We start from the raw sequence: 72,089 nt of genomic DNA, 5'->3' as shown, positions 1-72,089 counted from the left end.
ATTTTATGCGAGGGGCAGGGTGAATCTAGGAAAGTCACCACCGATGCACGGCTTATCGCTACTAACATCCCCCCCCCCCCCCCCCTTGCAGTAAATTTCGGCATTTGTTCCAGCCTCTATCAGGGGAGCCCGATACGGAATTTTTACGGCTCCGGTCGGTGTCTCGTCGAGCCAACTCATATGAAGGCCCACTGTACAACCCAAGTAAGTTTAAAAGTATGTACCAAGCAACCACACTTCAGGCATGTCCCCCGCCTCAAACTTGTCGGCAAGGTCGCAGTTCCGCCACATGAAGCTGTCATGCGTGCTGCCAGGCCATTTCACCGTCAGCTGCGTTATTTCGTTTGAGGTATTGCAGATGGCCTGCACATTAAGAAAGTCATATCCCTTCCGGTTCCTGTAGATGTGCTGGTCTTGTTTGGCGAACTCCAGGGCGATGTGGGTGTCGTCTATGCACCCCAGTACCTTGGGGAACCCATTGATCTCAAGGAAACCTGGAGGATACATCAAACAAATGTGAAATATTCTGTCATGTCACGTGCACACTGAACACTCTTTGCAGCATTAAAACAATTGATGCAAACACTTTGCCCGAACGAGAGGGGACCTTATAAGTCAGTCATGCCTTGAATGAAGCAATATAACGATAATTTAAACGCGTTTAACTGAACAAGAAAGAGAGGTGAGGGTGCCACATGCAATTTTACTTTCCTTTTTTTTATGCTGGCCATCGTTCAGCCTACTCCTGCGCGAACATTCAATATGCAATCTATTACTCACAAAGCGTCGCAGCGAGCTGCCTATGCACTCGCATTTGGTACGTTATTCTAGTTCCTGATCGGCTCCCCTGGTAACTCATAAATTAGCGTCGCGCACGGAAAGCGATCTTCGATGGCAATGTTTCTTCCCCCTAATCAAATAGGAGGGTCAGGCAAAGGGAACGGGCTAGAGTGCTTCTTGGTGCGCGTTAATGTCGCTAAGCAAAGGGTGCACGACATCAACGAAACACTTGCCGCGTGCAGAGAGCAGTGCGGCCCGCGACGTCGCTGGAAACTTTATTACGGATTTCGCGAGTTCGCACAGGGCACCTCTCACAGTATTGATAATCCTCGAGGCACTGGTCCGGCTCATGTTGGCGACATCTCCCACCACCGACTGAAAACTGCCGCTCGCGTAGAAACGGAGCGCCAGCAGGACTTGGGCGTCTACGGGCAGCGAATGCGACCGAGCTGTCGGTCGGCGAAGCGCTGGCGCTAGGGCGTCGCAGAGCCGCTGCACAGCGGACCTCAGGAGCCGGTAGTATCGCCCAAGGTGGTGATCAGCTATCGCATCTAGTGTCCGACGGGTCCAGAAGACGCGCTGCTGCCGCAAACCTCGTCTTGCGTCGTTTTGCTGCTCAATCACGAGCGCGATGTAAGCAGCCATTTTGGTCGAATGATTGCGAAGAAGTTCGTAAGTGCATTTGGACCCCTGTCGTAGGATTTTGGCTTAACTCCCGGAAAAACTGATAACATTTTGCTTCGGAAATACCGAAGAGTTCGTAACTTTTGCGTAAGTTATATTTACGAACTATATTGTCGTAAGATAGCTTTGAGAATCCGGCCTCTGTTTCTTCTCCCGCCTCGGAAGAAAAGGCGATCTGCGTCGTCGGATTGCTTTCCAAGATCTGAGCGGCCAGCCGACGGTACTTGTCAACGTACGCGCTGGAACAAATGCGGGTGTTGTTTGTGCCAAAATCAAGCAGGGCGTCAGACACCTTGAAAAATAAAGCCTCGATCCTAATGCCATTAAACACCCCCACTTCGAAAGCCACCCGGTTATTCGATGTGAAATACTGGGACAAGTATTTCACCATCGAATCCCCGGCAACCGAAACTGGAGGCATATCAGAAGCGCGACCGTGCGAATACACAAAGGGCTCAACTCCTTGACCAAGAAAACAATAAAAAAATATAAAAAAAAACGCTTGAGAGGAAATCAAACCCGCTTGCAGGAGACCAGGCAGGAACAGCAGTCCGCGCACGGTAGAAGCGCAAGGAGCTATGGCCACCGAGCACATGGCAAAACAATAGGAGGCAAGACCCTGGGTTGCTTGCTGCGTGCACTGTGGCTGCGTGGACGGAGAGAAGACGGAACGAGAACTGCCTCCGTCCATGCAAGAAATGACGTAGGCGCCAGAAGTGACGTAGTGCGTGGATGGAGCCTTATCTCTTCCGGACGTGGCTACATCCCCGCGCGTGGATGTAGACACTCCCGAAAAAAAAAAAAAAACTAGAATAAGATAACCCAGTTTTCGACTAGATGCCCTAGCGACGAATAGCCCTATGACGAATTGCCCTACGCGACAAATTGTCGTGCTACGAATTGCCCCGTTACAAATTGTCTTTCGACAAACGGCCTGTAGCCCCGGAAAAGCTTCTACGTCTCCCGTGAAACCTTTAATACATGATCACACTCCTGCCGTCACCCGCGCCCACACACCGATGTCGAGGTATAAAAAAGCCTTCGGTTTATTGGTCCGGCAGCTGCACACATTCTTCCACGCTTTCAGCTTAGTGAGAGAAAGAAAAGCAAATTGCAGCTCCTTCGAGGCCAAAGGGGGAGCGCCCTCGCAAAGGCTTATCTTCAGAGGCAACCAAGCAAAGAACATAACGAGAGGGTCTGTCACTTATATCTAGGGTGTGTATTTTCCGGTTTTAACCGAAAAACACCGATAAACATCCGTCGATGACAAAAATACAAAATCGGTGAAAACCGAAAAACACCGGTGGTTGGATATTTTCGCCCCGGTTAAAACCGAAAAACACCGGTCGTTGCTTGTTTCCGACCTAGCGAAACCCTTTCCCCGTAGAGGTTCGTCAAACGCGTTATCTCGTGGATCCTGCATTCTTCCAGTGTCTATACATGGCTTGCACGTGGCGTCAGTCCGCCCTCCTTTCTGGGGGTGAAAAACGTCTAGTTAACGCAGTGAAAGCTAAGCTCTCACACGCCTTTTCCCCATTGTGTCGTACAGGGCTACTGAGCTTTCAGAACTGAGATGCATTCCTTGTTATCTGTTTAGTTTCCATGGGCTTTTCGGGAAACGGAAGAAGGGTTTTGTTGGCGGGGGAGTTTTTCGGCTGTATATAAAAGAACCGTTCTGTAAAAAAATTTGCAGACGTGTTTGAAAAGGCGCGTCCGTCCCGCGTCTGCGGGTTTTCTCAACCTGAGACTTGCTTCCCTTCGTCGTCACGCGGAGTAGAAGGCCACCAGGATGGGAAGTAAGCGGAAAGCTCAGGATGACTACGCTACAGATTTCATGGATAAATCGTCGTTCTGGTTCCGAGTGCCAATTGTTAATCCGTGCATAAACGTGGAGCTGCCAGAGGGATTTGTGCCTTATGAAAGTATCTTTTGGCTGGTCCTCCGAGAAGAGCGCTAGCTGAGTGACCTAGAATCAGAGTTTCTTTGTTACCGCCAGTATGTTGTGACTAGCACCGTTGATCCAGTGTTATTTTGGAAACTTCATTTACCTGACTGGCCACTACTGTCCCAAGCCTGGCTGGACATTTTGGGATTTCCTGTCTCCAGCGAAAATGTGGAGCGTGTGCTTTCAAAATTGCGGGTTGTGAACGGCAAGGAACGTGCTGCCATGACGGATGCAAGCCTCTCGAAGTATGCTTGCATCCACTATAATAACCAAGTGTGAGAAATATATGCTTCTTCGAGAAGTGCATGAAATATGTGAATAAAATTAGAACTCTCTGTCTGTGATCAATCGCATTTTTTTTCCACCGATAATCACCGATCTAGCCTCGTCGTGAGACGTTCCACCGAAATACACCGGTGTTTCGAAAATAAATAAACACCGAAAAACATCCGCCGATTTTTCTCACAAAGAAGCACCGGAAAGTACACACCCTACTTATATCCTCTTGAAAGTTCGACCCAACGGTGATAGTGGAGTCGATGCTATCCTTGGCCTTGGCCTTGACGCAGGTGCCGTGCTCTGCCTTATCTGTAGCTTGGAGACTACAGTCACGTGATCCGACCTGGAGACTACATTGGCTTAAAACAAGCATAGAGTATATTCTATTGTAAGCACCGAGTAAACAGGACAGCTCTATACACGAACTCATCTCTGTTACGTCACGACACGGTGGTGGCGCGTCAGTCGCACTTCCGGTCTGGGGCTGTGGGCAGAAGTCCCCATGCCAGGCGTGTGTTCCTGCGTTGTTTTGAAAGAAACCAGACAAAAACCTGCCTTCTCGTCAAAACGCCGCGACTGGGGCCGTAGTAGTGTTGGAGGTAACGCGTTACTAGTAACGACGTTACTGGTAACGCGTTACATTTTTTGCTAACGCAGTAACGTACTCGTTAGTATTCTGAATGACTAACGAGTAAAGTATTTCCGTTACTTTTTTTACGGTATTGGCTGTCGAATTTCGTTACTCGTTACTCGTTACTTTTGACCAAAACTGGTGAAATCCTGCACGAGCTTATCTCAAAATCCTGCACCAGCTTATCGCTGCACGGAACCAGCATCCGTCACAGTAAAGTTAAAAAAAAAAAAAAATCTAACTTATCGAAGGCGAGAAAAACCTTCGGCTACCAGCTAATTCCGTTCATCCTCTTTTTTTTTTTTTTTCAAAGTGTCACCACCTACAAGGCTTGAATGAACGACTGCGTTACAGGCTCCTCCTCTCCCTCCTCTTCCCCCAGTGCTTTGTGCAGCAGAAGTGGCAGCGGGGGGAGGGGAGCCGTGGAGAGACATCCGTTTACAACAGTGGACAACTAGTGGCGAAGCGATTTGCTCATTTCTCTAGTTTCAAAAAAAAGAAACACCCTTTGTGGAATATTTTTACCCTCGCTCTCCCTCTCGCTGCCTGAAAGTTCCTGACCCACTTTTGTACACAGAAGTATCTTTCGCTTGATTAGTCTTTAATTCCCTAAGGTCATTATAAAATAAAATAAAATAAAAAAAATGTTTTAAACCTGAAAAAAAACTTAAGCACGAAACCTTTCTTTTTTTTTCACAGAAAAACTAAGAGCTGCTGCTGGTAAGAGGCAGCAAGTGATTATAGCCAGTGTGCTGGTAACCGGTATCCTGTTCCAGATAGTGAAGTAAATCAGTCTCTGGTAATAGTATGAACCGGTCTGTTACTAAAACCGGCGTACAGATGAGGGGTGTTGGTCGGCTGGTTGTGTTCCAGCAGTCCTCGTTCGCATGCTTAGTTTATAAAAGCCGATTGACTAACATCTCCGACTCATTCTGCGCGTGAGATGGGCATGAATAACGAAAGTCCGTCGCCATGGCCAGCAGGTCTGAATGAAATGTATCAACTAAAGGAGACAGAATCAGGTAATTTACAGTTTCAATGCCTAATCTGCATGCCGAAAATTAAGCTGCTTCGCGCATGAAAACACTATGAAACCACTCTGTAAATTTTTATCTTTATCCAAGCTTGTTAAGGAGGCTTATCATACATCTCTGCCAACTATATGTACTCGAACAAAAAAGTAACGTAAAAGTAACGTTCGTTATTTTTGAAAAGTAACGGTAACGGTATATCGTTACGTTTGTAAAAGAGTAAAGTAGCTCGATAACGCGTTACTTCTTATCAAACTAACGAGTAACGCTATTTCGTTACTCTTTTTCGGTAACGGGCACAACACTGGGCCGTACCAAAAGGGTCGAGAAAGGTTTGAAGGTCAGTTTTCACGCGCTCGGTTCCTCCGAGAATCTGGATATGTGCCGTGAAAACGGAAAAGTAGACGCCGTCGGACAACGATTGGTTGGGCGGGAAGCACTTTGGGTTGAATTCACGGTTACTTGTGGTATTCAGATTTATTTGTTTTGTTTCAACAAGAACGCCAGAAAACCGTCAAGTTGTGCGGATCACCTGCGGACTAAGTCCAGTGCGCCTTCAAGCTCAAACGGCCGCCTGATTGTTCGAACTGTCGTCTGCTCTTTCAAACGTTTCTGCTTGTCGTCTGCTCTCTTAGACGACGCCGGTCCGTAGACCAAATGTTGGGCCGGTATCTTGCGATAAGAAGTAAGTGCAGGCCTCAAAAGACTTCAATTTGAAGGTTGGTAAGCAGGCTCGATGTAAACAATGGATAAAAAAAGATGTTGATCATTGTTACCAGTGACCTTCACCGACTTGTTATCCCTAATTCACTTGGTCCGATTCTGCTTGCGATTTTTAGTATCGACGTCGACTATCTCAGCTACGGTTCACACTTTTGCAGCCCAAGTGGCGTCGCGACCGAAAATTGCGAGTGAAATCACACCATGCGAATCAGGCTTTAGCGTATATACTGCGGCGTCCACGCGGAATGAAGCGCCACATGTCAAATTCACGCGAAGTTTTGCGGTGTAACGAGCCTCGGTAATTTCGCTGACGCCGCTCAAGTAGCCAGACATCACCAGGAAGACGTAGAATCAACAATTCGAACGCGAAAAAGGGCGGGGGGGACTCGCACCGACGCCGACAACATCGCCTTTCAATGGTTTGTTTATGGGAGACGGCGAGCTTCTTGCCCACACCTCCATCGCGCATGCGCGGCGCCGGTGGCGTCCGCTAGGGGCGCTCCGGTTTGTTTGTAAACATGAGTTGGTGTATACTTCCTAATAGCGAGTTCGTTTCACGGCACTCGTGCCCACGCGTGCCCACTCGCAGCGTGGAACGGGTTCGTTTCGGCCGGCACTCCACGAGTGGTTGCACTTTCCGTGTTCGTTTCAGCGCTGACACCCCACGCGTGCATGCACTCGCTGCACCGAGAAAATCGGGAGTGCGCCAAAATGCAATCCCGTCATGCCTCACTCCGGTGGGGCCGGCGAGGAGCGGGAGCAGACGACGAGGGTTCGTCTGCTACGATGTGTCGCGGAACCGAACGGGAAAAAAAACTAGATTTTCTGATAGAAATCGCGTCCTGCGGGAAACAAAATCAAACGCGAGCTTGAATTGTGAGCGTCTGCTATTTCACGGAGGAAGCAATTGGCAACCCCTGATTTATTTGCAGGTTTTAAATCGCTCTGTTGCCGTACAACGCTGAAATATACCAGTGTGTAAAGAAATGCTCAGAACAAACGCAACAGTGGCCCCCGAGATGTCGATCACCATCCGTGTGCGGGTGAAAAATTTAACATTTGTCGATAAACCTCCCCCAGCAGAAACCTTTGACTGCCCAATAAGCATCAGAGAAAGCTAAAGATGGTGACTGTACCCGAGGATTGGGCAACATCATCATGTTTAACATTTACCTACGCAGCTAACTTGCCTTGTCGTATTTTGTTTGAGAAAGCTCTCGTTCTCGACGCCCTCACCAAGGCTAATATCTAATCCACCTATAATGACGATCCAAATCGAAAGTCCCAGTTTTGCTGGATGTTCCAACAGGCTAGTTTTAAGCTGTACCCTTTCAGTGGTTCACGCATAATACCATGCTCAAACGGATCAAGCTTCTGCTCGGACACCATCATCACTTTTCTTCAGTGTAAACGGTTATAAGGATTGAAAGATCGCAACCAGCTGCTTTGTAGACAGCTGGTTGCGGAAATTTACGCCGTCTGTAACTATCTCTACGGCAGCCGAACTGCTTGAAGACATCGCAACTATAAACTACAGGTTGCAGTTGCCAACGTTTGTAGATAAACGGTGGTAGCGACTGCATTCTCGCGTCCCCACGCATCACTCGGAACAGAAAGGCGCTAGTTTCGGTTTGAAGTCGGTACCTTTTCTACAACATAGATGGCGGCAGCATCAGTCTTCTGCACTCGGTGCATTTGGCGAGTTCGTTTCAGTCCAGTTTTCCGTGCAACACTCTGTGAGTGCGATGTATTCTGGGAGAGAACTCGAACGGTGCCAGTGCGTGTGAAACGAACTCGCTATAAGAAACTGCCCAACCCAAAAAGTGACCCGCAAGGGGGAATCCAAGCACAAGCTGATCGGGGTGCGTGGATAGCGTGGGGGTGTACTGATACACCTCTCACCGGCCTCTTGTTGAATGCGGTGGAAACTCACCTACCATTTTCGTTTTTGGAAATATCATTCTTTTGGTATATGGATAATAGCAACATTCTTTTCCGTTTCTTTGTGGCAATTTATGATTTTTGTTGCGGATGGGTCGTCGGGTGCAGTGTCGAGGTCTCTTCGTTATAGAACTCAACGATGAGGCAATGTCTTCATAGAAAAAAATAAGTTTTTTTCACTTTATTAATTGTTCCAATCCTGAAAAATTTTGGACTTCTGCTTCTTCGTTTCTATTTGTATCGGTAATATACAATTTTTTTATATATCTCCTTTTGTGTTCCTCTCAAGGCCCCCAGAGTAGAGCCGCAAATACTAAATTTTAAAGCTTGATCGTATAATACTTGCGTGGATTTATCTCAGTATCTGTCTGTATTGACGGTAGAGTGGACGCTATGCTTGTTTTAAGCCAATCAGGTCTCCGGGTAGGATCACGTGACTACAGTCTCCAAGCTAGATATAAGGCAGAGCACGGCACCTGCCTCAAGGCAAAGGCCAAGGATAGCATTCACTGCGATTTTAACTTGGGTCGAACTTGGGTCGAAGAGGATATAAGTGACAAATCCTCTCGTTGTGTTCATTTTTGGGTCGCCCCTGAAGATAAGCCTTTGCGAGGGCGCTCCCCCTTTGGCCTTGAAGGAGCTGCAATTTGCTTTTCTTTCTCTCCCTAAGCTGAAAGCGTGGAAGAAGTTGCGCAGCTGCCGGACCAATGAACCGACGGCTTTTTTATCTTTCGACATCGCTGTCTGGGCGCGGGTGGCGGCAGGAGCGTGATCATATGGTAAAGGTTTCACGGGTGACGTAGAAGCTTTTTTTGGGGGGCTACTGGCCGTTCGTCGGGAGACAATTCGTAACAGGGCAATTCATAGCAGGGCAATTTGTCGCGTAGGGAAATTCGTCATAGGGCTTTTCGCCGCTAGGGCATCTAGTCAAAAACTGGGTTTTCTTTCTCTACTTTATTTTTTTTTATGAGAGTTTAGGGGAATCGGAAAGGGGGAGGGTATGGAACGTGTATATATAACTAAGAAGTTCAGAAGCCGTCCAAGAAAAGTTCGAACAATGCCTTGTTGTTCGCGTTCTTTTGGAGTTTCGGAAAGGTCGGAGGCTGTTCTTCTAAACATGCGTGCTGTGTTGTATCCTGTTTGGATAGTTCACGATCCTCTGTCCGGTTTCGGTACTCTATACACCTTTAAGCGGACAGTGCAGAGGAGGCTGTATGTTCGCCGAACCAACAGTTTGAGTGATTCAGCAAGCGTGTGGTTTTTTTGTTATTTCTTTGTTACTTAGATTTCGCTTCTCTTTTTTTCGGAAAGTCCAGAACGAACTTGGAAGACTTACAAGATAAAGTTTATAAAACGTCTTTGTCATCTACACCCTTTTAGTTCCGAGTGCACCTCCGTACGCCAGCCAAATGTTATAAAATAACTAGTCTAGGCGTTTATTTTGGCAGTCCTAATGGAAGTCATCAGGTCATCATAAAGACAATTCGTAGCAGGACGACTCGTAGCAGGGCGATTCGTCATAGGGCGACTCGTAATAGGGCAATTCGTAATAGGGTAATTTGTCTAGATGACGATTTGTCATGCTATTAATAGCTTATTACGTGTTCAATTTTCACAGTTTTTCCAGTATATTGCTTCAAAATCATTATTTACGAACGAAGGTTCTTTCTCATTTGGTGTTTTGATTTATTGCACAATGTTTAAGATTTGGCTTAAATGCTCGACTTTCGCGGTAGACGCTGTTTACTTCTGTGGGTAAACGACACAACAAAGTTATAAATAAATTTCAGTAATTTTGATAGGACAACTACACAGGTGTCAGTTCACGAAAAGAGTTTCGTTTACATCGGAAACTCTTCAGATAGGCGGTATTCACTGAGCCTGCAGGTTCGAGCTTGCCAGGGAGCGCCACCGGCGATCCGCCATCATCGAGGTCGCGGTTTGACGTTTGACTGCCTTGGGTACATGGTCGTCCGTTGTTTGTTCTGTTCAAAACTTGGTTGAACACAAAAGAGAAAACAGTTTATCCCGGGGGCGGGCCGTTTTAATTTTCTTGTCTCCGCCGAGTACCGTGAGTAAAGGCTAAATTGCTCGTAAGCAAGTTAGCGAGGGACGAGACGAGCGACGACTACCCGCTTTGCTGTCGCTCGGTCACTCGCGCGAATAGGCAAACCGCATGAAAGCGACGGGAGCAGGTGACCAAAGCGATAAGCGACGATTTCTAGAATTCTGAAAACCGAATGACGCGACGAGCGACCGTGAGAAATCTCTGTCGCTCGTCGCTGTCGCCGTCCTCGCTAAACCGCTTTCATGGGGTTCACCCTTCACTGTCGCGTAGCTCGGTTTTTGGATTTCTTAAAAAACTTAGCGCTCATCGCCTTTGTGGTTCCGTCGCTTTCATGCAGTTTGCCTCGTCGCGCGAGCTACAGCGAAACGGCTCGCCGTCGCTTGTCTCGTCGCTCGCCAAATTGCTTGCATACGGTTTCTAAATAGTTTGACTAATAAAAAATGCGGCGCATTTTCCATTAGCTGCGCACTCGGTGAGCCGCATGGTATGTTTCTGCACAGGAGCAAACATCGAAAGCAGATGTACGACACGGAGGCGATGGAGCAACACGGTTACACGGCCGTAGTACAGAAAATCCGGTAGAGAAAGAACAATAAGGAAACAAGCAAAACAAAACAGAGAAATCACACCGTGCTACTCCAAAGTGGACGCCCAATGTAGAAAAAATCACACTTCTCGCCGAAGAGCTACCGCTGTGGGCACGGCGCGAGACACGGAGCGCTGCATGGAGCAACGCGGCCGCGGTGGAAAAGTCTGAGAGCGACAAAAACCAAGACATACACAAAAATTATTCCTACGGCGCTTCAAAAGCACCAAAGTTTGAGAATTGCCCCTAGTTTTGGCCAAAAAGACCCTTTAGAGTTGTAAAATGCTGCTAACCGACGCTGAAAGGTCCGGCCAGACGACACCTGTCACGTACATGGGATAGAAAGACCTCGAAGATAGCGACCGTGGTGGCCGATGCCAGAGCACCTAGCGAGTGACGTCAAGTGAATGTCACCTATGCATCTGCGTTTACAATGTTATGCTTCTGGCGCATACCTCAAGGATGTCCCTGTTGTCTGTGTTTATTTGTGACTTTAAAATGACTGCCACAAATAACCCCACCACGAGTGTGGTTATTGGTGATTTTAACAACGCGAAGCTGAGAAGCGTCAGTCATGACCTTTGTAGGTGTCTCTTCTTCGAGATACCCAGTAGATGCTTTGCTCAGACCTTCGGTTAACAGTATAAAAAATTCCTTCGCATTGCAGCATCTCCCCGCCTATATATATATATGGAAGTCATCAACCCTGATGACTTCCATATATATTGCCAAAATAAACGCTTAGATTAGTTATTTCATAGCATTTGGCTGGTGTACGAACGTGCCCTCGGAACTAAAAAGATGTGGATGACAAAGACGTTTTTTTTTTGTTTTTTTTTAATTTTTATTTTGTAACTTTTCAATGTTCGTTCCGGACTTCTTGAAAAAAGATAAGCGCAATCTAAGTAACAAAGGAAAAACAAAAAAGTCGCACTCTTGCTGAACCACTCAAACTGTTGGTCCGGCGAACATACAGCCTCCCGTGCACTGTCAGCTTAAGGGTGAATAGAGTATCGAAACCGGTCACAGGATCGTGAACTATCCAAACAGGATACAACACAGCACGCATGTTTAGAAGAGCAGCCTCCGACCTTTCCGAAACTCCAAAAGAACGCTTAAAACAAGGCGGTGTTCGAACTTTTCTTGGAAGGCTTCTGAACTTCATATTTATACATTCAGGTTCCATCCCCTCCCCCCCCCCCCCTTTTCCGATTCCCCTAAAATTTCATAAAAAAAAAAAAAAAAAAGGCCGAGGTTAAATTTACACGCGGGGACGCAGCCAAGTCGGCTGCGTCCCCTGTGTGTTTTGCGGTGAGTTTTCTCCCGGGAGCTTCTCGGTGTTGCGCTGTTCTCCGGCGGAGCAAAGCTCACCGAAATCCGGCTGATGCGTTGAGGATCGCACCAGACTTTTGATACATGCGAAGAGAAGCTCACTTTTCCGAACCGATCTAACATTATTTCTTCGCAGCTCTCGATATCTTATCGAACTCTGTTCTATCAAAGATATTTATTTCAACACCATTTATTTGAACCCAATTTCACCGAAGCCGTTTAGTAGAACGCTGTTTTATGAAACAGCATGGTTTCTGGACAGATCGTTTCTCGTTTTTGTAAACAGTTTTTTTTTTCTTTTCATCGAAAGGATAAATATATTTTCACGAATAACAACTGATGAGGCGGTGAATAGCTTTAGAAACTAAGCGTTTAATATGGTGAACAAAATGTAAGGTTTGCGTCGCAGGCGTGGATGTCGGTGAAACAGCGGGATCGAGGCAGACTGCGGCTCACCACGTGGAGCCCGATGTAAATGCATGGGCTTCTGGAACAATCGGCGCAGAAGGTTCGCCGGTAAAATCAGCTAACCTCGAATAAGCAACAGGGTCCCAGAACTTACCAGAACGCAGCATTACAGAAACAATAAAAAAGTGCGTCCGTTACCAGGCATCCAGACTTGTACGTAATCCGTTACAAGTAACGAAATTACTTGTAATCCCTTTCATTTATCGGTGATTTAGTAATGGAATAATTATATATTTTCTAGAGTAATCTTAATGTAGTTCCCTTACAGTTTTTACGTAACGGATTCCTTGTAATTCGTTACATATTTTTCAGGACCAGCCCCCTCCCCCCCTTTTTTAAAGAAAAGGTCGTTTTTATTTTGGATAAGTTGAGCAGAGTGGCACCAGTGCAAAGGGAGGCTTGGCACTCTTCAGTTCTGCAAAGCCATTTTTTGCAACACCAAGCCCCTGAATTTTTTTTTTTTTTTTACCCTAGCAACAATGTGAAAAGATCCAAATAAACATTTGTACAAAAAAAGAAACGGGGGGGGGGGGGGGGGGGGGAGAGTTATATCCGCTTTTTTTTGTGTCTTTGTTTTTTTGTTTTTTTTGCGATCGAAGGCAGGGAGAGGAAGGCACCAAGTGATCATATGCCTCTTCGAAAACCTCAATGCGGCAAGTGCAGACAAGAATTAGCAATCTCCTTCTCGGTTATAGTGACTAGGACCATTTTCATAATGTCATAGAAAATTATGAATTATGAAATTATCTCTTAGAAAGCAGGATGTATTTTTCTCTGCTTCTTTGACCGTATCTGACCCTGTTTTAAAAGCTATTCTTACTTTTTTGTAGTCCAACTTCTAGGGTTGCCCGAATTGTTTGTGAATTTCAGTCAGGTTATCTGCATCTCATTTACCTTTTTTGAGAGTCAGCGTTTTGCGAGCACTTTGAAAATTTTAATAATCTTCCTTTTTTCTTCTTCCTGTTTTTACCCCAGCAGGGCGCATTTATTTCAAGCAAATATTTTTACAAACAAAACATAATGGTGGCTGACGTAGGCTTGATATTCCGGGCTTGATGATAGCATGTAACTCGTGGGGGGGGGGGGGGGGGGGGGCATAGTGCGGCTCGCTTAGTTCTCTGCCCTTCGCTGCCCGTGTCATCAGCGGACGTCTATCTGGAGAACACCGGAGTAAACTGCAGTCGGTCCGTGCCCCGTAAGGTTTTGAACGGCACCAAGAAAGGTACACACGGCAAACGTGTATTTACATTTCCTTGTTTTAACCAACGTTCTAGCTAATTGTTTTTATGAGTGTCCTGTGTTTGTGTTTTTTCTTTCTCGATTACCTATATTTGAATATTTAAAAATTGTTCGTATTAATCAACGTCTCAATCGAGGCTCGACCTCTCCATAACCAAAGGGTACTGCATTCTTGTTAGATCCAACATGGAATACGCTTCTACCATTTGGAACCCCCATCAGGCTTACCTATCCGACATGTTAGAATCAATCCAAAACCGCGCAACTAGATTCATTCTTGCTGACTACTCACCCACGAGCATCTCTGCCTGAAGGCTTCTTTATCACTACTTCTCCTTAATACTAGACGCACCGCAGATAGATTATCCTTTTTTCATAACCTGTTTTACAAGCCCTGGACTGACCATGAGTTCTTCTCTTCAGCCAGTCATGTCTCCCTACGCCGTGATCATTGCCATAAGATAGAAATGCCCTTTGCCAGAACCAACATTTAAAAAAAAACTCTCCCCTTTTTTTGTGTATACGGGATTGGAATGCGCTACCTGAGTCCATTGTAATAATTACAGATCATACCTTGTTTCTAGCAGAACTTACTAAATATATGATTGTATAATGAAGATATTACACGGTAAAATAACAGATGTTCTTTCAACCTATTTGTCCTTACATTTGCTTTCAACCCTTGATGTGTTATATTGTGCTTTATGTTACCCCCCTTATGTAATGCCCCCAGGGGCCTTTAAGGTATAATAAATGAAATGAAAAAAATGAAAAAAAGAAGGATATCGAGGGAAACATTATTTATTATTTAATTATCACGTCACTGTTACCAACACTGTTAAGCCTCTCGAATATCAGGCAACGGCTGCAGTGACGTAGGTTTGGTTTATCTTCGAGGTAAATAGTGCTTCTCTTGCTTCGCTCAAAAAGCTCAATGCAAAGCATAAAACATTCGTGAGGCACAATATGGCACTCCCAGCCAGTGCCTCAGTTCAAATGGTGTTCAGCGTAGCTGTCAACATATTGAGTAAGAAATAACGCAAAATGTTTGACGAGACTTTCGAGAGTCAGCTGTTGCTCAGAATACTAAAGGTCATTAAATGGAACAGGTGGCAACAATAAAAACTTGAAAAACCTTCTTCCCTTTGCTTCTTAATTGAGGAAAATATTGTAGAAAGTAACGCCACGAAAGTAAAGGATTACTTTTCGGGGTAACGGTCACTTACTTTTATGGGAAGGTATTGTGATTGTAATAAATTACAATTTTAGCCTTGAGTAATTGTGAATCTAATTCCTTGCAATTTTTCAGTAACGTGTACAAGTCTCCAGGCATCGAACCTCGGTCACTTGCTTCCAAGGTAAACACGATAGCCACAGGCGCGCTGCCTACCTGGCCAGCTGCGCACGCGGCAAAATTATGTTCCGTTTTTCTTTTGCTTCGTAATCAGACCTGTATATGTCACTCAAAAAAGTAATTAAGTTAAGTTACTGAGTATCGACGTCAGAAGTAATTTGAGTAGAGTAGAAATTACTCAAATAGAAAGTAATTGAGAAAATTACTAATTACTGTAAAAAGTAGTGAATTAGTTTTGAAGTTACTTTAACGCGTTTTCTTATGTCAAAAAGAAAGTGCAGAGGTTTCGACTCGTCAGGCCAGATTGTGCTAGCTCAATATGAATCGGCTTGTGTTTTTCACAGAAATGCTTTAATAGCTGGTTCTGCTTCTGCGTGTCTAATTGTTTTGTACTTTTTTGTTTTTTTAGTCAATCATGTACTGCGAATATGTAATTTTTACTTTGAGGTTTAGCACTCTCTGAGCTTGATTTTTTAGACAGTGTTTGCTTGTCTACAGTGTTGCTAAAGTATATCTAAAAAGTGCTTGAAGTACAAAGTAAATTAAAGGTTATGTGCTTCAAGTAAAGTAGTAAGTACACCGGGTGCAATGTAGTTGAAGTAACGTATATAAATATAATTCAAGGTAAAGTACAAGCACGTTTCACACAATCTTTTATGGTGCCCTTCCATTCCCTATAGAGTGTTTTTTTAAACTGGTATGCATTACCCCAGGGGTAATCGAAGGTGCATCAGCCTTTTACGGAAATGGCTGCCACTATTGTATAAAGCCAAGTCGCCGAAAGAGATGTTGTTTTACTCTCGCTGAGGAGCTACTTGACACAATCAACTTATAAGGCACTTATTTTCATCGGTGTTAAAGCCGCCATTACTTCGCTCAGAGAAATTACGAGATGACGTCTTGAAAGAGCGCGTTTTCACACGATGATACCACCATTTTTGTTTTTCAATTTCAAATTTGGTGAATGTACATTGGAGTCGGGAGTTTTACTTTTCTGAGAAAATGCAAGTACATGGTCAGAGAATTTACTTCAAATAAAATACAATTTTTCTTAACAGTAGTACTTTAATTACCACTTACATAGAGTATTTCGTAACACTGCATGTTTGTTATTTTTTATATAAAAACCTTGGGGGGATTACTACAGGTTTCTCGAACGATCTTTGAATCTTTGAAAATCTGTATATTATAAGTTTTGGGAGGAAAGGCAACGCAAAACGGTAATCTTTGCGTTGCCCTTTAGCACGCGATTCTTCGAGTACAGCACAAAGTAAGAGAGCACCGGATGAGTTTCAGAGCAGGTGCTGTATTCTGTTGTCTCCTCTGTGTGAGGATGCAGTGTGTGCACCTCCTCTAGTGGGCGAGAGTTTCTACGTTGGGACGGTTAAGGAGAAGCGGGGACCAGGCCTCTGCTCAAATGGGTTGGGTCTCCTCGAGCTTCGGGACACAGAGAACCGCCAGTCTTCGGCGCTACTCCCGCCGTTAGGCCTCATTCACACAGCCGTTTTTTTGCCCGGCGAAAGCGCCGGCCGTCCTTTTCGCTGGGGGAGAGGGTGTGGGGACCGGTTTCTGACCGATATCGGGCCGCCGGACCCGAAATGGGCCGAACGAGGATGCTCAACGTCCCCGGCACCGGCGGGAGACCGGCAACGCCGGCCCCCCGGCGCCCGCCTTATCGAGGGACGGCCAATCACAAAATAGGGAACTTTGGCTGAATCCGTCGGATTCTCAAAAGTTGGGTGAACATGGGCATGACCGCGGCAGGGGGAATGGACAGTACTGTGCCCTAACCGCCCTAACGACGAAGCCCCTTTTTTTATCGTTCCCCATCTCAGGGTTTACAAGATGTCGATTGATTACCAGCTCACCTGCACTCTCTCACTGCTCACAAGCCAAAAAAGCTCGTTTCGGGAAGGAGGGAGGCCAGCGAGACGACGGGCGCATTGTGTCATGTTTACGGCTTTTGAACAACGGGCATACAGAGATTTGGATTTACCGCTGAGCTGCTGCTCGAAATGGTGAGACCACATTGGTTCCTTTGCGATAGACGTAAATGCGATTTTAAGGAAGAGCAGCCGAAGAAACAAAATGCGGTCGTCGATCATCACGGACGAAATGCGGCGTAAGAAGTGATAGATGTGAAACGTGCTCGCAGTGGGTCTTGTCGCTTTTGTTTCGAAAAGTGGAGACAAATAAAATCAATGTTTTGATACATGCAAGATCGTTATCGGCGACCCAAACGCAAGCTCCAAGGAACAAAGCGGTTGTGGCTGCGCCCATCGACGCCGATAGTCCTCTACATTTGGTGGTCGACGCCGCCACAAAGCAGCCACAAATACGGGATTACAAGATTGGTAGTAGAGATCGGGGGAAGTGTGAAATTGCGCACGAAATAATAGGTTATACCTGCTATACAGTTTCACGGAATACAAACGTTCGACGCGGAATTTGAAAGGTGCAGAAAGATTTCGAAGCTAGGTGGCGCAAGCTACCGCCCAATATAAGGGGACACAGCCGCCAGAGCGCCAGCATCCATCTATTGCTATAGCCACCACCGGGAGCTCCGTCGCCGCTGGTTCGAACACTCCTCCGTCTCCGCACCGTCCCGTTTTCGGCACGGCGCCCACGGCGCTTTCGCCGGGACGGGGCGAAACGCCGGCTGTGTGAATGAGGCTGCGTCGTGCCAGTTCGATCCCCGCGCCTCGAAGCAGTGTTGTTGCAGTGGGGGAAGGGTTTGTGAAAATTTTGGAGTGGTTTCGGACTCTCAAAACCATTTCTCTTCCCCCCTTCCTGCGCCACATGCTTCCCCCTTTTTTGCAAATATCAGCTGATCTTCAAACACCTTATCTCCTTTGTGCAGGAATGTTTGTTGATAGGCAAAACAACCACTAAAATTCGAAAGAAATTTGTAATTTGAGTAGAAGTTATTCAAAAAAAGGAATTATAGTAAACTACTAATTACCGAAATAAAAATGTAATTGAAAGTTACTAAACTACGCATACAGTAACTTGAGTAGAGTAGTTGGGCTACGTACAAGTCTGTTCGTAATAAACAATGACCTCTTTCGGTGATGTGGCCTAAGACGGACTTGATACTCTCCGGGAGGTCAGGGATCGTCGGGTGCCAAGAGACGGAGGTCCACAATTGTTGCTGTTCGTAATACTCAACTTTGAGGCAATGCCCTATCTCCATGTAAGTGATAACTAAAAAAATTTAAAAAATGAGTTTCTCACTTATTTAATTGTTCGCATTCTGCAAAACTGTGGATTCGTCTGCCTCTTCCCCATTTTTCTTAGAAAGTAATCTATTTTTCTGGGACTAAACAAGGACCCTTGGTTTTACGACTATACGAACACGCAAAAACCGCAGAATGAGCGGTGAGCAAAGTACACACAATTAGCGCGACAGGGTACGAACACAGGAAAAAAAGAGAAGACAGGACAGAGCGCTCTGTCCTGTCTTCTCTTTCTTTCCTGTGTTCGTCCCCTGCCGCGCTAATTGTGTACTATGTTCAACCAACTAGGCCATCAAATTCTTTTGGTGAGCAAAGTGTTGGCGTGAGTTTTAAATATAAATACCGGAGTACGAACAGTGCCGAGATTATTAAACTTTTAATGAGGAATACATTTTTTTGGAAATTAGCTTTTTTTCGCATTCTTCGGTTTTGCGGTGAGCATTTCACCGGCGAGCTTCTCTCCGGTGAACTTTTAAACCCCGCCTTTTCTCCGGTGAGATTTTTTTGGCCGCCCAACAGTGACAGCCGATTAAGGGCTCATCGCAGCCGAGACGTGCAATCGACGAACAATAAAAGGTGTGCGGCTTCTTGTCTAATACATTCGCCTCTATTTAATAGAATACTGAATCAAGAATGTTTGGGTTCGGGTCGAACCAAGAATCTTCAGCGCGAGACTTTCACAACTTCCAAATAGAAACATGTGACGCGCTTCTACCAAAAAGCTTGTTCTGTTTTTAGCTTCACTGAAGACATTTTCGCACTGTTTCTTTTATTACGGTAGAAATCACTCTCCACAAGCTGATATGCAAAGCGATTGTCGAAATTCAAACAAAATCGACGAACTCACGTATGTTTCTTCCGCATCTAAAATATGTAAACATTTTAAATGCATCTCTGCAGAATATTTGAAATTTCCAAATTAAATCATCTCTTCTACTTCAAACAGAAAGAAGTGGTAAGACAGTATCGACCATTTGGCGCTTCGGTAGCTTTCGTCTGCCTGCATTTTCTAACTTCAGGACTCACGCAATGACCGCTTGAAGCGTGAAATTTTTCACCCCCACTTTTGTAATTCAAAACGCCAACAAAAAACGGAACATCCTCCCAATGACGCGCTCTGGCGATCGAAAAATAATGACTCACACCCACCTGCAAAGTATCTTCGCCGCCGAACAAAAGAAGGAAAAAAAAAGAAACCTTTCACTCGCATTTGTGCGACCCCAAAACACCAACAAAGACCGGAACCTCCTCCAAAGGACGCGCTCGGGCGATGAACAACCACGATAACGAGCAAAATATTTTCGCCCGCCAGAATGAAAAAAATAAATAAATAAATAAATAATAAGTTTTGAGAGGAACTCTCCCTCGAAATCCCGACCGTCAACCCGACGGCCTTGAGGATGCAAGGAGTCCGGGGCGTGATAACACATTGCCCAATTTCACGAGGTAGCTTTAGCGACACGCTCATTGATGGCGCCAGCTGACATCTCGATTTCTGTCATTTTGATGGGCCACAGACTTAGTTAAATGTTATCGCAATAAGAATCTCTGGCAAAAAGATATTGTATAGAGACATGTAACAGATATATTCAAAATATCTTGGTCTTCAATATTGTGGCGCCTGATTTTGTATTTAGGTCCTGGTTTTTTTTTAAATGTTCATGAAGTATGGAACGAGAAAAAGGCCTTTAAAAGCAAGTTTAAGCTCCCGCAAAACAAGTTTAACATTTAGATTGGGAAATGTAGAGCCACAATACTACTCAGTTTTTTACGATCTTTCTAATAAAACCATTCCCAGTTCAATCAGTTCGGTGGTGGCTGAGAAAAAATATCAAAAAGTTGCCATTGAAATTCCATAGGGCTAGGGAACTGCGATATTCTCTTAAGGGCAGGAGAATGCTTCATATCGGTGTACAAGTCCACTGGCTGGGAAACGGGGGGTGCATCTTTCAGGAAAAGGCGCATGTGCGCCCGATGCAACTGACTACACCCTTTTTTTCTTAGAGTGAACGAGCTATGACAGAAGGTATTAAAATGGACCCTAACGAGTATTTGAAACTGCAGTGGGTCATCCTGGAATAGTTTCTGCAGCTTCATTCGCGCGTAGAACTGAGAGCCGCACCACAAACCAAACAGAACACAATAATTTGCCAATTTTATTTTTTTTAAAAAAAAAATAACTTTTCACATGTACCACACTAAACGCTTTTCAAGCTAAAGGGAGACGAAGTGGTTTTGTATTTAAGGAAAAACACCAAATCGTCTTCATTTGGCCGCCAAGATCACGAATATCGACATTATTTTTCAGTTGGGCGCACGGAGGCTGCAGAGATTATTCTTTAAATTTAATATCAAAGTGCAAGGGGCGTGGCGTCATACTAGGAGTTTTCGGAATCCTTGCTCTAGCGCAATTTCAGCACCAGTCAAAGCTACGCGCGTCCACTTTTGCTCTCTTCGAAAAGGTCATAAATAGACGTCACGACTGACGTCAGTGCGGAAAAATACACCTGGCAAGCTTGGGATTGCTCGCGCTGCCCACACGAGCGACACGTGCTTGGCGGCCCAAAGATCCTAGTTCGACGTCACGAGTGGCCGGTGGATATCGGGTTTTCTCACGTTTAGTATAAATCTTCGTGGAAAATGAACGTGATATTCAAATTCACTGGATAAATATACTCTAGAATTCTCCTCTAACTCGTTTATTTTTTTAATAATTGTTTCAGTTTCTTTTTAAAGGCTCTCAGCTATTCAGTCTTTTCACTACGCGCGCGCGCCGACTGAAATGATATTTTATTCTATTGTAGTCATTTGTTATGTGAAAAACATAATTTTCGTTGTTCCCAAATAAGAAAAAATATGAAATATTTTTTTAACAACTTACGATCAAAAAAGAGGACAAGCGGACTCCGTTCATTTCGACCAATCGCCCGACGAGCCTCGATTGATTTCACGGTCCACGTCATTCATAAGCTGGATTTTTCCGCGGTCTCGGGCATCGCTCTCGTCGGTCCCGGTGTGATCGTTGCTGGTTCTATTCAATTAATTTGTGCGGCGCGCAAGCGAAACAGCGGTCTTATACTTCGTAAAAATTACCTGCAACACACTTGGCGTTCATATTAATCGTTAAACTGAACTTCAGAGTGGTCGTCATGGTCCATTTAAGGTTCTTTTTTTTTTCTTTCTTTTTTTAGCAGATTTGCGTTTGAGTAACGACGAATTCCACTCGTCGTTTTGGTGCATTCCGGGATCGACATTTTGAAGGACGCGTTCGCCACTCGTCGTTTCAGATCAACACGGATGTCTTTCGCACGTCCCTTTGGAGCAGCGCCGGCTGTGAATTAGGGTCCGGAACGCTCAGATCTCGATCGGCTGATCTTCCCGGAGCCGAGTGGAAGCCGATCTCTGGGAGACGTAACTTCCTGCATCGCCGAGCTTGACGGGAACGGCGGTCGACCGATGCCTGATGGCGCTTTCCGGAAATGACGATAGCCCAGCGAGATGGGGAATGCCGGGACGACAGTTGGTCACTCCCGGAGGCCTGTCGTCTTCCGCTGGTGGAGTCGGAGTCGCGGTGGCTCTGCACAAATCGGATGCTCCGTAGTGTATTTAGGCTAGTGATCCAAAACGACCAGGGGAATGGTCGTTTTGACACGCCTGCGACCGCCTACAACGAGTGAACACAGTGGCGTCATCTACCGGGCAGCCCTGGATACCTCCCGGTCTCCCTACAGTTTTGGGTGTCATCTTTAGGCATTACTGTATTATCACGGTTAAAAAGTAGGTTCACTTAAAAACTGAAAATAAATGTACAATAAGGTGAACTCGCACCCCTAACTAAAGCAAAAAGAACAGCGTGAATCCCGTGACGGTGACAAGGGACAAATGACCCAATGTTCCCGGATTCAGCTTCTTTTGTGCATACTCTGTAGTCTAGAACATTCCGAACGTTAACGAGCGATACGTTACAAGATGAGAGTGTTCTACAAGATGCGAGAAAGATAAAATGAGAAATTTGGCTGGAGGGGCCTTAGCCTCGTGCCTTCCCGTGGGGGACGCGCGATGCCCACTCGGTCGGGTATATGTTAATAGGAATCACTTGAACAAACGTAGCCCTCGAGAGCTGTACTGACCTTCCCTAGCAGCAAGTCAGATGCCGCTCATAAAGTACACGACGGTTTAAACTCAGTTTTACGTGTCATCCCTGTTATTCAGTGAATGGAATCCCACTTTTTTTCTATCGGAACGACGAGAGATTTGAGGAAGCCATTTGCCGAAAGCCACTGGTGTATTTTTCCGCGTCTCTGAAGGGACCGGTTTCGTGACTTTAGCTTGTCTCGTTAACCGCGGTGTTTATGTGTGGCCGGCATGTGATGTCATATTACATACTTATTTTCTTGCAGCGATGCAGAAGCCTCGTGCTCTGCAATCAATGGCCACCATAATGGCCGCTGATGTGACGTCCGTGCAAGCCATGTTTAGTCTCCGCCGCAATAAGCGAACCGCAGCGTCTCTTTTTTGACACGCTTCAATAGACCCTTTTCAAAAGTTAGTCTACCTACCCCGTGCAGAGCTAAACTCGACGCTCGAATGGCGGCACTACGCAGCTTCTACACCCCTGGAGAAGCGAGCGTCTTTGAAATCATGCCCCAGAGAAGCGGAGAATCCATTCTAGCAAGTTGGTCCTTGTAAGTGGCCTTTGATTCACAAAATCGGGAGTGTTTGAAGGTAGAAAATGTTGATCATCTATCACCGTCATTAGTGCGGAGAAATTGGAGCAATGGAGACTGCCACGAGATGGATCTTACTTTTGTAAAGGGTCTATGGCCGGTGTTAATGCTCGTTTCGTGCAAAAGCTGCCTGTAACAACATAGTGTATGCAACTTCCTGTGTCCGTCATTTGACTTATTGTTTTCAATATCTCGCATTTTGCGTAATATGTTAAAGGGCACTTATCTTTTTCACCCTTTAAAAAGGTTCCTGACAAAGGCATTCTTTCATTTCCAAATATACATTTCTGCCTTACGGACGTTTTTTTGACGGAAAATGTATTCTGCTGCACTCATTATTTTCAGCGTTGCTACTGCTCACGCCGGTGATGTATTGATTCTATTTATGCAAACGCTTCTGCATGGCGTTTTTCTAAGTGACGTAAAATCGAATTTCACATTTTTCCTGGGCTTAAACCTCCGAGCTTCTGGGCATGATCAATAGTTATCATAGAAATTCCCCACACAATATTGCAGTCGAGAAATAATTTGTATTACGGCATGCACCATACCCCCGAAAGGCGCAGGGTTTAAATAGGCTTGGGTAGACATACTGCATTGATTGTATTCATAGATTCCTTCAGAGTCGCTGACAAATAAGACGCGCAGGGTGTGGCTTAATATTATAATCTTGATTCTTGCTTTGCGATTGCTTCTTCTTTGTTCTTATCCTCTAATACCGCAATCCTACTGGTTGAGAGGAAATAATGAGATGCTCGTCAGTCAGCACGCCCTTCACTGAGGTTGTGAATGATTGTAGGAGCGGCCTCATATAAATATATGCCGCTATATCTCCCGATAACAGGACGGGTTGATTCGGATACTTTAATACGTTGGCAGTCCATCGGCTGTCTCAAATAGCGTTCAGGCTCTTTAAATCGACCGCAAAATTCGGTTTCTTAACTCATCGCGCTACGATTTTGTGCAGCGTTGCCCACAGGCGGCGCATATTTTTCTATTAAATTTGCAAAGTGAACTTACCCGAGGAAAAAGTAAAGAAAGTAATAGTCTTAATTCCTGTGGAAACCCAGCGAAGCCACCGTTCTTCAATCAATAGGGCTCCCTGTTGTTTGGAGACTGGTGACTTCGCTACGTTTCCAGAGGAGTTAAGCCTTTTTTTACATTTTCCTCAGGTAAGTTCGCTCTTTGCAAATTTTATAGAACAAACGCACCACTTGTGAGCAAAACTGCAGGACATCGTAGCGCGATAGGTTAAGAAACCGACTTTTGCGGTCGATTCAAGGAGTCTGGCCGCTACTTGATACATCAGGTACTATATCCAAATGTCTTCAAAAACACAAGCAAAATAAAATTGCGTGTAGGTTAACGCAAACCTAGTGATTATATGTTTTTATATCTGTGACATAGAACGTGCCAACGAAGTTCTTGTACTCTTAACCAAATATGGTAATTATTTCTTTTTTATATAGATTTGTTAAAGGAACTTAGCTTAAGCAGCGTTCTTAAGTACTGCTGGCTCCAAAGAAAGGTTTGGACCCAGCAGTACGTAAGCCGCGTTCCGCGTTCTAAAAAAGTTTGTCCGTCTTTTTCCGCACTTTTACGTCATATAATTTCAATGCCGTCGGCCAGGATCCTGGCGGTGTCGCAGCGGTGCTTGTAGGAGCCAAAAGTATCAGCTTTCAATAGTAATGTTTGCCGGGAATTCTAGCATCAAGCGCAAGGGTTGCGACATCTGAGAGCATGACACTTTGGCTCGCGTGAGATCGTTTGTGGACGCTTCGGGATTACTTTTAAGGTATGGGTGCGATAGGATCCTGAACGCACCAGTCACAGATGAGTTTTAAAGGCATCACTCCACAGTTCAGCCAGCTAAAGGGCGTCACAAATAGGTAGAAAGAGATACCGAGGTCATCATACCGTAAGCAGTTGTTCGCTTATTCAACGTCTGACGTACGTCAGGTCTACGTAAAGACCATGCACCTGGTTCCTCTTATTACACCTACAAATTAAGAGAGGATGCAAATGTGGCTTATTAATACAGAACGCAACTGCATTGTACGTGCACAGAATGCACAATCACATCATGTTTGCGTATTGCCGAGTTGCAAACTGCCAGAAATCCTTTCACGTTGTTGGGCATTTGAGAAAATTACTCTTCGTGCTTTTCCTAGCCTCTGTTTCTTCAGATTATGTGTACAATCGGAGTTACCAAATGTATGTGACCGTCCCAAAACGATGTTCCATTCTTCATGGTGCCGCACAATTAGAGCACTAAGAGCGAAAAGTTTGACAGATATCCAAAAGGTTTTCGCAAGAACAGAAACGTAGGCGTGGTACAGAAGATTAAGATTATAACCATTATTAATAAAAACTTGGCAACCAAGGTAATATTGATTTTTCAGTCCCTTCATTTTGTGTGGTATGGCACTCTAATAGCATTTTGAAGTCTAGCAAGGCAGCATATATTCTCATGAGCTGTATATTAAGAAATGCATATGAAAGAATAAATAGTCTTAACGAAACACGATCGGAAGATGCACCCCCCCCCCCCTCCCCCGATTTTCCGAATTTGTTCCGTTTAAACTATTCACATGAGTATAGGCTTACTTCCCGTGGTTTGCTTTTATTGCATTACGTTTCCAACGTCTTGTCATTGCAGAAGGGCTTTCTTATTTTTGTTGAGTTTATTGTCCTTTGTTTGTGAAAGGGAACTTTGCTGGGAGATCTAGGCACGATTTTTTTTTTTTATAAGAAAACACCGTGACTTGTGACTACCGTTTTGATTCTCCCTCTGTACCGAGTAGTTTTTTGCGAGTATGCAACGGTCGGATAACAGGAGCGGTTACGTTCCAGGTGTCGTGTATCCGGTTCTGATTGAAAGCAGAAGCGGCAACTCAACAAGCGCTGTTCAACTTTCTAAAGACTACGTCATAGACTTGGAAGAATCCAGTGTTTTAGGGGACAGTCTGTATTTTTCCGAGTCTAGGTATGGAGAGGTGAATCACGAATTGGTAAGGAAAGATTAGCTTTCACAAGAAAGCATGCTTCCGCCTCATTGATTGAAATTCACTTATTCTAATTAGAAAATAAACATTCCACATGTTTATTCGCTCAATAGTAATTTGATGTGTCCGCTAGTGCCTTTGGAGGTTTTCGTACATTTGAAAGTGCCGTTCAATTAGAATTGTCTCCGCTATAATAACGCAAATAACGCACATTTGTTTAAATGACGTGCCGACGCCCATGATTTCTTTTCTGCATTTTTTGAGAAAGTTTTAATTCCTCGATTATGTATGCAATCATTCAACTCGATATTCGTTCTGCGTGTTGTTGAAATTCATTGAATGTAATCATTTACTGCGTTTTTATAAAATAACATGGTTTGCAAAAGAAAAGCATGAGCAATTTCAGTTTGTGAAGGTGGATGACCAGCAAAGTTGTTTAGCACATGACACAGACGTGTCAAAAAATTTTGAACAAAGGTACGTCCGGATTTTTTGTCTTGATCGGTGGTCATCGTGACGAGTCGGAGGAAAAAAGACACCCGCGACGGGACCGCCAATCCAGGAGAGCGGAAGGAACGGACACTAGGCTCGCTAGCGCTTCGGGCGACTACAAGGAGAGGGCGGTGTGAGAGTAGACATAGCCGACGCGGGTCGCACAGCGCGAAATCTTTGAGATACTTTTATTGTCTACTATTTTAATTATCTACCCGAGAGTCTACAGATCTCGAAAATGGAGCCTATTCATAACTAATCTACTGAAAATGCATATCCAAGTAATGAGAGATAAGCCTCTGCATAAAATGAAGCGATTTTGCACCCCATTCGGAAACTGAGTTTTGATTGATTCACACAAAAAATCCACGAAACCCTATCCATAAATAGCTTGGCTATAAAAATAACCATTTAGCATTTCAGCTGCCACTATTATGAATATCACTTCCCAGTTATTTTACTCATACAATGTTCATTTCAGATGGATACTACAGACATACGTAACAGTGTGTATGAAAATTCGGAACACAAAGCATCATTTACAATTACTGAAACAGATGCGGGAATTGAAATGGTACGTACAAATATTTTTTTAACGTATATATTCGTATAGGAACAAGAAACACGATTATACAAATGAACAGGAGGTTATGCAATCGTTATTTTTAAATCCTGTATTTGGTAACTACATAGATTTTCGCGAACATTTTATAAACCTGTAGTGCTTTTTTAAGTTTCGTAAAAATGAAGGTGTACTAAGCATATTGGAAGTTTACGTTGCCACAGCGTCTAAAGAACATTATTTATGGCAACTTTAAAATAAATATTTAGAATTCGTTCTCCATAAATTACTTCCTAACAAATTGAATTTTTAATAAGGATAAAATGTTTGTTTAGCAGTGCTTGCAATACTCAGAAATCTTTCACTTCTTAACAGGAAGGCTACCTAAACTTTACGCATGGGATTGAGCCATTGCGAATACATGACAAATCCGGCCGAATCCCTCACAGAATATTTCCGCTCCCGACGCCTGAGGAGGCAATCCACTTGGAAAGTAAGTGACAGAATCAAACACTATACAATAGATATTCGTTGAAAATTCGATCTTTAAAGGCTAGACTTCTTGAAGCAAAAATGCTTTGAAATTTTGAACGTATGACCGAATTCCTTCCTTCAGCGTTCGTTTCGCGTGCGGTGTCAATACTGGTACGCTCTCAGTTATTTGCCATATATTCTCTCGATGAATTAATTCACCTCCCTTTTTTGTCTAACAACACATTGTGTTTAAAACGTGGCGAAACGAGCGCATTAATTGATTATCATTGGAAAATGAAAATGAAAAGTGCTTGCAAAGGCGACGGCGCCTCAGTATTTATTTTTTTTTTACTAGCATCATTTCAACGGCTTCTGTATTAGTGATCTGAGTATGTAATCCGATGTTCAGAGTATTCAGAGTATCATAGTATGAATGATCTCAAATTGTACCAATAATCAGCACTTTCTGAGATAACGGAAGAGCTCAGTGGTTTGGCAAAGGGAAAAACGTTCTTATTTTCTTATACTCAAGCTAACACATTTTAAGTGCGTTCAAAGTAGACGTTCTATTTTTCCTAAATAATTTAATTGGTAGCACTTAAGAGTTCCAAGAAAATATGCTTCTACAACTTATATTTAGGACGCGGAATATACTGATAATTATAACGTCCCTTATATTTTTACTTAATTAAACTTGCTTTTTAGGTAACACATCAAAAATATCACCTCGTCGTCTTTTCTTTCAAACAAAAAGTGTTATCTACTTTATTTTGGCATGGTTCAGTTGTGAGGTGATGGTATTTAGATAAAGAGATATGCGCTGATATGGGATATTGTAACAATTTGAGAAAATTCCCTTGAAGATATCTTAACGGCTAAAAACCACAAAAACGGGCCAGAAAAAAAGAAAAAACAAACAAACACTAATTGACAGCAGAACACGAACAGTTCCTCTATAATTTTGCTGAAGAAGCATGCCTTCGAAAAGTCATAACCTTCGACTTTGACTAATTTTTACATTCAGTATCACTATGATTCTTACAGTTCCCGTTGAAGAACGTTCCGATGAAAGTCTACAGCCGAAAAGTAAGCTTATTTTGTTTGTAAAACATGTACCATTTCTCAGCAGTCCTCTCAACCAATTCTACAAACACCAAGGAGCAGGCTGCAGTTCTGGTTACCTACTGGCCATTTTCTATCGATGATGCAATTTCCTGTACACTGTAGAAACTCTAATTTTTCTGCTTTAGCTTTTCGCTTTGAACTAATTTGGTAGACGTCTGCACGTGCTGCGCGAGTAACTACAATTCGAGACCGCACTATGATGATATAATGAATTTCAAAACTTTCAATTGGAGAGACTGTTTCACTATCTTGCACAGAAAACAAGATCGACTTATCTGGGATCGTGCATATTTAAAAAAAAAATGATTACACAGTTAATTCAATACTTGCGAAGGACTGAGGACATGCCATGATTTGAAACCTTCTAGGTGACACTGCAGAGCTACCCACCGTGTGGAGACCTGAAATGTACGTCATGTTTGACAGTGTAATACACAAGTCTCTCAAGGAAAGCAAATTGATACAGGCTCAATACATCATAAGGCTAATGAACATCGTGCGTATGGTTTACATTTGTTCTTGTTCAGAAATAATATAGTAATGTCTGTTGTCATTGACCAAGCAAAAAGTGCTTATTGAGGTTTTCGTACTCCGATTCCTGACACGTGTTCGAATGCCTTATTTTTTCCTCGAAGGTGAATGCTATCTTCAAGACGGTTCCCAAGCCCCGAATAAACCTCCAGCTTGTTGGAATACTCGGGTTTCAGGTGCGTATTGATTGTCCAACCCCCAAAGATTGGTATCTCTAAGTTTGAAAGTCTTGCTATTGCCGCCAAGAGTGCAACACAATTGTAAACTCAAATATGTTTAGAAGAAATTTTTTTTTCTCAGTTAAAGTGGACTTTTATAGTTGGAACCGTTTTGACCAGATTGCGCTTTGCCAATGGGACTCGAGTGAGAGGAAAACAATGACTATTTGTTTAACTATAAATTATTCGATGCCTATGACTTAAGTCAGATTCATTTGCGTTATACCATATTAAATTATATAACATCAGTATAGCCATAAACTAGTGCATTTGATCACTAGATGTATTGAAAATGAAACAAAACAATTTCAGTTATGGTATTTGAAAACAGAGTTCCGTCGAAGATGAACGCACTTGATGCAAGGTCTTTCCAGCTTTTCTATTCACTCTTAAAACGGAATTTCTTCGAGACTCTCAAATACGAAATTGAATTCCTCTGTTACCTTTTCATTCGACCGAAATTTCTTTCTAACCAAAACATTTTGAGTTTTGAGAAAAAAATAAAGTGTGAGAGAATTCAAACTTCTATTCTGTTATGTTTTTTTTTTCTGTTTTTTTTTCTAATCGGAGCAAATACCGAATGCAGATCATCCGCTACGCATTAAGAAAATCCGACACCCACCTTGCGGAAAGCTTTGTTTCCAATTCAATTCATTACGTAATATGTGATCTGCTGGTTGACAAAGATACCCATGGCTTCCTCTATTTTGCGCACTTTTATTCGGCGACATGCAAAATGTTTCGTCTGCAGTGTCTGATGTGCTGATCGTTTCACTGTGTAGCGAACCTGATTCTTCGCATAATGTGTGCCACAAAGCTAGAGCTTCGAAACCCCCAAAACTCACTGTTGAAAACGAAGGCGATAAATCTCAAGGGCATCAAAGCTGAATTCATTGTATTTTATACATATATATATATATATATATATATATATATATATATATATATATATATATATATATATCAGTGTGTCGAACCGAAAAACATACGGGTTCGGTTACAGTTTAGGTTAAGGTAAATTTATCTTGTTCCGGTTCAGTTCTGGTTCGATTAATTCGATCCGCGAACCGGTTCGGAAATTATAAATGACAAATTGCTACATCAAAACAAATTACAAATAAGACATCTGATATCAGCACATACGAAACGGGATACATCGTAGTGTAAGGCTCAGGGATTTCTACCAGGAATGGTTTCTTTATGTGCACTCAAAGGTTACCTCACCGACGTTTACGCATTCGGACTTCATCTAATTGGGTCCGACGCAGTAGCTGTAAAATCCGCGACCTCCTTACAAACCCACTTACAAGTAGAACACGCTAACTATCCCGCCACCTCGGCGTGTTAGCAATTGAAGGAACAGTGGGGAAAAAATACAGCTTTCTTTATTTGAACTAGCCTTCGGTAACTCAAATTAGACCCTTAAAGAAGTTTTCATTAAACAAGATACGGAATATGAAAAACACTTCACCGAACGCAACGCCAGAAGGACGTAATAGGATAAATAATAAAATAGAAGAGTTCGCTGTCTCACAAATATGTTAGCTTCTAAGTGCCTATACAAAACCGGATGCATTATTATCAAACTCCACAGCCTTTTCTTTTCTCATTCCGATGGAAGCAAGCTTCAAGAACTCGCGCGTTCTAGAAACGTGTTATGAAATGAGCACACAGCAGCATTTAGGATTTACGAGATTGTAGAAAAAAGAAATCCCGTGACACGACTTTTTTATTTTTTTTTTTTTTTTTGCACAGCCTTTTAATTCTCTTTCTTCCGTGCAAGCTGCGACCAGCGCAATACTGGTTCCTATGTCAAGATTCATGGATGCAGGGTTTGTCAAGATTCATGGATGCAGCGTTTGTATTCCTAAGACTGGGTGGAGAAGAAAAATATGAAAGCGAGGTGTGTGTCAGTTGACGGCACTTAAAAAACAAATGGCATTGATAGTACATTCATTGTCAACAGCGCGTGGCCGAACCGTTTTGACATGAGCCGGTAACCGTTATTTTTTTTTTTCCGGTTCAGTTCCGGTTCGGGTTCATCGCGATAACAATATAACGGTTCGGGTTCGGGTTCAGTTCCGGAAAAAATACAGGTTCGTTTCCGGTTTTCGGTTCGGTTCCGGTTCGACACCCTGATATGTGTATATATATATATATATATATATATGTGTCTATATATATATATATATATGTATATATATGTATATATATATAACGAAGTGAAGAACTCACGGTGAAAAACAACAAAGAGCGGAAGTATAATCCACAGTTTCGCCGAGAGACTCGCCTTCGTCAGGAGATGACTTTCAAGTGAGGGCATATCGCTGCGGCAAAAAAAAAAAAAAGTCAAGAGCTAAGAGGGAAAAAAAAGGGGGGGGGGGGGGTAGGCTACGTACGCGTTTCTACATAGTAAACAACTTGACCTGAGCCCGGTCCTCCTGCAGGGCGGCGAAATACAAAGTGCGCCTGAACGCTGACAGCAGTGGCTACAATAGGTCGTGAACGGGCGACGTCTTCTTGGCTGACGGCCCCCAACGAGCCAGTGCATCCCAGCGACGGAAACCCCTGGGGCGCCGTGCGTGTCAAGGAAACCGAAAATTCAAAAAATCGCAAGAACATGTTCGCCATGTCTTTCAACAAAAAAAAAAAAAAGGAGAGAAGGTGCGGGGTTGTTGAGGGGGGGGGGGGAGGGGGGAAACAGGGTACGTTTTTGAGTTGTGGTTAGTGAAACATGAAACACGCATGTAAGAGAAAAGCACGGGAACAGCACGGTAGCATAGAAAATAACATTCACAATATAGGAGTCGTAATAGAATTATCATAACGTCCAATTCCAGTCGAAAATACAGTACCACTATGAAAGGGTAGTCTAGGTTAATGCTTTTAATAATGCAAGTGTTCCTGGACTCTCATTTATTCATTTTTCTATAGTATTATATTTGTATATGAGGTATGACTCTCGCTGTTCGCGCTCCCGGTTTGATTGAAATCCAGTTTCCAGTAATGTCACGTATAGTTCGTCGAAAGAATGCTTTGGGAGACGGAGGTGTTTTGAAAGAGGAAGGCCAGGATTAGTTTTAGAGTGAGGGAAGTTCCTGCGATACGGTTCAGAGCCACGCAGCACAGGACACCACAACCGATGGCAGAGTCTTCGACCCTGACTGCAATGATTTCCCGACGCTCGCTGACAGTACGACGTCAAGAGCCGACGTCTCGACTCCTCAGGGCTCAAGACCCTCCACAACACAACGCTACAACCTTCGGAGGATCGCCTCGCAAACCCCTCACCCAAAAGAAGACTGACTTGTTCCCGCTGAGTCCAATTCCTTTCCAACAAACTACAGTACCACCTTCCTTAAAGTACGAAAATTAACTGACAAGCGAATTAGGCATGAACTCCACAAATCAACTCTGCAAGTGTACCTGAGCGCGGGGGTCCCCCCGAAGGGCATGTCACTGTCTCTCCCTCCGGCTATTACAAACCTCGATCGATGCGACCGCTCGGAATGGGATTCCGTCCTTTTAGAGGCGTCACTTAAACTGGTGAAAATAGCAATCAGTCATAGCGAAAAACAAGTAAAAAAATGTAACACCTCAATAGCCACTATTATCCGATCGAATAACCCGCTTTCGGCGCATGAAACAACCTCCTTACAAGAATTTGAAAGAAAGAAACGCCGCGAGCTTGAAACAATCAAATCACGAAAACTGCAGCGAGACAAAGTACCACACCCCATACTACCTCCATCCGCACCAAACCAAAATGATGCCGGTATTTAGCCAAACACTATAATTAGAGATAACATGCGTCGAGACGCAGATAACCCTTCAAATATTAACGAGGCGAGTGGTGCATCCACTATCGTTAATTTGTCTGGAATGACTCTATCAGCCGAAGAAGGAAAAGTTATCTCTAAGGGACTAAACTTTTGCCCTGCCACTGGTTACATTGATGAGTTCCACGTTCTCCGAGACCTAGATAACTTTGCCAGAAATTTAAGGTTGCGGGAATACTTTGTAGATAAACCGTCCAACTCCAAAAACACACAGCCACGTCCAACCGGTAGCGTCGTTACTTGGAACGCGTTACCCCAGCACTGGCGCTGAGTCATAAAACGCTGAACAGTCTTTGTGTCACAGTACGGAACTCTGTGTCCCCCCCCCCCCCCCCCCAACTAAAAAAAATAACGTTGCACTCCGACATACAACACGACCCAATCAACTGTGAGACATCAGTTAGAGGCGATGTTCGGGTTTGTATAAAGGAAACGCAGAGAAGAAAAGCGCTTTTACCTTGAAGGTTACATGTGTCACAAACAGCGGCAGAAAGCAAACGGAATGGTTTCGTCTCGTTGCCTTTACAATTCATCAGAATGCGCGGCTTCGATTGTGACCAAATAGGACAACGTGAAATGCAGATCCCGTAAGTTGCTATATTCGATTTGTGTGTGACGGTCTTTTTATGCATGATAGAATCCACTGCTATTTGATTCGTTTCTTACTTACTCTTATTACCGCCACCAGGTACATGTTAAGGGCCGTTAACATGCCATTGCGCATTTACGCTCCTTTTACTTATAGGCGACCATAACCATGAAGCAGACGAGCCGAGGCTTGTGAGGGACCAGCTGCGCTTGGCGCTGAAAACGTCAGCAGCACCCAGACTGAATACGCTTAATGAAGGTTGCTTAACGAAGAACTTCTCCAAACCTGCTCTGCAGTTTCCTTCCAAATTATGATATCCATCACGCCTACGAAGTATCATGCAAAACGAAATCACTAAATTTATTCTAGGTGCCAGATGAAGACGCAGCAGATTCGATTCGATTTATCGAGAAAGGCACTCAACGCAGCCAGCGGTTCCTTCATCAGCCGACACTCCGCAAGACAACGACGCCAACAAAAGGACAAAAATTGCAGAGCCCTTCTTTATAATCGACGACCGCAGAGACCCTCGTCTTGAATAGTTGCCTTTGCCACACGAGATGGCATGCAACGGCTGTCGGCAGTTAAAATTATTTTTTGCGGACGGGACTTTTTTTTTGTTTTTGTTGTACCCTACATGTGTGACCAACTTGTAACTCTGCATGTCGTAAGTGACGGAGTGCCTCGCACAGCCGTTTGGTTTTGTTTTCGGGTCGGTTAGCACCAAATCTACGCCCGTGCGTTTGAAGGGCTAATATTACGTTCACATCTGCTGGGATTCCTTCCTCGACTCCTGAAAGTTACATGGCGGATTTTGAGCAAGCGCTTTTTGGTGGTCTCTGTGTCGTGTTTCCCCAAGCTGCTTATGCTGGGTGCCACTTTCAGTTTTGCGCAAAAAATGTGGGCTTCCGTTCAGGGGGCTGGGCTCCAAAGCGCATACTCAAGAAACAGCCAGCTAAGGGCGCTCATTCGTAAGCTCGTGGCACTTTCCTTTGTTTCGCCTTCTGAAGTCCCTCGACCCTGGGCGTTTCTGCGTCGGGGCATATGTTGCTTGGTATTCCGGAGCTCATTGGATTACTTGATCACTTTGATGCGACTTGGATGAGGGCATTTTCCAACTGGAGCGGTGGAACCATCACGGAAACAGGGGATCCAGAACCAACTACCATATGGAGGCATGCCATCGAAAAATTAAAGCCATGTCGGGAAGATCGCACCCGAACCCTTTCGCGCTCATTGATTTAATCGAGAGAGACGAGGCCCAAACAAGAGTCGTCTTGCTTCAAATTGCAAACGGGGGAGCCGTACGTGTGCGAGGCCGCAAGTGGGCTAATAAAGTAAGAAAACTGGCGGGGATTGAAGTATCATGTTGAATTAACAGCGCAAATACGACGAGAAAGGATAGACAAAGGAGACAAGATAGAGCGCTGATCACGATCATCTGCTGGGCTAGTTGGCCGATCAATATGTTGAATTAACTAGCCTTCCTCGTCCTGTTTGCGCTGTTAATTTAACATAATGATTAACTATCTAGCCCACGAGATGCTCGTGATGGAGATTGAAGCACGTTTTCACAGTGGCGTCATTTCGCTTTTTTTTTTAATTTTTGAACTATGCGCAAGCTTCTTTTGAAGTACATGCATTGATGAGAGCTTTAGCCGGAGAAATAAGGGTGGGAAAAATGTTGCAATCGACACGTTGTACCAGTGTGTGATGTGTGAGAAATAAAACCAAGATTCGTTTGTCGCAAACAGATGGTATCCTTCTAATCGAATGCAGAAAAATGGTTTCGAACAAGCCTGAAAGTAGAAAGGGGAGGCGGAAAGTGGGGGGGGGGGGGTGCTTGTGCTTGCCTGTACGCATATCTTATATCTGATGGCATGTTGGGGCCCTGAACAAGGTAAGAAAGGAGCGTCGGTCTGTGTTGCGAAGAAGGGTTCCTATGGTTCGGTGAGGGTAACTAAGAAGCCACTTACTTTCGCCGTGACCTTGCACTATTTGAATGCCGCGATTACATAACACCGTGTGAATGAATAAGAAAACGAAGACATATGTCTCAAGAGCAATTGGGGATTAATCTGTCTAAATCAAAGTTACGAAATCGCTTTTGTTCGCGCCGTCAAAGCCGTCCGTTTTATTTCGAAATAACCAATCGTTTCTTATTTCAATTTTGTAAAATTTTTATTTCTGTCGTGACAGAAGCGCTGTCGAAACAAAACTAGCTCCTTTCTGATTCGTTTTTGCAAAGGTCCGTATGTTTCATCTATCTTTTTTTTAGCTTAGTAGACTCAATGCCAAGTATTGCGCAATTCTATAACCCCCCGCCCCAAATTAGAACATTATTGTGTCTAAAAAGTACTAAATTTCGATGATAACCAAGCACCCTTTTCAACGAACGTCTAATGTGTGATTGAAATAGTAATAAAACAGAAGTACTTTTGTTTAATTCTTTGTGCTTACAGACAAAAGAAGATGAGTATTTTATTGTGGAGGAAGATAACCAAGTCGCAGCGGTTGAGTCAATAAAAGCCTTTGGACAATTCACCGCAAACACCACGTTCCCAAGGCTTGCAGATTTCTACCTGATGCTCGTTGGGTAAGCAAGATCACGTAATTCAGCCTGAGGTGCAGTTGTGCCGTGAGGCAGAGATAACATATCCTAGTTCTCTATGGCGATTCAATGGTCCCGAAGTATATGTGATAGATTAAGGCGGTCTTGCGCCAATTTTCGGGTTTACAATAAATTACGCACAACTTAGATAACATCTTTGACTTCCATAACCCCCTAAAACACGGATTAGCTTTTATTTCAACTCAAAGGCAGTCGCAAAATTTTTTTTTTTTTTTTTTTTTACAGGAACATCTACAGTTAGCTTTTTCCATTCGTTGCCGGAGCAAGTGGTCACACGATATTCTGTTACGGATTCTAGGCAGGCGAGTGGCAAAACTTTGGCGGAGGCCGGAGGGGTACTACTACAGTGTGATTCAAGGAGAAGCCAGGTCCTTTAAATCGACCGCTAAATTTGGTTTCTTAACCTATCGAGCTACGATTTTGTGCAGCGTTGCTCAGAGATGGTGCATTTTGTTTTGTAAAATTTAGAAAGAGCGAACTTACCTGAGGAAAAAGCAAAGAAAAAAAAAGGCTTAGCTCTTATGGAAACGCAGCGAAGCCACCGGTCTTCAAAGAACACGGCGCCATCTCGCACCGGAGACAAGAGATGGCGCAAGCGGTCGCGACGCCAACTGCCGCCAATGAACGAGCATGCGACGTCTTTAGCAGACAAGGAACTGTAGTTTCTTGTTCTTACCGCGCCTGCTTTTGTTTCTGCGACTGTCGCCGCCTGCGGAACGCGCGCTGCTTTTGAGTCGAAAAGATCGTCTGATAAAGACGACGGCTCTCGGCGCCGTATGCTCGTTCGTTGGCGGCGTTCGTTGCGCTATCTCTTCTCTCCCGTGCGTAATGGCGCCGTGTTGTTTGAAGACCGGTGGCGTCGCTGTGGTTCCATAGGAGCTGAGCCTTTTTCTTTCTTTATTTTTCCTCATGCAAAATCGCTCTTTGCAAATTTTACAAAAAAAAAATGCACCATTTGTGGGCAACGCAGCACAAAGTCGTAGCGCGATAGGTTAAGGAACCGAATTTTGCGGTCGATTTAAAGAGCCTGGCCTCTCTTTGAATCACCCTGTTAAGTTGAGCTATTCACTTCACCTCAGTGATTAGACGCAAACTACTACTCAGATGTTCGTCTAGCTGTTTATTCTCACGAGCCTAACTCGAGTGATTACGCAGTGCTCGTGTCAAATACTCGAGCCTCCTTCGACACTTTACCCCAGATGGTGTGATCCCCGTAACTATGTCGCGAATTTTTACGAAGCAGAATAACATTTTACCAATACAGGGAAGCTCCTGAGCTAATAGTGTTTCCTGGGAGTACAGTAGGATATATCGAAACGTTTTCGAAATGGATATGAAATGAAAACAAAACCATTTCAAGTTATGGTATTTGAAAACAGAGTTCCCTCGAAGATGAACGCACTTGATGAAAGGTCTTTCAAGCTTTTCTATTCACTCTTAGAACGGAATTTCTTCGAGACTTTCAAATGCAAAATTGAATTCCTCTGTTACCTTTTCATTCGACCGAAATTTCTTTCTAGCCAAAACATTTTGAGTTTTGGGGAGAAAAAAATAAAGTGTGAGAGAATTCAAACTTCTATTCTGTTATGTTTTTTTTGTTTTTTTTTTTCTAATCGGAGCTAATACCGAATGCAGATCATCCGCTACGCATTAAGAAAATGCGACACCCACCTTGCGGAAAGCTTTGTTTTGAAATCAATTCATTACGTAATATGTGATCTACTGGGCGACAAAGATACCCATGGCTTCCTCTATTTCGCGCACTTTTATTCGGCGACATGCAAAATGTTTCGTCTACAGTGTCTGATGTGCTGATCGTTTGACTGTGTAGCGAACCTGATTCTTCGCATAACGTGTGCCACAAAGCTAGAGCTTCGAAACCCTTAAAACTCACTGTTGAAAACGAAGGCGATAAATCTCAAGGGCATCAAAGCTGAATTTATTGTAGTTTATATATATATATATATATATATATATAACGAAGTGAAGAACTCACGGTGAAAAACAACAAACAGCGGAAGTTTAATCCACAGTTTCGCCGAGAGACTCGGCTTCGTCAGGAGATGACTTTCAAGTGAGGGCATATCGCTGCGGCAAAAAAAAAGTCAAGAGCTAAGAGGGAAAAAAAAAAGGGGGGGGGGGGGGGTAGGCTGAGTACGTGTTTCTACATAGTAAACAACTTGACCTGAGCCCGCACCTCCTGCAGGGCGGCGAAATACAAAGTGCGCTTGAACGCTCACAGCAGTGGCTACAATAGGTCGTGAACGGGCGACGTCTTCTTGGCTGACGGCCCCCAACGAGCCAGTGCATCCCCGCGACGGAATCCCCTGGGGCGCCGTGCGTGTCAAGGAAACCGAAAATTCAAAGAATCGCAAAAACATGTTTGGCATGTCTTTCAACTTAAAAAGAAAAAGGAGAGAGGGTGCGGGGTCGGGGGGGGGGGGGGGGGGGGATGGCGGGGAAAGAGGGTACGTTTCTGAGTTGTGGTTAGTGAAACATGAAACACGCATGTACGAGAAAAGCACGGGAACAGCACGGTAGCATAGAAAATAACATTCACAATATAGGAGTAGTATTAGAATTATCACGTGGTCCAATTCCAGTCAAAAATACAGTACCACTACGAAAGGGTAGTCTAGGTTAATGCTCTTATTGATGCAAATTCCTGTACTCTCATTTATTCCTTTTTCTATAGTATTAAATTTGTATATGAGGTATGACTCCCGCTGTTCGCGCTCCCGGTTTGATCTAAATCCAGTTTCCAGTAATGTCACAGATAGTTCGTCGAAAGAATGCTTTGGGAGACGGAGGTGTTTTGAAAGAGGAAGGCCAGGATTAGTTTTAGAGTGAGGGAAGTTCCTGCGATACGGTTCAGAGCCACGCAGCACAAGACACCACAACCGATGGCAGAGTCTTCGACCCTGACTGCAATGATTTCCCGACGCTCGCTGACAGTACGACGTCAAGAGCCGACGTCTCGACTCCTCAGGGCTCAAGACCCTCCACAACACAACGCTACAACCTTCGGAGGATCGCCTCGCAAACCCCTCACCCAAAAGAAGACTGACTTGTTCCCGCTGAGTCCAATTCCTTTCCAACAAACAACAGTACAACCTTCCTTAAAGTAGGAAAATTAACTGACAAGCGAATTAGGCATGAACTCCACAAATCAACTCTAGAAGTGTACCTGAGCGCGGGGGTCCCACCGAAGGACATGTCACTGTCTCTCCCTCCGACTATTACAAACCTCGATCGATGCGACCGCTCGGAATGGGATTCCGTCCTTTTGGAGGCGTCACTTAAACTGGTGAAAATCGCAATCAGTCATAGCGAAAAACAAGTAAAAAAATGTAACACCTCAATAGCCACTATTATCCGATCGAATAACCCGCTTTCGGCGCATGAAACAACCTCCTTACAAGAATTTGAAAGAAAGAAACGCCGCGAGCTTGAAACATTCAAGTCACGGAAACTGGAGCGAGACAAGGTACCACACCCCATACTACCTCCATCCGCACCAAACCAAAATGATGCCGCTATTTAGCCAAACACTATAATTAGAGATAACATGCGCCGAGACCCAGATAACCCTTCAAATATTAACGAGGCGAGTGGTACATGCACTATCGTTAATTTGTCTGGAATGACTCTATCAGGCGAAGAAGAAAAAGTTATCTCTAAGGGACTAAACGTTTGCCCTGCCACTGGTTACATTGATGAGTTCCAAGTTCTCCGAGACCTAGATAACTTTGCCAGAAATTTAAGGTGTCGGGAATACTTTGTAGATAAACCGTCCAACTCCAAAAACACACAGCCACGTCCGACTAGCGATTGGACACCGAAGACCCGTCGCAACAACGGCCTTGACTTGTACATATCCGCTGTACAAAAGGATATCATGCGTGAATACCACAGGTACAAAGGGAGACGGGACAACCTAACTAAATCTGAGTGAACCTCTTTGAAATCACTAAGCACTAGAAAAGACATCACAATAAAACCTGCAGACAAGGCAGGGGCGATTGTGATTCTCAGTACTGACGATTATGTTCGGGAAGGGTGTCGCCAACTAAACGATCCAAAATTTCATGAGCGTCTTCCAGGCGACCCTACGAAACGCCACACTCAGATCGTAACGTCAGCTGAAACAACTTGTACAACGAGGTAAGATAACCGTTATGAATACAATATAATGAAGCCAAAACAACCATCCCCCGGTTGATTCTACATGCTTCCGAAAATTCACAAAAGTGGTAATCCAGGCCGTCCAATGATATCCGGAATAGAAACAATAACGGAACCTCTATCGGGCTATGTAGACGACCTAATTGGGTACCTACCTACAACTCTCCATTCGCATGTCAAGGACACTACGCACTTCCTCAGGGATATATGAAATTTACATATACCGAAAGGATCATATCTTGTAGCCCTGGACGCGTCTTCATTGTACACGAACATTCCACACGACGACGGAATAGCTTCGTTATTAGAGATGTACGAGACCCAAAGAAAACCAGAGAGCCCAGATGGTCACGTCTTTGCGACCCTAACAAGGCTTGTTTTAGAACTAAAGCTATTTGAATTTTATAATGAATATATTAGGCGGGTTAGGTGTACCGCAATGGGCACCAAGATGGCACCCAGTTACGCTAACATTTTTATGGGGAAGTTAGAGTCAAAATGTTTGTGCGATTACCCATCAAAACCACTACTGTACAAAAGATTCATAGATGATATATTTTTCATCTGGACACACGGCGAGGCGGACCTGCAAGAGTTCATAGTTAATTACAACGCTGTCCACCCATAGATCCGTTTCACTCACACTTACTCCCAAACCGACATTAACATTTTAGACGTGACCCTTACAGTAGAGGATAAAAAATTAACAACAAAGCTTTATCGCAAGCCAACAGATCGGCAACACTACCTTCATTACAAGAGCGACCACCCACGTCACTGCAAGAACAGCATACCCTATAGCCAGGCCCACCGTTTCAAAAGCTGTTCAAACGGAAATGGTTTTGACGCGAGCGCTCAGAACCTAAAAAACGTGTTGACACATCAAAAATATCCACCACGTGTAATTGATCATGCGATCCATAAAGCCAGAATGTTGAACCGCAGAGACCCCCTGGAGGACCGTCCCCCGCAGAGCAACACACAACGCACAAATCTGTGTCTCACCTATAGCACTAACTATCCTAACGTAAATAATATTTTATGACGGCACTTCAATATGGTCGAGCAAAGTGACCGCCTAAAACGCGCATGTCCCTCCCCACCGGGGGTGACCTATAGACGATCACGCAACATTACAGACGTGCTGGTAAATTCTCGGTTAAACTCTACACCGCGACACAATGAGTGCAGGCCCTGTAATATACCGCAGTGTTTTATCTGCCTACAAATTTAACAAACAGACACAGCCGAAAGCACGCATTCGCAGTACTCAATGAAAATTAAAGGGGAACTGACACGCAACTCTTCAAACATAGTGTACTTGCTAGAGTGTAGAGTATGCAAAATTCAATACGTAGGACAGACCGAGAGAGCGTTTAGACTACGCTTTAACAACCACAGATCTCACTCCAAAACTAATCCAGGCCTTCCTCTTTCAATACACCTCCGTCTACCAAAGCATTCTTTCGACGAACTATCTGTGACATTATTGGAAACTGGATTTAGATCAAACCGGGAGCGCGAACAGTGAGAGTCATACCTCATATACAAATTTAATACTATAGAAAAGGAATAAATGAGAGTCCAGGAACACCTGCATCAATAAGAGCATTAACCTAGACTACCCTTTCATTATGGTACTGTATTTTCGACTGGAATTGGACCACGTGATTATTCTATTACGACTCCTATATTGTGAATGTTATTTTCTATGCAACCGTGCTGTTCTCTCACATGCGTGTTTTCATGTTTCACTAACCACAACTCAGTAACGTACCCTCTTTTCCCGCCCCCCCTCAACAACCCCGCACCCTCTCTCCTTTCTTTTTTTTGTTGAAAGACATGGCAAACATGTTTTTGCGATTCTTTAAATTTTCGGTTTCCTTGACACGCGCGGCGCCCCAGGGGTGACCGTCGCGGGGATGCACTGCCTCGTTGGGGGCCGTCAGCCAAGAAGACGTCGCCCGTTCACGACCTATTGTAGCCACTGCTGTGAGCGTTCAGGCGCACTTTGTATTTCGCCGCCCTGCAGGAGGTGCGGGCTCAGGCCAAGTTGTTTACTATGTAGAAACGCGTACCTAGACTACCCCCCCCCCCCTTTTTTTTTCCCCCTCTTAGCTCTTGACTTTTTTTTTACCGCAGCGATATGCCCTCACCTGAAAGTCATCTCCTGACGAAGCCGAGTCTCTCGGCGAAACTGGCGATTAAACTTCCGCTGTTTGTTGTTTTTCACCGTGAGTTCTTCACTTCGTTATATATACGCCTTCGGCCCCTTGGCTCCTATGCCACCATGCACACTATATATATATATATATATATATATATATATATAATAAGTCAGAGATCCGTACTTGCGGAGTTGCTATGCTAGTAGTTTATTGCAAGCATCACGACAGTTTCGCCGAGAGGCTCGGCTTCGTCAGGAGATGCCTACTCCTGACGAAGCTGCTCCACGAGTGGTAACTTCAGTACACTTCTACGCTTTCACGCGCTCAAAAGTTTTTTTGAAAATGACTGATTTAGTGGTTTTCGGTGACGCTGTGCAAGTGTCTAATTAGAACCATATCTCCATTTTCATTAATTAAAAAGTTAATTAACGATATTAATTAACAAGACAACTGATTGTCACGATTAGCCCCCTATAATTTGTCCCCCAGGCCGTATAACTCACCTGCAGAAACCATATCAGTGCATCTTTTACGGATTCTTTAAAATAAGTCTGTTCGAATTAAAAATGAACACCCGGTGTATATATTGTCACGGGTGGTGACCAAAGGAACACTAAATAAACAGAAAGAAAGAAACGTTTAATGTGGCGAACTTGTGCCAAAAACTAAAAGGGTACAAAGATAATAACAGAGCGTCGCGGGCGTCGAAGTCGGCGTAGCAGCACAGTCGAACGCTGGGGCGAAACTGACTGCGGCTCGCCACGCGGAGCCCCTTATGTACATGCGTGGTCTTCTGGAATAATCGGCGAAGAAACTTCGACGCGTGGAACATTCGGGCCTGGAACAAGCAACATGATTCTCGAATTCTCCAGAACACTAAATTAGAGGAATAAACAAAAGACATTTCGCTCCAGGATTCGAACCCTAGCTTTTCGCGTGGGAGGCAGGCGCGATAACCATTAGGCCACGCGCTCGCTGCCTACTTGGCGAGCGCGCGCGGCATTACTCCCCCCTTTAAAAAGCGCATCGCCCCGATGCAGCACAAAACAAAAAGCAAACAAAAAGAACAGTAAACTAAATAGTCATTTGGAATACGTAAGGTCCACTGTCCTATCGAGCGTAGTACGGCTTCATGCGCACGACGTGGACGACTTCTGGTCGTGGAGGGCGGCGTGATGAAGTCCGTGTTCCATCGGGCATCACCTCGTAGTTCAGATCACCGAGTCGACGAAGTACTTTGTAGGGTCCGAAGTAGCGCTTTAGGAGTTTCTCACTGAGACCACGGCGGCGGATCGGTGTCCACACCCACACCCTGTCTCCGGGCTGGAAGTGGACGTCCCGACGACGAAGGTTGTAGCGGCCAGCGTCGACACGTTGTTGGGCTTGAATACGGTGTCTGGCGAGCTGGCGGACTTCTTCTGCCCGTTGGGCAACCACCTGGGCGTCGTCGCTTCCGTCGAGAGTCGGTTCGTGGGGTAACATCGCGTCCAGCATTGTCGTTACCCTGCGCCCATGCACCAGTTGAAAGGGTGTCACTCCGGTGGTCTCTTGTACGGCCGTGTTGTAGGCAAAGGTGACGTACGGCAGCACCTCGTCCCATGTCTTGTGCTCCACGTCGACGTACATGGAAATCATGTCGGCGATGGTCTTGTTGAGTCTTTCCGTGAGCCCGTTGGTCTGCGGGTGGTACGCCGTGGTGCGACGATGGCTGGTGTGGCTGAGACGCAGGATTTCTTGGGTCAGCTGTGCCATGAACGATGACCCTCGGTCTGTGATCAGGACTTCGGGGGCGCCATGCCGGAGGACGATGGACTCGATGAAAAACTTGGCGACTTCCACAGCAGTCCCTGAAGGGAGGGCTTTCGTTTCGGCGTACCGCGTGAGATAATCTGTGGCGACGATTATCCAGCGGTTTCCCGATGTTGACGGCGGAAAGGGGCCAAGTAGGTCCATTCCGATCTGCTGGAACGGTGCGGTCGGGGGACCAATCGGCTGCAGGAGACCGGCCGGTTTCGTTGGCGGTTTCTTACGTCGCTGGCACTCGTGGCACGATCGGGTGTAGAGGTGGACGGCTTTGGGGAGCTTTGGCCAGTAATACTTTTCACGAATACGAGCCAGTGTTCGGCTGTAACCGAGGTGTCCCGACGTCGGGTCGTCGTGACATGCTTGAAAGATCTCCACCCGAAGGTCGGTCGGGATTACCAGCAACCACGGTGTGCTGTTGTCGCCGAAGTTCTCTTTGTAGAGTACACCTTGTCGAATGGCGAAGGTCGGCAATACTCGTGAGAAGACACGCGGCACGGTACCCCCACCCCCTTCCAGGTGCTCGATTAATGCGCGCAGCTCAGGATCGTCCCGTTGACGTCGTGCCATGTCGTCGGCGTTTACAGCTCCTAGGAAGCTCTCGTCGTCATTGTCGTCGCTGCAGCCGGAAGGGGTTTCGACGGGGGCTCTGGACAAGCAGTCGGCGTCGCTGTGCTTCCGGCCGGACTTGTAGACCACTGTCATGTTAAACTCTTGTAGTCGGAGGCTCCATCGACAAGACGTCCTGACGGGTCCTTCAGGTTAGCAAGCCAGCAGAGCGAATGGTGGTCCGTGACTACACGGAACGGGCTCCCGTACAAGTACGGGCGGAACTTCGTGATTGCCCAGACGACCGCAAGGCATTCTTTTTCAGTCGTGGAGTAATTTCGCTCCGCCTTGGACAATGTCCGACTTGCGTAGGCGATGACTCGCTCGGTGCCTTCTTGAACTTGAACCAGTACCGCGCCAAGTCCTGCGTTACTTGCGTCCGTGTGAATCTCGGTTTCCGCATCCTGGTCGAAATGTCCAAGAACAGGAGGCGTCTGCTGTCGTCGCTTCAGCTCGTCGAATGCCTGCTGCTGCTCCTCGGCCCATTCGAACTTCTCGGCGTCCTTCGTGAGGTTTGTGAGCGGTGCGGAAATCCTTGCGAAATCTCGAACGAAGCGCCGATAGTAGGCACATAGCCCAAGGAACCTTCGCACGGCCTTCTTGTCTCTTGGCACTGGAAATGCTGCGACCGCGCGAGTCTTCTCTGGGTCTGGATGAATGCCTTCGTTACTAACCACGTGACCTAAGAACTTCAGTTCGTCATAGGCGAACCGGCACTTTGACGGCTTGAGAGTGAGCCCGGCGGTCTGTATGGCATGGAGAACCGTGCGGAGTCGTCGCAAGTGCTCGTCGAAATCAGCTAAAAATACTACGACGTCGTCCAGGTAGACGAGACAGCTCTGCCACTTCAGCCCTGCCAGTACGGTGTCCATGACACGCTGGAAAGTTGCTGGCGCCGTGCATAGTCCGAAGGGCATCACCTTGAACTCGTAGAGTCCATCCGGCGTGACGAAGGCTGTCTTCTCTCGGTGCCGTTCGTCGACCTCGATTTGCCAGTAGCCGCTCTTCAGGTCCATCGATGAAAAGTATCGAGAGTGGCGCAGCCGGTCTAGAGTGTCGTCGATGCGGGGCAGTGGGTAGACGTCTTTCTTCGTAACCGTGTTGAGCTGCCGGTAGTCCACGCAGAACCGAAGAGTTCCGTCCTTCTTCTTAACCAGCACGACTGGAGAGGCCCATGGACTGCTTGAAGGTTGGATTATGTCGTCATTCAGCATCTCTTGAACTTGCTGCTGGATCACCTCCCTTTCCTTCGCGGAGACTCTGTACGGTGATCGATGCACAGGGCGCGCGTCGTCCTCGGTAACGATGCGGTGCTTGGCAACCGCGGTCTGGCGCACCTTCGACGACGTCGCAAAGCAGTCGCGGTATTCGGCGAGGAGGTTAACCAGCTGACGTCGTTTAGGGTCCGGAAGCTTAGGGTCAATGTCGAGCTGCGCTGGCGACGTACTGTCTTGCTGGGACGGCGAGAATTCGTCAGTAATCGCGGTGATTTCGGCGGGGTTTCGGAGTTCCTCGACGTGGCCCACGGCTGCACCTTTCGTGAGATGTTGCGTTTCGTTTCGGAAGTTCGTCACGAGGGCCACAGTCCGCCCATCCTGAAGTTCAGCTACTCCCCTTGCGACGCCTATGCCTCTTCCTAGGAGCAATTGGAGGTTTCCCTCGAGAAGAACTTCACCATAGGAAGCTTCATCGATCCCGACAAGCACGAAAACACTCGACCGCGGTGGTAGGTTTACGTGGTTTGCGAGGACTCGGACCGTGGGTGACGTCGCTTGGGGCTCCTTCGATGGTGGAGCAGGTTTTCGTTGCGTCAGCCGGTTTGTTCTGAGGTCGATGACGGCGCCATACTCGCAGAGAAAGTCCATTCCGAGGATACCGTCCCTCGAACAGTCTTGTAGAATGACGAACCTGACAGGGCACGTTTCACCGTGGATCTCGACGCGAGCAGTGCATCTCCCGACTGGTGTAATGAGATGTCCTCCGGCAGTTCGTATTTGGGGTCCTTCCCACGGCGTCATGACTTTTCGAAGGCGGCGGGAGAGCCTCCCACTCAAGACTGAGTAGTCTGCTCCGGTGTCCACGAGTGCCGATGCGTCGTGGCCGTCAATGACGACGTTTAGGTTGTTGGACACCGTTGCAGGGGCGTCGTAGCGATGCGTGGCGTCGGGGGAGTGGGAGCGCTCCGTCGTTCTTGGAGGCTCTTTACGTCGGTCGTCTTCGGCAACTCCACCTCCAGGGGTTGCCGCGCCTAGTTTCCCCGGCGAGGAGCGAGGGGTGACAGGCTTTCACGTCGGGGTCGGTGCATCGGCGAAGCTGGACGTCGCGGCGATGGCGACCGGAACTCTCGGCGGGACGCAGGCTCGGGGGACTGGGGTCGTCGCAGGTACTCGTCGATCTCCCGAGGGCGTTCACCATACCGGGGGCGCGGGTCGTTTGGGTGGAACCCGCGCAGCCCGAGTCGTCGGTATGGGCATCGGCGGTACACATGGTCGGGTTCCCCGCAGTGGTAGCAGAGCGGGCGTCGGTCGGCCGTTCGCATCACGTCGGTCTTCCTCGACGAGGGTTGCTCCGGACGGACGTCCTGGACTTGCCCTTACTGGCGTCGAGGATACTGTGACATCGGAGGGTCTCGTCGGGGTGGCGCCGTGGCCTGGCGGTTAGCTTGCGGCGGTCGTCGGGCCATGGCGGCGTAGCTCAAAGTCGGCTCCTCTGGCGTCGTCATGTTGATCGGAACCTCAGGTTGGGAGGCCCGATGAACTTCATCTCGCACGACCTCGGCTAGCGACAGGGAGGACGGGCGATCCATAGCGGGGAGCATCTTGCGGATTTCTTCCCGGACGACTTCACGGATGATGTCACGGATGCCTGGGAGGTCGGTACCAAGGTTGTATCCGGATGTCGCCAGAGTAGTCACGCCAGGGTGTCGCTCGTAGTGCCTGGCGCGTGCTAGTAGGGCACGTTCCATATTCGTCGCCTCCGTGACGAACCCGTCCACAGTCGTCGGGGGATTGCGAATGAGACCTCCGAATATCTCGCTTTTCACACCCCTCATCAGGTGTCGCAGCTTCTTCTCCTCTGTAGTCTGAGGATCGGCGCGGGCGCTCAGGCGAAGAACATCCTCGACGAAGCCGTTGACGCTCTCGTTGGGGCCCTGGGTTCTGGTTCGCAGTAGGTCCTCGGCTCTCTCTCGGCGGTGGTGGTTGCTGAACGTAGCCTTGAGATCGGTCTTGAACATGTCCCACGACGTCAAAGAGGACTCATGATTCTCGTACCAGTGCTTGGCGGTACCCTCAAGCGAAAAATAGACGTTGTTCAGGCGCTGCTCGTCGGTCCAGCAATTGTGGCGGGCAACGCGTTCATACTGGTCAATCCAGTCTTCGACGTCTTCGTATTGCTCGCCGTGGAATGGAGCAGCCGTCCGCGGTACGACGGGCAGGTAAACGACGGCTGGAGCGGCCGGGGTCTCCGACTGGTTGGCCATCGTCGTCCTCCTTGTTTGCCTGGTCCTGGGTGGCAAGGGTCCTAACTCCGGGGGTAGGCCAAGGTTCCGGCGACTTAATCGGATCTCGGTCTGGTCCTCGTTGGGTTCTTGGGGGCTTGTGTTCGAACTTGCACTCCGAGAACTCGGAGGGGAGCGCTGCACGGGCATGCGGTTACCCCGCACCTCCACCAAAATGTCACGGGTGGTGACCAAAGGAACACTAAATAAACAGAAAGAAAGAAACGTTTAATGTGGCGAACTTGTGCCAAAAACTAAAAGGGTACAAAGATAATAACAGAGCGTCGCGGGCGTCGAAGTCGGCGTAGCAGCACAGTCGAACGCTGGGGCGAAAGTGACTGCGGCTCGCCACGCGGAGCCCCTTATGTACATGCGTGGTCTTCTGGAATAATCGGCGAAGAAAATTCGACGCGTGGAACATTCGGGCCTGGAACAAGCAACATGATTCTCGAATTCTCCAGAACACTAAATTAGAGGAATAAACAAAAGACATGTCGCTCCAGGATTCGAACCCTAGCTTTTCGCGTGGGAGGCAGGCGCGATAACCATTAGGCCACGCGCTCGCTGCCTACTTGGCGAGCGCGCGCGGCAATATATATATAAATATATATATATATATATGTATTGATTTTATTTTTGATTAAAAATGCACAAGGTTGTTTCACTTGAACGCTTGTCAAAACTAGACTATTGGATAAATCGATTTGATATTTGCATTCTGTTCATTTGAAATAATTGGATTCCGGAAAGTTTTTAGTCTATCCTTGCACAAGAGAAGGTAAGGACAGCGCACAGACGAATGGCATAAAGAACCCAGGACGAGCGCTAGAACAACAAACCTTAACAAAAAACCGGCAAAAACAAACGATGACTCGATCATAAACGACATTCCCATATTCTAAAATTGGGAGTTGTAAATTTTTGTGAGCAGACAGTTTTTTGCTAGGTGAAAAACACCTAAGGAGGAGCTGTTTTAACCTTCAAACCGTCACCTGCAAAGCTTTCATGCGTTTTTTTAGGTCATCCGTATCATTCGTACTACTGGCAGACAAGTGTTGCACTCACATTATGCAAACACCATCTGGATTCTGGGTTCAAAGGAATAATACATTTTCACGTTTTCTTAAAAAAAATAATCTTGATTTTTATTTCGGCATAGTTCACTTATTCAGGAGGCGGTATCTAGTTACACAAATATGTGCTTTTATGTGTCTGCGATATGTGTTTAAGAGAGGTCACATATGAGCTGATATCTGTCTCCTCTTTGTCTTCGTCTTACTCTGCGCTGTATTTACCTTACCTAGTGATAAACAAACTCGTCTGCATCGCCACTTTTGCTACCTTCGTGCTTCGGTCCCACTCGTGCCAGCAAGCTTAAGTAAAAAAGCATTTCAATCCAAAATCGTAACTTGCCCTCTTTGTTTATGTGCCGGTTAAATTGACTTTACGGCAAGGCGACAAGAGACGTGTAAAAAAGCTTTGTTGCCTCTCAAAACGAGCGGTAGAGGTGCATAATTTCGGCAAATACGCGATGCGTGCTACAAGTTATTCAAGTATTATTTTCCGAGGATATCAAACCCTTTAGTTAAGCGAATCCTAGTGATCTGAAATTGTCAGTATTATGTTGTCGCAAGCGTCGCAGTTTCGGTTTCAAAATTTCCTGCCAGCAAACATTACGACACAATTTCCTGGAAACAATATTTCTCTTGCAAAGGTTAAGTGGAGTCTTCGATTTTGTCGGTTGTTTATGCATAGTAAGTGAGTTTAGTGGATATCTAATATTTCTGGCGATATCTTAATGTTCTACATACAAAAAAAAAAGCCTGTGCTCTGCATGATGCACAATCTTTTTCTCTATCTCTACATTTGGTTCAAAGCGATGGTCTAGTGAAGGGCGTGATAAGGGCTGCCGGTAAGTATTACATTCAAAATCGAGTGTTTTAGGTTGGCAGGGCTGGTAATGGGTAAACGCAGACGACTATATTCTCATCTTAGAACCTTGCACCGATCTTTCGGGTGGTAACGTCAGCGCGCCATTACCCTTCCCCAATGTTCCAAAATTTTCAAAAACCAACTAATTTAGTGCTTTTTGATGACGCTCAACTTCGTTCTAATTACAATTATACTTGTTTTAAACTGGAACGTTCATTCACAAGTTTTAGTTCGTAATCTTACTTATCGTGACAGCTCCTCTGTTACGTCACCATCGCCGTGTAAATCACCTGCCGAGACTGCATAAGTGTAGCTTTCACGGCTTTTCTAAAAAAGAACATGTAAAGCCTAAAAAGCACAAACTATATGTACATACACCGTTTCACGTGATTAATGTTCATAGCAGCAGGGATGCGCGTAATTAGTATTTTTATGATTCCATTTCAGGCGCAACTTAGGGAGACGTGACAAGAACACTAACAAATTATATTCTGATATTAACGGTAAGAGGGTGGGGTCAGAAGATGCTCCGGACCACATATTTTTTCTTGAATAATGAGAAAATCGGAGTTTAAGCAGTTATTTCCACGAGATGTTTAACGAATAACAATTGACATTCGTTGTTTCTGGTAGTTAGTAACACGAATTACTGAGTGAAATTTGTAAGTTGGTAGCCGTTTTCACAGAAGATGGCCTTTACTGAAAAAAATTAACATTTCTTGCTTTGAAGCAGTTAGAGAAAGTCAAGTTCAAAATCTTTTTAAAGCACGTTTTGGCCACTTAGTTCAGAAATAAAATTTGACGAAAAGGGTTGTCGTCAGATGATGATCATAAAAATCACATTCAACGAATATCTTTTGAAATTTTCACTTATATTCGTGGTGAGATTTCGACAACACCAAACGCGAAAATCAACAACAGCCTACGCATTGCCCAATGCTAAGTGCCCTCCAAAGCGAGCTCTAACGGTACAAACTGATGCCAAAGTTTTAAAACTTACTGTTTTCGAATTCAAAAGTTAGAAGCATTTTTTTTTTTAATATTACACTGGCAAATTGAGTCCCCTTTCCGGTAGCGGACGTCACTCATTTTCATGCGTTGCTGGACTTCGTCGACTGCCCTCGTCTTATTGTGAATTTCCTGAAAATGTTCATAACCTTTGAGTCAGCAAGTTCGGAAACTTTGGCATCAGGTTCGAGCACCGAGCGCGACATTTGGCCAAAGACTGAGCGTTTAGTTCATCGTAATTTAGCTTTGCGCTAAAAAAAGTAACTGTAGATGTTTGTTTGCGTGTTTGTTTTGCTTGTATCTTTCTGAAAACAAATTTTCCCTGTAAGCACACCGCCCCACTTCTTGATACGGCTTGTTTCCTTGGCATTGCACAAGCGGTCACGCCTTGGTTAATTTTTAATTTTAAGTGGATGAACGTCTGATAATTCTAAATAGCTCCTTCTCCAATGAGGGGGATTTTTACATCACAGCGCATTCTTACAGCTTGAAAAAAAATTGTTATTGAATGTATTTGTTAGGCAACAGATGGATTATAATTTCCAGGTGTCGCCTATACTGGAATGGTCTGCGTGAAAGGCGCTAATGTGGGAATTTCCCAGGAAATACCTCCTCTGTACTATAGGTTCGCCACAATAGCCCACGAAATTGGGCATTTGTAAGTATCTCGTCGCTTCCTTTATAAACACATGTGCTCAGCGTATCACCCGGGAAAAGCTTTTTCAGTCACCGTTAGTGAATCCCATGCCTTTTATCATCGCTACGAACAATGTGATATGGGCCGATAAGAAGCGTGACCATCATGAGCCTTGCTTTGCGTTTCTTAATCTGTCCCTGACTATGGTGTTGAGCATCAGATAATTTTCTTAGCATGAACAATATTTTCGCAGGCTCGGGAGCGAGCACGATGGAAGTGGTCCCACGAAAAACATCCCGAAACATCCTGGTGCTCGTGACTGCGAGTACCCTAAGAAATACATAATGAAACGTGGAGGGCCTCATGGACCGCCTTTCACGTTTTCAAGTTGTAGTGAGGAGCAGATGCAATTTGTTTTGAAGTAAGTGGTTGCTTGAACTTCCTTAGGTGCTGGCATCTTCGAACCTTTATTTTCCTTTGGACCCGTGACATTTCCTATGCTATTATTTCACCCTAATTTTGAATGTATCGTTTGCGAGTTGACGGGGATGTTACTTATAATCGTAGTTACTTAAATCGTAGTTCACTTAAAAACTATCTGAATCCACCGAACGAACGACGACGCTAAAAGTGTTACCATAACACGCGCACCATGTTCCTTAAGCTGTCAGCGATAGTTGAAAGGAACTTGCAGCTCACCTGTCATTGGAGAGGCAACGAGGCTACAAGTTCACAACGAAAATACTTAGTATTGTGGTTGTGCTGTTATTCTCGATATAGACAAATTGTGGTCATTATATCGACTTTAAGAAACATGAAAGCGTTTACCAAAAGGTAGCTGAGTCCATTAAACGTGACAATTAATTTTCTCTTTAGAGTCCTAGTACGTCTGTCGGTTTTTTAGTGTGAACAAACCGAACGGAAAGGAACACAAGGCTGATTGATTCGACGCCTTTAAGGCCCGTTCACACTGATGCAACAGTCGGACAACTCTATTCGGCAAAACGAGGAAGACGCGTTTCCGGTGACCCTCTCACATCGCGGCAACAAGAACAGCAGGGCAACAAGTTGCTGTCGTTCGGATTCCGTTTTGGCCAATTTTTTGTCCGACCACGCTATCACACCGCGCTGACGCCTGGCCCAACGCTTGGAACACTCCGCCATCTTGATTGTTTACCTTTGTTTGTGTGTGGCAAAGCGTCGCTGGAAATGCGACTCTTCAACACTCTAAAAAAATCTGTGCCTCTGAATTCACGCACAACACTCGGAGAACCAATCAGCGCAACTTGCGGAGGCAGCTCAGGGAATGACGATGCCGAAACATCTGTTTAGACCAAAAAACGCAAACTGAGTTGTGATATTAAGCAATGCAAGCATGCAGTTTTGCATTGCTTAATGTCACAACTCAGACTGCGTTTTTTGGTCTAAATATATCTTTCGGCATCGTCATTTGCTGAGGTGCCTCCGTAAGCTGCGCTGATTGGCTCTCCGAGTGTTGTGCGTGAAAGTAGAGGCACAGACTTTTTTTAGAGTGGATGTGGTAAAGCGTTCGAAGGGCCGGAAATTGCTACGGGACGACATCAACTAGTGACTGTGGTTCATTCCCCAAGACGTCCTGGGGATTTTAGAATCAATTCAGGTGTCTGGTAGCGGCTGTTTCTAAGTTTCCAACCACGCAGCCTAAATTATCGCGATCTTTGAATGCATTTGCAAAGTATGGCGAAATTCCCCAAATGGTGTGTAAATGAAATAAACAAAAGCGAAAAATTCGTTCTTTATTGAAGACATTCGAGGCCTTATAAAAACTAACACGAAATAATTTGGAATGCAGTTAACTCCAAGCACACTTCCAATCCCTTTCACTATACTGATTCTTCGAGAAACGAGCTGGATGCTGTTGATGTGTGTGAACGATTTGGCAATTTGTTTAGCGAATTGTTTTTTGATTAGTGAAATGTTTTCTGATGAGGCCTTTCCCTTGCTAGTTATTTTACGTGAAGATAGTATACTAACTAATATGGCTCAAAATACTATGTGTGCGACTGGTATTCACAAACTAATAGAAAATCTTCGACCAAGTTGAGCTAGAGTCCCTGATATTATTTCAACGAAAGTGCTTAGGCTCTGCAAATAAGAAGCTTCCTCTCTTCTGTGTTTACTCTTCCAACAATCCTTACGTGCTTGTAAAATTCCTGCAAACTGAAGAGAAGCAAAAGCCACTCTACATTTTAAGACCGGTCAAAAGAATGAGTTGACGAAATACAGATTAATCTCTCCGACAAGTGTGCCTAGTAAGCTGATGGAGCATGTAATTTTCTGGACTATTATACATCATTTGTCGGACACCAACTTGCTCTTTGTAAACCAGCACAGCTTCCGGCAGTATTATTCTTGCGAAACCTAGCTTTTTGAATTTGTCCCATATCTTCATCAGAACCTTCACTTTAAAATTTACTCATGTAATTTTATAGACTGTAAAAAAGCATTTGACCGGGTACCACATCAACGGCTTCTTCTTTTTAAATTACGCGCTGTGCAAATGGAACCATTGCTGTCATACAGTATAATTAAATTCCCTCGTCGACCGCTTGCAAATTGTCTGCTATGAACGCGAATCTTCATGTCATCGAGAAGTAAAATCGGCAGTACCACAGAGAACCGTGCTGCGCCCACTACTTTCCTTTTGTATGTAAACGACTTGCTCGCTACTATCCAGTCCACCATCCGTTTTTATGCTGATGATTGTGTTATTTGGAGAAAACCATCTAGCATTCATAATTATATTGAACTTGAGAGCGACCTAAATAAAATTAAAACAGGGTCTCTGATGTGGCAAATGCAGATAAATATTTCCAAAACAAAATGTCAAAATCTTAGTACTAAGCTAAGTCCACCCTTACGAAAATGGCAGATCTGGACTTATATAAAAAAACAAATATGGATATATGAAAAATTGGGCAGATCTCTTTATTCTTGCAGATTTGTTTAAAAAAAGAAGTCATGAAAGCTACACTTATGCGGTTTCTGCGAGTGAGTTATACGCCCAGGGGGGCATTACGTGGGCGCTAAGCTTTGCGATTACTCGGCTAATTAATTAAAATTCACTAATAAACTTTTCAATTAGTGAAAATAGACATACGGTTCCAATAAGCAGCTAGCGGAGCGTCGTCCAAAATACCTAAATCAGTCATTTTCAGAAAGTCTTTCAGTGCGTGAGAAGCGCAATAAAGCCACCACTCGTGGAGCAGGTACAAGGCTAGCGGTTTCGGTAAGGCGCCCGCGCAATTTTTCTGTCTCTTATCTAGCCCCAGCCTTGTACCTGGTCTACGATGGGTAGCTTCAGCGCACTACTGCGCTTCACACGCGCTCAGTCTTTCTAAAAATTACTGGTTTAGGGGTTTGGACAACGCTCAGCACGTTTCTAATTGAAACCATATGTCTATTTTCACTAATTAAAAGTTAATTAATGAATTTTAATTAATTATCTGACTTATCGCAAAGATTAGCAAAGTGCATAACGTCCCCCCGGGCGTATCACTCTCGAACAAACCGCATAAGTGTAGCGTTCACGGCTTCTTTTAAAACAAATCTGCAAGAAAAAAAAGAAAAACGGTATCCACCATGCTGGTAGTTGACTCTTCGACCCTCCACAGCGGGAGCAATGGTAAACTGTGCCGCGCTCGGCTGTAGCGATTACCCGGTATCCCGACGATGGTTTTGTCGGCATGAATCGCGAGACAGAGTGTCCGTCAAGTTAGAGGTACATGCGGGACGAGAGGGACACGCCCACGGATGACCGAGTTTGCGGCACGCATCTCATAGCGACGAGCAACGGTACCTTTCTACCGTTTTTTCCGTTCGTGCACGCCTTTACATAGGCTTTTGCCCATTCGTGGAGTAGATGTCCTGTGCCTATCGTTACATAACGCCGATAACGGCGATCGGTCGGCGGCGGCTCCGTGTGCAAGCTCGCCGAGACGCCGCCGTCAGGGGAACGGTTTCGCCCGTCCGCGAGACGGTAACCCTTGCAAGGAGCGAAAGTATGTTGGCATGCCAGTTAGGAAACATCATAATATAAAGCCTGAGTCAATGAAAGTTGTCCGTTATTTGATTTATCCTCATCTCAGGGTTTAGATTATGACGGTAACCTAGCATTGTTTACCAGTATTTCACAAAATCGTAACAATCTTTCTACAAGCGACTCGTAAAGCCGTTCGTCAAATTTTGAAACGCGTAATTAAGAGTCTGTGTTGCTGTTGTTTTTGGGCGACACGTCAAAACTTTGAAGGCGGCATATCGAAACTTTCTGCTTGTAGCTCAATCGCACCAATGCCGAAACATTCTGCACAATGATTCTCCCGGCTGCCAGGAGATAGACACGGCCTAAATCTAGAGGTAATCTTGAAGAATACATTTAGCAAAAACGATCAATTGTCACGAAATAGGTTGCAGCGCACTTATGTTGACGAGGCGCGACTTGACAGGTGTTATCCGAAGGAGATGTCGACACGGCCACGGCAAAACCACCACTCGAACACAGAAACGAGAAAGTTCCCGTGAAGATTCAACACGATGTAGCACAAGCTGTCGTTTGTAGAACCGAACACTAAACGCATCACAAAAAATTCTTGAGCTTTGAAGAGATTGCTTGCGGAAGCAGACATACGCAGCAGCCACAGCGGGAGAATTCACACGCCAAACTAGGTCCGGCTAAACGCATTCCGAGATCGGCAACGGCTAATGCGTCATCCGACAAACCACGTGACCACTCACCTTTTACAACGCTTTCAGCTTAGGGAGAGAGAGAAAAGGATCGAAGAGGATGCCAAAACGGGGTTTCACGAACAAAAGGCTTATCTTATGGGGCCACAACAAGGGGATGTGTCACTTGTAACGAAGGTTGACAGTGCTGTGAAGTCTATGTGTGGCCTTGGGCGCCAGGCAGGTGCGATGTCCTGTTGAGTCACAAATTCTAGACTGTAGTCACGTGACCCTAACCGGAGACACGATTGGCCTAAAACACGCGTAGTATCTACCCTGCTGTCAATACCGAGAGAACATACAGTTCTATTACGTCCAGCTTTTGAACTCAAAACGATGCGAGTTTTAAGATACTATGTTTTACGCTCTATAACCCACATGATAATTTTTAATAAAAAAATAAACGCGACTATTTTTTTTGTGCAGGATGTCGACAAATAACTAGATAAATAAATATGTATATATATTTTTACCAATAAATTTAAAATCATGTGTACACTGTTTCAAATTTTTTTTACAAACGAGTTACACATAAAAGGCACCACGGACAGCACATCTTCCGACTTTCAACACACGATGAATCGCCGACGCTCGCAAACGAACGGATGCGATGCTGCTCGAACGGTTTTGAAAGAGCTGCGTATTGTACTCCGGGCGCAACGGCTTCCGTTCGAAGAGAAAAAGATTCGGGACGGCGAAGTAGCGTCTTGCATCTTGAGTAAGCTAACGTTTCGTGTTTACCCGCTCAATTTAGCGGTGAAACATGAAAAAAATTTGTTTTACTGCCAGATTTCGCGGGAAAATTGACCTCACGTGACTTACATACCAATTCAATTTCTCGCTAAATTTAGCGGGGCGGTTACACCGATGGCGACGCACAGACCGCTTAACTCGGAAAAGGGGTGCCTAAGAGCTGCGACTAAAATCAATTATTTGATTAACTCGCGTTCCGATCGCACTTCGTCATATTGTCACACATCAAACATACAACCAAATTTCATTTGTCTTTCAATCTTCAAATTGCGCAATTGATTAATTGGTCCAAATACCTGGAGTAACTTCACTTTAAGGGTGTTGACAATAGTTACCCAATTACATGAGACTCATGCAATATAGATCAATCAACCAGTGTCGTGGCGAGTACATATAACTTGTTGCTTGCACGACTGAAACGGGCCATATATCATTATCAGGGGCTATATTTGCACGCGTGTATGCTGATAAATGGCCGTATTTACGCACTTATACGGCCAGATCTGGCAGTATTTATCCACCTATATTGCGAAATACGGCCGTATTAGCTCCCATATCTGGCGAAATACAGCCCTATTTGACTGCTTATATTATCATATCTGGCCGTATAGAAAATATATCAGGGCCATATCTGACATTTTCGTACGGGCAGCAGAGTTTAACACAGACTTTCTTCGATGGGGCTCTTGAACATGTGCATACATACGTATATCTTGGGGGTCATTTCACATCAAACTTGTCTTGGGAAGCCCACATCAATCACATAAGTGTAAAAGCAAATCAAAGCCTCGGTTTTCTAAGTCGAAATCTTCGCATGGCCAACTGGAAAACAAAGCTTGTAGCATATACCGCCCTCATTCGATCTCAACTTTATTACGCTTCTCTAATATGAAAACCATATCAGTTTTATTGGACACAAAGGCTTGAATTAGTGCAAAATAGAGCCACAAGCTCTATTCTTAAAAACTACACGCGCACAAGCATTCCCTCACTAAAGGAAAAACTCGGAGCACCAACTCTTGCACAAAGAAGGAAAATCTAAAGACTTGCATCATTGCATACTTTGGACCACCACTGCCCCTCGAAGAGAGAACTGCATTGCCGGGCTGTACCACATATTTCCACGCGTACTGACGATTCTCAAAAACTTCATTTGGTCACTCTACGAACAAACCCTTTTAGAGCGCAGCTCTTAGGGGCCCATTTCCGGCTTGAGCGGCGTCGGCGTCGCCGTCGCCGTCGCCGTCGCCGTAACCGCGCGGTGCATTATGGGTAAATTCCCCCGCTAAATCTAGCGGAAAAATTTTCCCGCTAGATTTAGAGGAAAAATTTCTCCGCTAAATCTAGCGTAAAAATTTTCCCCGCTAGATTTAGCGGAAAAAATTCTCCGCTAAATCTAGCGCAAAAATTTCCCCGCTAAATTTGTAGCGGAAAAATTTCACCGCTAAATCTAGCGAGAAAAATTCTCCGCTAAATCTAGCGGAAAAATTTCCCCGCTAAATCTAGCGGAAAGTATTCCCCGCTAAATTTAGCGGGAAAAATGCCCCGCTAAATCTAGCGGAAAAATTTCCCCGCTAAATCTAGCGGAAAAATTTCTCCGCTAAATCTAGCGGGAAAAATGCCCCGCTAAATCTAGCGCAAAAATTAACGCGCTAAATCTAGCGGAAAATTTTCCCCGCCAAATCTAGCGGAAAAGTTTCCCCGCTAAATCTAGCGGAAAAATTTCCCCGCTAGATTTAGCGGAAAAATTTTCCCGCTAAATCTAGCGAAAAAAATTTTCCCCGCAAGATTTAGCGGAAAAAATTCCCCGCTAAATCTAGCGGAAAAATTTCTCAGCTAAATCTAGTGGAAAAATTTCTCCGCTAAATTTAGCGGAATATTTTCTCCGCTAAATCTAGCGGGAAAAATGCCCCGCTAAATCTAGCGAAACAATTAACCCGCTAAATCTAGCGGAAAAATTTCCCCGCTAAATCTAGCGGAAAAAATTCCGCGCTAAATCTAGTGGAAAAATTTCCCCGCTAGATGTAGCGGAAAAAATTCCCCGCTAAGTCTAGCGGAAAAATTTTCCCATTAAACCTAGCGGAAAAATTTCCCCGATAAATCTAGCGGAAACAATTCCCCGCTAAATCTAGCGGAAAAATTTTTCTGGGGGGGTCACGTGACCCCCCAAGGTGACATGACCCCCCCCCCCCGCCCCGAGAACAGGTTACCCTCAGTACCCTTCCCTCCTCCTCCTCAAGAGCTGCGCTCCAATTCGGTGTTACAGGGAGTTGTAAACGGCTTTCATTTTTTATTTATACACGTTGAATATTGGAAAATTACTTCTGTTCCGATCAATTTAAGCATGCATATAAAGAGCACCAGGGTATCGCTCTAGCGCACAAGTTGTAAGAAAAAAAATAAACTACTTAATTATTCGCGTGTGCATAGATCATTTATATATCTTAATTTTTTTAATATTATCCCCGTTAGTGTTGGCTATATACGAATGCAACTCCCTTCGTGATAATATTGTAATCATCCAAGAATCCTCTGGTTTCAGAGCTTCTTTTACCATTTACTTAAACGCATCGCAACCGTAACACCTGCTTTCTTGTTTTAGTTCTTTTCTGTTTGTGTTTTGAATAATGTTGTACTTGCCCCCTTTATATGAAGCCCCGTGGGCGCCTGAAGTTATAATAAATGAAATGAAATGAAATGAAATCAAGACTCTCTATCATAGCGGTCGTTTCATTGCTGTTATTTTTTAACCTTTGCTTTCTTGCGTCGTTTTAATAATACTTTATCAGCAGTCGAGTATAGACATGCCATTTTATTTCACTATCAGTAATGTAAGCTGGTCTCTCGGTAGTTCCAATTTCAACACCAGTCTGAACGTTCACGACCGCCTCTGTGACCATTTCGACAAGCACTTGCCATAATTATCCAGTGAAGCATTCATAAGATTATTTTAGCTGCATGACAGCCTCAATTATTGTTGGATAACGTTTTCCAAGCCTTTATTTCATTAAGCTCATAAGAAAATGAAGTTGATAGGAAACTAGCTCTGCCCTTAGAGCTATCTGTGTTGTCTTGTTGTCGGCCCGAAATTCGCCCAGCCAGTGATCAGAGCAGCATACGTAGTCCAGCACAAGTTGCTTCTGTTTTTGTTGCCGAAACCTGTCATACCAACGTAACTTTTTCGTTGTCATCCATGTTGTGCTACTGTTGCTGCGATGTGACAGGGTTGTCGGACAACATGGGAAGGGAGCACCAATTTGCACGATTGTTGGACAACATATTGTGTTGCTGTGTCCGTCGTGTTGACTCAGTGTGAGTGGGCCCTGAGAATTTTTGTTGGCACGCATTTTGGATAATCACTCCAATTAAAGAGGCATTAGTATATCGACTGCGTTCTGCTGGTGGAAGGATAATTTTCTCTCTTGCTTCGTGTGCGTTCATTAAAAATTTAAATTGTGTATTATTAACCTAAACTCATGAATTAGGAAAACGTCCGTTATAAAAATATCCCCTGGAAAAGAAGAACAAGGGGGACAAAGGACAAACAAATATCTCCAAACACAGTTAATTTCTCCAAGCTGTCTTGAGATTTGTGTTTGTCCTTTTTCCCCTGTTCTTTTTCTTCGGCGATTTTTTTATCGTGCTTTTTCAGCTCGCTTGCACCTTTGCATTATTTTCATTATCATAATAACCTTGATATGCCGGTTATTTACGCTTCCGTATCAAAAAATGTCAGTTGTATCAGAAATGCCTGCGTCCAGTAAACACATATGAATCATAAAAGATATATAAGAACATATAAGAACTATATAAAAAAGCTTGTGAAAATTTTCTCATATGTTCATATATGTCTTATATAGTTCTTTTTACGGTTCTTATATGCTTCTTATATGTTCTTATATACCTTTCATGATTCATATGTGTTTATTGGACACAAGAAATTTCTCAGACAAATGGCTTTTTCACTAGGGTTGTTGGTGTTCGACCGGCGGCAACTGATAAAACCCGTTTGCTCTACTGACGCCTAACTCCTGATTATTTCAGTAGGCAGAGACCTCTACTGGAAATAGAGATGTCCCTGATTCGATACCAGGACCAAGCGGATATTTTCTGTCGCGCACCAGTCACCTAGCTGCGTTTGGAGATTGATGTGTTTCCTTTGTCCCCGTTTGTTCCTCTTCTCCAGGGAATATTTTCATCATTCTAGTGCAGCTCGCTTGCACCTTTGAATAAATTGCATTATCATAAAAGCATCCGTATTTCTCCCATTGCACACACCCAAATTTCGATATATTGTTATTTTAATTCATATAATGATCGATTCTTGCTTGTTTGCAGACTACGTGGAGAGCAATGCTGGAAAACGCAATCCGACTATGACTTTTTTAACGTCACCAAGGAGGTTGCGAACCGGTCGTTCACACCGGAGAGGTTTTGTCGACAGGCATACCGGGAGCGATACTCTTCGGCCGTGAGCATCACTCCCGTTCCCCTTCGTATACCTTTCCTGCCCTGAAATCCGCTCCCCTACCTCTCGGGAATGCGCGCAGCATGCTGAAGATCTGTCGAAACAGTGCACCTTTTGTGCAGCCACAGCATTTGCTGTCGCTGCAAATGAATGGTTTCCTTCCGCTCCAAACCGCTTGCAAACGTCTTCTTTTTTTTTCGCTGGGGGAAATGCTCTTTACTACTTGGGTTCTTGTAGAGATGTTTTAAGGGTGCTCATCACGTGGATCAGGAGACACACGCTCGGCTGGCTGTCGTCAAGACCCAACTGTTTTTGTCAATCGCCAATCTTGCGAAAACAAGAAAGAGGAGGGGACGATAGTGGGGAGGCGGGGAGGAAAGGCGTGTTGTTTGCATGGTTGATGCCCTCACTGAAAACGTAGGCGCGCGCAGCACACTTCACGCTTTTTAGAAGCGTGCACAATTCTTTTTTTGCTGTGCACAGCATTTTTTTTTCTGTTTGGGCAACCCTTGAGTTGTGGGCTAATAAAAACGTTTCCAATAAGAAAAGCTGCCTTTCAAGTAATGCTGATTATGTCTGTGCTGTGTCATGAACATACGTCACAGCTCAGGCTCCCATAGAGCTATACTCTCTTTATGGTTGGAAAAGTACAATCTCGATTTTTGTCTTTGTACGAAAGAACAAAGACTTGTTTTAAATTTGTTTATTCACGTTACCTCAAACGCCTCTTAGGTATTGCATATAAAGGGTATTTTTTTTTAGCTGCACCAAATTTTAAAAAAAGAAGAGCTGCGTTAGGGCACTTTTAGTTAAGCCGTTAGCATACCCGATCTGGCGCCCACTAGGAACAAAGTATTTTGGCAACTAGGCGGCTAATTGACGGTGCTCTCCTTAGTGTTTTGCTTACCGCGGCAGGCGTAAAACACGCTGTCCTAGCGGGCTTCCTGACGCTACCCTTTCCTTTCGTTGATATGATACAAGCTGCTCTGAAGACTTGTTCAATGGTGCTAAAAAGTGACGAACGCTGCGTCACTTGCTCTTCTGTTGTAAAAGACACAGGCTTGCACCCATATCTTTGGAAGGACGAAGGCTACAAATAACACAGGCACCATGCGATTTATAGTGCTGCGCCTTCCTGTCTCTGACTGGCAGGAAACGCATCTGAATGGCGTCGCTCCTTGCGACAAGACTTTCGGTTAAAGAAAAAACAGACATGGTGATCGCATATTTAACTACGCAAAAGAATGCTCGTAATGCTGAGCAACTTTATGCCGCTCAGGACCCAGGTCGCTTCCTTCCTGCGCACACTTCCTTCATACGCGTTTTCAACAATTTTGCGTCAAGTGGCATGGTGGAAGACAGAAAAAATATGTCCTTAGCCGCAAATTCGAGACTGACGTTCTCGCGTACGTAACAGCTAAGCCTGAAGCAAGCGTGCGCGAAATTGCGAGGTCTTCTGAAACAACGGTCTCTACAGTATGGAAAGTGCTTGTGAAGCATCGCATGCATCCGTTCGACGTTAGCCAGCACCAGGAGCTACATGGCAGTGACTTCCAACGCCGACTGGACTTTTGCAATTGGGCCCCTATTGAAATGAACCGGGATCCTGGATTCTTGAAAAAAATTATTTGGAGTGATGAGGCTCAATTCTGTAGAAATTCAATGGTGAAGCTTCACAATGCCCATTACTGGGCAAGCGTAAATCCTCGTTGGCACCATCAGCACAAAAATCAAGTGAGATGGTATATTAACGTAAGGTGTGGAATATTTAATGATAAAATCATTGGCTCGTATTTCTTTGACGGCACACTGAACGGAAAACTATACACGGCGAGAATCCTTGAGGGAGTCGTGGAAGAGTCTATTGCCGGCCTGCCTCTCAGCGTGCTGAAGGAGACGTGGTTTCAACAGGGCGGCGCTCCAGCGCATTCTCCGTCACGTGCTGTTCGATTTCTACACCGGACTTTTCCAGAGCAGTGGATTGGACGCAGTGGTCAAGTTCCGTTGCCGGCACGATCACCAGATCTGAGCTCGTTAGCTTTTTTTCTTTGGGGTTCAGTCAAAAGGAAGTCTACGCTACGGAACCCACCAGAGTGGACAACCTGAAACAAAGAATCGTCGCCACCGGTGCCGCAGTTCCGCCTGAAATGCTCGAGCGCGTGTTGCGTTCCATGCGGAGCGGCCTGAAGATGTGCGTGTTTCTGTAGATGGACACCGATTCGGGCAATTGCTTTGAACGCAACTCTTTCCAACTTCATAAAGTGTCCAGGCGGCGGCAAACGCTGGGTGGCTTATACATGCCCAAATCACTTTGGCTGCCAAGCTTTCTTTATTTTTTTTTTTAAGTACCAAGATAGGCTAAGCCATATTTTTCCTGCTTTTCTCGGCGAACTAAAAGGTTTCCGAAGAAAATACTGGTGCTGTGAAAAGTGCTTATTTGGGGCTCTAAGTTAGACGTCAGCGTGTTGGTAAACTAAATGATACTGAAATAATAAGCAGAGGCACGGACAGTGAAATAAACAGAGAGCTGGACTGACAGAGGCACGAAAGGACGAAAGTTGCGTTGTCCGTCACTCTGTTTATTCTTGAAGTATTATTTGGGGCTCTAAGTGAGGCAGTCACTCTTAGTTCTCAACGCTGCCCTGTTTGAGCTAGACTTGAAAAAGCGCCGATGCCGTGTTCACACTGAGCCGCGCATAGCACATGACTACCGTAACATAGAACAAAAAAAATATTTGTTTGTTACACGCTGCAATAGTTTAACTGCCAGAGGGGCCAACGAGTGATATTGCACGAACATGATTACTTTGTTCTTAAAAAAAACCTGGATTGTTTAATGCATCAAAAAGCAAGAACTTAGAAATAAAGCAGCGGGGCAAATAATAGGTAGCAGAGGTCTCCAGCATTGAAAAAATATTTTTCCCAAATAAAACGCAGGACACTTGTCTAACGTTGCCGGCCGTTGGTAATGCATGCAACAGAATTTATCGTACCAACGCAAGCGTCGCTTCGCCCGCAGGTCAAGAGAGGGATATGTCACAGCACAGCTGTCGCCGACCGCAGACGCCTAAGTTGCACCTGCAGGGGTAAGCAAAACACTAAGGAGAGAGCAGCGTATTGCAAAAGAGGTGACGGCAGTGCCTGCATCACAGATGACGTCACTGCTGTGACGCCAAGCGAGGGCGAAGATAGCGACGTCATTGACGGTCTTGTTCTAGTCAGTTTCGGTTTGAAAGAGCCTGCGGGAATGAAATAATTTAGCCGAAAACGCGCGCAGAAATTGTTTCTGCCTTTACTTCGCTGTGGGGATGGAGCATATTAAGGCTGGGCCTTAATTTCGTAAATGCAATAGGTTCTCTAAAAACAATAATTAAAATTTAATTAAGAGATCTCCTTTAATTAGTCGCCTAGTCGCACAAAATAATTGGTTCCTAGTGGGCGCCAGGTCGGATATGCTAATGGCATAACTAAAAGTGCCCTAATCCAGCTCCTCTTTTTTTGAAAATTTGGTGCAGCTAAAAAAAGCACCCTGTATAAGGACTAGACCGTCGGGTATGAAACCTAGACAGAAACGGACGTGAAATCGCTAAACATGTACCGGAAATAGAACCTACTGCACAAATAATACATGTACGACTAAAGTTTAATGTTTTCACCTTGTTTGGGACCCCACCCATAGGCATAAAATATGTCAACAACTCTTTATTCGCTGACCATCTATCTCAATTGAAAAAAGCCATCGCTTTCGGAGACCCTTAGACATTTGCTGTAGTGTCTCTGGTTATGTGCTCATATGTTCTGCACAATTTCGTATCTAAATTAATATTGAAAACATAATCACAGATTTGTCGCAGAGCAAATGTTTGAAGTTAACTACCTTTCTTGCTACAAATATTTTCAGAGTATGGAGAACTGCGTCATAACGTGCCATATTGATATATTAGGTTGGTACACAATCACGGACAAACGCTTTGCTCCATTTGGTTACCCATGCGGGGATAATGGAAAGGTAGGACATCCCAAAATATTTTTTTTTTCTTTTTTTAAGTTTTGAAGCAGCTTGGGGGTTATGGGTGTTTCTGATGTGTGCGGAGAAGGGAACCTGTCATTTAGGGGAGCTAGAGCACCAACAATTTAAGAAACGCATTAAGTGCCGGATACTGAACATCTTACTATTGCTCGGTAGCCTATAAGACCTCGGCATCAGTGGATAAGGACGTCGAGGAGCCGATCAGCTCTCAGAATCAAGACCATAATGGTCCACACCCTGCGATCTTTCGACTGACAGCGACTCTATGTGTGCTTCAAGAGCGGCTTTACAGTATATATTCTCCTAGTTAACACTAGGTAGGCAATGATTGTTATATATATTTTTAGTTAGCTCGACTCTTTAGGGGTGCAAGTAATATCTGGCGCCAATGAACCTTCAGTGATGCACAGCCTGTTCTTTTAGGTTTCTAGATTTGTTTTCAAAAAGTCCGTGATTACTACAGTAATACAGTGTGCCATCTTTAATGGTGCGAAATGTTGCCCCAGCGACTCCTGTTGGGTCTAGATGCCAACTACCATGCTTGAAAAAATACATTTTTCTTAAATTAACCCCGCTTTTGCTTGATGGTGCTTCTCTAATTCTCCTACCAAGCACACCTGAGTCACCCAGGGTGGATAGGTTGGACAAAAAAAAAGCTGAACTTCTTTTTGCTGCGCCATCAGAGGAGGATAAGCTCCTCTAATCTCGATGATTAGAGGTTTCCTTTTCCCCACTCTCCTCTTCTCTGGAGTTCCCTCTGGCATTGTAGGAAGGGCGAAGGAGTTCTTGAGAGGAGCTTATTGTGCAATTTTTAAAATCGACCCTTTTCCGAACCATTTTTAAAATATAACTTAGGCCTTTTTTTTGTAAAAAGGTTATGGGGCGGGTTCACCAAAAATATGTTTTTCTGAATTTATGCTGAACATCGGAGAGTTAAGATTCGGCATCTAATCTAACGAGATAACCAAGCCTCTCACAGTTTTGCAATACAAGCGGTACATCGATATTTTTTTTTTTTAGAACTGAGATTCAAATTTTTATTTCGCATGTAGTTTGAAAGAAATATAAAGATACTCAGAAGTTTCTCTAAGATGCTATCGGTATACATGTGTACCGCGAAACTTCCCAGTTCTGTCTATCTGCGATTTCACATTGAACAGAGAGGATCGCCAGCAAGAGCAGTCTTTCGAACTCCGTAGGAGATGAAAAAGAGAGCAGATTGACCAAGCGCCGCTTACCCATTTTAAGCATTCTTTGTCTGATGTTAATTACCAACCACGCTTTGACGTGAAGCTAAAATTAATAGGAACTGTGCTATCTGCTGGCTCGCTCAAAGACACCAAACCCATTCGGCATGCCACATGCTGCTCGCACACACATTATACCCGGACGGAAAGCATATAAGGAGAGTTCGTCACAAATTGCGAACAGCTCAAACCTATTCAAAAGTGATATTGACTCAGGAGGCGCTTCTTCAATGTCAGTATATAGTGCGTATACGTGCATGTTTGTTTTGTCTTAAGTTATTCGCACATGTACACACAAATGTGCTACAACTACAGGGTGAAACAAGGAGACGCCAGGCTCTTTAAATCGACCGGAAAATTCGGTTGCTTCACCTGTCGCGCTACGACTTTGTGCAGCGTGGCCCACAGATGGTGCTTTTTTTTTTTTTGTAACATTTGCGAAGAGCGAACTTACCTGAGGAAAAAGTAAAGAAAGAAAAAGGTATAGCTTCTATGGAAACGCAGGTCTGCAAACAACACGTTGCCGTTTCGCACGGCAGACAAGAGATGGTGCAAGCGGTCCCGACGCCAACTGCCGCCAACGAACGAGCAGACGACGCCGAGAGCCGGCCCTTTTGCAGACAAAAAACTGCAGTTCCTTGCTGTCACCGCGCCTGTCTTTTTTGTTTCTGCGACTGTCGCCGCCTGGGGAACGCGCGCCGCTTTTGAGTCGAAAAGATCGTCTGCTAAAAAGGCCTGCTCTCGGCGCCGTATGTTCGTTCGTTGGCGGCGTTTGTTGCGCCATCTCTTGTCTCCCGTGCGAAACGGCGCCGTGTTGTTTGCAGACCGGTGGCGTCGCTGCGTTTCCATAGGAGGAGCTAAGTCTTTTTCTTTCTTTACTTTTTCTTCAGGTAAGTTCACTCTTCGCAAATTTTACAAAAAAAAAAAAAGCACCATCCGTGGGCAACGCTGCACAAAGTCGTAGCGCGATAGGTTAAGAAACCGAATTTTCCGGTCGATTTAAAGAGCCTGGCGTCTCCTTGTTTCACCCTGTATATGTATTCAGACATATCTTCTTGCTAACCTTGTCCGATTTTCGCTGAATGCTTATTTTTAGCATATATTATGCTCCAAAAGCGAAATCAGGCCCGTACGCGTAATAAAGGGATCCTACGTTAAAACTTCTGCGCGGTGCTTAAAATCGCGTAGCAAGCATAAATTGACGGCTGATTAATATTCCGAGGTGTCTCGCCACGACAAATTTCATAAATTTGAGATGAAAATTGTTCCCTCTTTTTCAGCGGTGCTGGTTCGGAAAGTGCGAAAATATTGACAGTGAGGTGTCTTGAACAGTTACAAGGTGGAAAATTGCGGCCTCAAATATCCATGCCTCTGAAGAAGTATAAATAAAACCGTTGCTTGTTGACTTTCGAATTCAGTGTTATATGAGAAAATAATCATAATAAATATATGTATTTACAATATCTTTTTACAATAAAATGCCTATTAGAACGTTGTATTAACTTCATTTAGCTTTAGCTGGGAAAATAACGCGAAAAACGAAATACAGAGACTTGACCTAAGGGGCCGTTTTGCTTTAATTTTACTAGAATTTAAAAAAATTCTTCGCAGCAATCATTCGTTCAGGTCCAGATATCTGCCGTGCTACAAATCAATGAAGAGCGTGAGCACTGTAGCAACTTGTACCTGATCATTCGAGGCAAATCTATTTTATTACCAATTGCAACACAATACACAACAGTATGCACATATAAAGTCTTTGTTTCGGCTGCGCAAGATAGCTTTCTGGTTATCGCGTATCTTCTCTCACATGTCAGCATATTTCATCGCCACTGCAATCCAACGTCTTCATTACGTGACATAAAAATATTGTGAGCAAGAAGTAAATCAAAGGAAATGCTCTCGCATTTCAAGGAGTCGTGGGTGAATTTGAATTACAAAGTTAGTTCTAGAAAATAAACCCCGTTTTACTTTCTGCACAATAAAACTACGTATCTCAGAAATTTAGAACTTTGTGAATTAAGCGAATTCAAACATATTCAAAAACCGCTGTGTGTAGGAACCTTCTTTTTTGTCGTCACCGTTTATTGCCAATCGCGTTGTGAGCGGCGCTATCCCATTACGAAGATCACTAATCATTGCGTGTGGCTGTAGCGCACCAAGTGAGACAGAACACTGTGAGAGACTGAACGCAGAGTTCAATCACCTTTGCTAACCCAAGACATGACACAAGTGTGGTCCTGCTCCAGGAGGCTCGGGGTGAAAGCAACGCAGTCTTGGGCTCGCGCAGGGACGTGTACCAATGTTTCAGTACACCACAGGCGCCAAAGGGCCTCTGATGAAAAGCTGGATGAATGTGCAGGAAAGATCGCGGCGTGCTAGACGAGGTCTGACAAAAGCTTTTCGACATGAACGCGCAGGAGTACCGGAAACTGCAGGCGTCAGCCAGGAAACGTTCCTGCAGCTCCCTTCACGCCTGGAACCAAGAATTGCGCGACAAACCGGACAAAACACAATGATTCCCCAGTTTTGTTTTTCTCAACAGAAAACAAAAACAACAACAACACGATCTTATGTTGATACCGAACTAAACGGTTTTCAAGTTTCACGCCTCTCGGCTTTTCACTATTTTCCCTCTGCGCGCCCGTGAACTGAAATAATATTTTATTTTATAGTAGAAATTCGTTTTGCCAAAAAACAAAATTTTCGTTGCTACTAAATGAAAAAGGCTTAAAAGGCTTAAATAACTTTTTAAATGACTTACAATCGAAAAAGAGGAGGACATTAAGCAATGCAAAACGTCACGCTTGCATTGCTTAATGTCACAACTCAGTCTTCGTTTTTTGGTCTAAACATATATTTCGGCATGGTCATTTGCTGAGCTGCCTCTGTAAGTTGCGCTGATTGGCTCTCCGACTGTTGTGCGTGAAAGTAGATACACATACTTTTTTTTAGAGTGTACGCCCATTTTGGCCTATCACCGGACGAGCCTCAATTGATGTCACGGTTCACCCATAAGCTGGAGTTTTTTTGGATTTTAGGGCGCCAATCTTATGGGTCCCGGTGTGATTGTTGCTGGTTCTGTTAAATTAAGTTGTGCCACGCACAAAAGCGACATCGTGCTAAAACTTCGTTAAGTTATACACTCTAGGAAAAAGGGGAGCGCGACTTAGTCCCAGAGTGGAGCAAGTGCGTTGCCAACACCTTTAGTCTACTCGGGGAGTGACGGAAAGGGGAGTAACAGTTGCACCTTTCCTTTAGTCCCTTGCATTAGCACAGTTGGGACTAACTGTTACACCGTTTAAATTGCACCTCGAGGACCAACTGTTAGGCCCTTGCAATTGGTCCTTTGGTACCAACTGTTTCACCACTTCAATTGAACCCCGAAGACGAACTGTTAGGCCCTTGCACTCTGACCCCTGGGACTGACTGTTACACCGTTTCAAATGAACCCCGAGGACCAACTGTTAGGCCCTTGCGCTTGGACTCCTGGGTCTAAACGTTGCTCCCTTGGATTTAGACCCCTGGGAGTAAAGGTTTATCCTTTACATTCGGTCCCGAGCCACAAATCTCCGAAACGAAATTGTGCAGTTCAAGTTAAACGTAGCTCTATTGCCTCGTAGATACACATCGCATTTAAGGATGACTGAAGTCGAAGTTCTTGAGCGGTAGAATCCACGATAAGGCCAAATTCCAAAGAGTGCACTTGCGTCGACGATGGCTTGAACACTGGGACGTCTGTCCGAACGGGTCGTGGTCCAAGCACCGTTTATTGGGGCACCGGCAGCTTCTTGCCTGTTTGCGAGGAATTTGGTGTATTAGCAACCGGGGGAACGTGAAATACCCGGTCGCTCAGCAAAACTATGAGATAAATACACACACATAATAAAATAACAAATAGTCTACAAAAGTAGTACATTGGTTTACATCTAACATGTGATCTGTTGAAAGCAGACCAGCGCAATATTATAGTTTTAGTAGACCGTTCGCTGCGAATTACAGACCCAGCGTGTGCGTGCTGAAACTATGCTTCAAAGTGACGAAGCGAGCTCACGCCATCAACGCGAAAGTCTGTACAATCGAATAAATGGGGGGGGATCGGTGGCCGAGTGGTCTAGCGCACACCAGCTCGGAGCACGTGGGGCGAAAGCTCGCGCTGCAGAACCCAGGGATCCTGGGTTCGAGCCCCACCCCTGCCCGTTTCGATCTGGATGAGCATCGTACCGGCGTGCGGTCGTGTATCACTACTGCGTGAGCACGTTAAAGACCCCAGGCTAGCGGTTGACCGCACTGGCTAAATTGCTCATCTACAGCTGGGAGACTCGTCGCCCCTGTGAGGCAGACCAAGTTCTAGGCTGTATAAACACACACACAACCCAATTTTTTTTTTTCGAATAAATGGCTTTATTAAGGCCGGTTCTCACATGCAGCGCAGCGCTGAAGTAACGCTGCTCACGTGTCGTGAGCTGCTTTTCCTCTGTCATGACCAAGAGTTTGA

At 44.9% G+C, this 72,089-nt stretch overlaps 1 protein-coding gene across 1 annotated transcript; it reads left to right on the top strand.

Annotated features, from left to right (window-relative positions):
* The first annotated feature begins 23,340 nt into the window (after positions 1 to 23,340).
* On the top strand, positions 23,341 to 68,919 carry LOC115316688 (venom metalloproteinase antarease-like TtrivMP_A). Its single transcript, XM_029976124.2, has 14 exons — positions 23,341 to 23,389; positions 25,878 to 26,035; positions 27,003 to 27,095; positions 27,459 to 27,576; positions 28,602 to 28,643; positions 29,051 to 29,178; positions 29,318 to 29,389; positions 36,322 to 36,455; positions 51,135 to 51,190; positions 52,242 to 52,353; positions 52,586 to 52,753; positions 62,185 to 62,317; positions 66,216 to 66,323; positions 68,872 to 68,919. The coding sequence occupies exons 1-14, from the start codon at positions 23,341 to 23,343 to the stop codon at positions 68,917 to 68,919; spliced, it is 1,419 nt and encodes a 472-aa protein (XP_029831984.2).
* The last annotated feature ends 3,170 nt before the right edge of the window (positions 68,920 to 72,089 follow it).

The sequence above is a fragment of the Ixodes scapularis genome, unplaced genomic scaffold (assembly GCF_016920785.2).
Source record: "Ixodes scapularis isolate PalLabHiFi unplaced genomic scaffold, ASM1692078v2 PGA_scaffold6__148_contigs__length_123643588, whole genome shotgun sequence".
Taxonomy (NCBI): Eukaryota; Metazoa; Arthropoda; class Arachnida; order Ixodida; family Ixodidae; genus Ixodes; species Ixodes scapularis.
The sequence above is the reverse complement of the archived record's forward strand: the minus strand, read 5'-3'. Positions and strand labels throughout refer to the sequence as shown.

Bases quoted from the DNA above. Each gene is read 5' to 3' on its own strand.
- LOC115316688 (XM_029976124.2), top strand. From the start codon at position 23,341: ATGTATTCTGCTGCACTCATTATTTTCAGCGTTGCTACTGCTCACGCC. The intron at 51,191-52,241 runs GTAAGAGGGTGG...TATAATTTCCAG, and splicing joins ATTATATTCTGATATTAACG to GTGTCGCCTATACTGGAATG. The intron at 62,318-66,215 runs GTGAGCATCACT...AAATATTTTCAG, and splicing joins GGGAGCGATACTCTTCGGCC to AGTATGGAGAACTGCGTCAT.